Source organism: Kogia breviceps, chromosome X (genome assembly GCF_026419965.1).
Source record: "Kogia breviceps isolate mKogBre1 chromosome X, mKogBre1 haplotype 1, whole genome shotgun sequence".
NCBI lineage: Eukaryota > Metazoa > Chordata > Mammalia > Artiodactyla > Physeteridae > Kogia > Kogia breviceps.
Genome location: NC_081330.1, coordinates 22,777,662 through 22,849,750, shown reverse-complemented (window position 1 = coordinate 22,849,750; position 72,089 = coordinate 22,777,662).

Genomic DNA, 72,089 nt, shown 5'->3' with positions numbered 1-72,089 from the left:
GCTTAGAAAACAGCTTGATAAATAGTAAGCATCATATAAGTGTTATCTTAGCTGTTCCTATTATAATATCTTTAAAGCAGATATAACAAAAAACTAATCATTCACATTTACATTTATCTGGGCTGACAGAAATAAAGGCGGTTTCAAAATTACCTACTATATTAGCATGTAATTATACCTAATTTACTAATGATAGGTGATGTCAGCAATCAGGGCAAAGTTGCATATGGTACATGATGCTAAAGAATAGAAAATATTTTTTAAATGAAAAATAGAAGTGTTAAAAAAGTGAGCTAAAAAAATCTGTTCTTGTATATGTAGCCAAACTACTGATTATAACTTCACCTCATTATAAAAACTAAACTTTACAATCAAAACATATAATTCTAGGTAGACGTGTACCTTTTTTTAAAACATCTTTATTGGAGTATAATTGCTTTACAATGGTGTGTTAGTTTCTGCTGTATAACAAAGTCAAACAGTTATACGTATACATATATCCCCATATCTCTTCCCTCTTGCATCTCCCTCCCTCCCACTCTCCCTATCTCACCCCTCTAGGTGGTCACAAAGCACCGAGCTGATCTCCCTGTGCTATGAGGCTGCTTCCCACTAGCTATCTGTTTTACATTTGGTAGTGTATATATGTCCATGCCACTCTCTCACTTTGTCCCAGCTTACCCTTCCTCCTCCCCATGTCCTCAAGTCCATTCTCTAGTAGGTCTGCGTCTTTACTCCCGTCTTGCCCCTAGGTTCTTCATGACAAATTTTTCTTTTAGATTCCATATATATGTGTTATCATACAGTATTTGTTTTTCTCTTTCTGACTTCATTCTGTATGACAGACTCTAGGTTCATCCACCTCACTACAAATAACTCAATTTCGTTTCTTTTGATGGCTGAGTAATATTCCATTGTATATATGTGCCAAATCTTCTTTATCCATTCATCTTTTGATGGACACTTACGTTGCTTCCATGCCCTGGCTATTGTAAATAGAGTTGCAGTGAACATTGTGGTACATGACTCTTTTTGAATTATGGTTTTCTCAGGGTATATGCCCAGTAGTGGGATTGCTGGGTCATATGGTAGTTCTATTTTTAGTTTTTTAAGGAACCTCCATACTGTTCTCCATAGTGGCTGTATCAATTCGCATTCCCACCAACAGTGCAAGAGGGTTCTCTTTCCAGCATTTATTGTTTGTAGATCTTTTGATGATGACCATTCTACCGGTGTGAGATGATATCTCATTGTAGTTTTGATTTGCATTTCTTTAATGATTAGTGATGTTGAGCATCCTTTCATGTGTTTGTTGGCAATCTGTATATCTTCTTGGGAGAAATGTCTATTTAGGTCTTCTGCCCATTTTTGGATCGGGTTGTTTGTTTTTCTGATATGGAGCTGCATGAGCTGCTTGTAAATTTTGGAGATTAATCCTTTGTCAGTTGCTTCATTTGCAGATATTTTCTCCCATTCTGAGGGTTGTCTTTTCATCTTGTTTATGGTTTCCTTTGGTGTGCAAAAGCTTTTAAGTTTCATCAGGTCCCATTTGTTTATTTTGTTTTTATTTCCATTTCTCTAGGAGGTGGGTCCAAAAGGATCTTGCTGTGATTTATGTCATACAGTGTTCTGCCTCTGTTTTCCTCTAAGAGTTTGATAGTGTCTGGCCTTACATTTAGGTCTTTAATCCATTTTGAGGTTTTTTTGTGTGTGTATGGGTGTTAGAGAGTGTTCTAATTTCATTCTTTTACTTGTAGCTGTCCAGTTTTCCCAGCACCACTTATTGAAGAGGCTATCTTTTCTCCACTGTTTATTCTTGCCTCCTTTATCAAAGATGAGGTGACCATATGTGCGTGGGTTTATCTCTGGGCTTTCTATCCTGTTCCATTGATCTATATTTCTGTTTTTGTGCCAATACCATGCTGTCTTGATTACTGCAGCTTTGTAGTATAGTGTGAAGTCAGGGAGCCTGATTTATCCAGCTCCGTTTTTCTTTCTCAAGATTGCTTTTGCTATTCTGGGTCTTCTGTGTTTCCATACAAATTGTAAAAATTTTTGTTCTAGTTCTGTGAAAAATGCCTCTGGTAGTTTGATAGGGATTGCACTGAATCTGTAGATTGCTTTGGGTAGTATAATCATTTTCACAATGTTGTTTCTTTTAATCCAAGAACATGGTATATCTCTCCATCTATTTGTATCATCTTTAATTTCTTTCATCAGTGTCATAATTTTCTGCATACAGGTCTTTTGTCTCCTTGGGTAGGTTTATTCCTAGATATTTTATTCTTTTTGTTGTAATGGTAAATGGGAGTTTTTTCTTAATTTCAACATGTACCTTTTAACCAGTGGTTTTCAAACTGTTCTCAGGTTCTTTGGCAATGCTTTACAGTACTGCTACAAGGAAATATTTTCTGCTATCTACTGAAGATTCAAACTGCCCATTCATTGCTTTTACCCAAATGATATATAAGGGCTCTGTTTTAAAAATCTATTTGGGAATTGATTTATAAATTTAAAAAATATTTTCAGGGCCTAACATTTGATAATCCCTTTTTAAAATATTCAGATATCACTCTTATCACCCTTAAACCTTGCTATTGATTGCATCATTGTAATAAATATATCAAGTGACTTTTACTGACAGCAAGATTACATTATTTGTAAACTGTTCTTTATCGAAGAAAAACCATGAGATGGACCTTCTCTCAAGACTTCTATGAAATGAAGTAATTACTACTTTATTGAACATAGACAATCTTCTCAAAGGCTACCCAGTAAAAAGAAATTAACTTTTTATTTTGAAGATTCAGACTCTTAAAGCAGTCTGCCGTTTTGGGGGGATAATATACAATGTTTCAAATGTCATGTACTTCTCCATTCAAAGCTCTACATGTTATAATGTATCATGAAATACAGTATGTAAAAAGGTGATATGCAGAGTGTTTTAGTTATGTATTACTGTGTAACACATTACCCCAAAACTAGACAGTTTAATAAAGCAAATATTTATTGTCATAATACTTTTTGAGGGTTAGGAATTTGGGAGCAGCTTAGCTGGGTTGTTCTAGCTCAGAGTCTTTCATGAGATTATAGCCCGACTGTTGTCTGGGGCTATAATCATCTCAAGGTCAGTGAATCTACTTCTAAGCTTGTAACATGGTTGTCGACAAGCCTCTGTTCTTTGAGAGCTGTTGGCCAAAGACATTAATTGATTAATGTCTCTATTCGTGGACCTCCCCATTGTGAGGGCTACTCACAATGTAACAGAGATCCAAAAGACCATAGGAGGAAGGGAGCAAGAGTTCCAGACAGCATGGTCATGTTGGAAGCTGATTACCACACCATGTCTCAGAAATTATATGACACATGGTTCTCAGAAAACATCTCATATGTCCCCTTGCTCTAAGGTAAATGAGTATTTAAAATTTGCAAAACCTAGGATTGTTTATTCTCTCCTTGAATTCTTCAGGATTGTACTATCAAAATTATCCTTAATAACTCATTCTTGCTTTTTATCTCCCTGATGGTCAATAAAATCTTTTACCAATTTCAGTTTCATCTGCATTAACTGAAAAACACATTCTGTTCTGGAGGAGTATATGTTGACTGAGAAAGTGTGCTCAACTATAATGTCTATTTCAGTTCACAGTTTGTTTACCATTATGAATTTTTATGCAGTTAGAAAACCAAACAACCAACTGAATGGATCAAAATACAAGTATAATTAAGACTTACTTTGAGAGTGCTTGTGATGCCTTCTATTTCAAGTTTAGTGGAATAGTTGGAGAAAAGTTAATTTTTTACTAAAACTCTATTATCTAGAGAGTCAGCTCAGAATTGTGGGTATTGATGCTATCATTAAATATTAGAACACAAAGCATGGTTAGATAGTTTTTAAAAAATTGAACATTGTTCATTGTTCTCACTGAGTTTAACTTGAAGATGCTTCGTGGTCTTAGAAAGTTCAGTTCATCAACAGAACTAGAACGGTATAACCTTCAAGTGCCACTGGAGCACTTTTTGATTTAAGGCTTATAATTTACAGGCTTTGGAGAAGAGCATTGTAGCAACCAGCTTGGCCTGCTGCTAATATCATGTGGGCAATTTATGGCAAAGAAATGAAAATCAATGATAAGTTCAAATCACAACCATTAGCTATTAACATTTTCTGTTGCAGATGAATATCACTGGGCTTAGCATGATTCATTTATTTCCAGTACTCCCTGTCCTCTCGTCATGGGGTCTGTTTTATATTGTTCTGTTTTCTTAGTACACAAGTACAGAATGTTCTGAAGTAGAGATTGTGGCAGATAAACATTATTTAAATTATTCACTCCATAAAGCAATCAAATGACAAATATAGATTATAATAGATATTTTATGCTGAGGAGTTCACTTAAGTTTTGTTTTAAAGCATTACATTTTATCATATATTCAGGTACACTACAGGTCAATGTATTGCTTGTGTGCACATAATGGCGTGTGAGAGCATATTCCTTTATGAAAAAGAGATATCCCTGACACTGGAAATTATCATGGGATTTACTGTCTGATATTGACCAGGGTTATAAGGAAATTGGGATTATGAGTGAACATCTTTAAAGGACGGTTAAGTAATTATTTTAAATCTTGTTGAAAAACAGTTTAAGTATTAGTTTAATTCTGAATGTTTATAGTCAAACAACCATAGTGGAATTGTCGATTTAGAATCTTGTAAGGGCTCAAAGGTCATTACTGTTTTTAACAACAATGATCACTATACACGACAGTGGAACTAGATATACAGAAGTGGGAAGAGACTAGATGACTTGTAAATGAACCAGGTTATGTATGTGCAGCTTCTTGAATAGGTCTATTGGCAAACACACACACACACACACACACACACACACACACACACATAAACACACACACACACACAAACTTAGATTGCTCTTATTTTTAAAAACTACAAAATAATTAAATGTAAAGTTCAAGTCAGTAGGGCATACATGTATATATAAGTATAACTCATGCAACTTTCATTGGTTTGGATAAAACTTCCCTTAAATAAAAATAAATCAGCTTCAAATGTTAGCATTTAACTGGGACTTTCAGACTATCATCTTCATTCTAGCCAGATAATATGAAGCCTGAGAGATAGTATAGTGCATGTTCTAACTTCTTGCTTTAGGTATAAAAATTTTTTGATTTGTGGAAAAATACAGGAGTATTTGACAAATTAATGGCCCAATTGAGAACACAGGGCCTAATTCATAGCAGCAGAACTCCCTTCAGAATAAATAATAATAAATCTTTTTTAATGTAAGTCAAGAAGAGGGCATGTGATAACTTAGGTAAATACAAAATAGGATAAGTAGATACATTTGAAAGCATAAGAATGTTATATCAGATATCATGGATATCATGGAAAAATAAGATGCTGGGGAGAACCAGGATAAATCAGGTGATACCTTAAGGAGTTAATAGAAACCCCATAAGAGATGAAATATTCTGACTTTCCTCCCTGCCATGAGGCAAAGTTAGCCAATGATTCATGCACCCGTGGAAGGAGACACAATAGCGTTATCTATTCTATCTTCTCCTTTACAGTTAAGAACATTCAAGATATAAGCTTCGCTATGCAGAAAACAACTGAATACCAAATGAACATCTTTTTCATTAATCCCCATCTACTTATGAAAGCTTTCATACACTTCAGTATATTCCGAAATTAAGAATTTCCTTTAAAAATCTATTCCTCCTCCATATCTCAAGGAATTATACCAACATGCCCTCCCTTCCCAAACAGTTGCCTAAGTTAGAAACTTGTGAGTCATCTTGGAGTTAATCTTTCTTACTTCTCACTTTCAGTCAGTCGTGAAAACCAGTTCATTGCTTCTCTTAATAATAATAGTTAGCTATTGACCTACCTCTCTGATTACCCCACTGTTTTTTGTTGTTGCTTGTTTTTTTATGAAGACATATATTCAGTACCAATCTTGGCATTATTCAGTGTTCTTTTCTAGGTCTGCTTTTCTGACTGTACACTCCTTCTGACTGCATCTACTCTTATGATTTCAATTAATATTTATATGCTAATGACTCCAAAATCTATGAATCCAGCTCAAATCTGTGTCCTAAATTCAATATATGCATATCCAACTGCCTATTGAATATATCCATGTGGCTGTCTTACACCGACATCAAACCCATGTCAAGAACTGAGCTGAACTCCTTGCTTTAAGATTTCTTCTTCTTCTGGTTTTCCTTTTTTCAGTAAATGGCAAAACTATCTATTCAGTCACCCAAACTAGAAACTGGGGATCATCATTCTAAATAAAGTTATCTCAAGCATGCTATAAGAAAGAATAACATGCTACAAGATGGTTATAATATTTTTTCCTGCAAAAAAGCTGATTTTAGTGATATTTTTCTTCTCAAAATTTTTTAAACACTTTTTTTTTTTTTTTGCCACACCCTGCACCTTGCAGGATCTTAGTTCCCCGACCAGGGATTGAACCCGGGCCCTCAGCAATGAAAGCATGGAGTTCTAACCACTGGACCACCAGGAAATTCCCTCTTCTCACATTTATATTAAATATATAGCCAAACAAAATACTAAGCATTTTTAAGTACAGTATTTGTGTTATTTGATACCTCTAAGTACTATTTAAGAATGAATGATGGCTAAATGTAATGATAGTCACTCTACACATAGATAAACTTTTTGCTAACTTTCATATTAATGATTTGTCTCTTTGTTGGAGGTTTATCTATGCTATGTATTTATATCTAATCATTTCAACATATATTTGTGTTAGTCAATATTTACTATATTCTAAATACATTAATCACACAAATTTCCATATAGATTGGAAAACTATTTCCATGTAGATTACATCTGAATCAAATAAGCAAAAAGCTAGAATACCATAAATTGGACACTTTATTTCAAAAAAATCAGCAGATGAGTAGTTCAAGATAATTAATGGTTTTTTGAGCAGCCTATCCCAAGAGTAACTGGATAATGCAGAACATAGAGCTTAAGATTTTCCCTTGGTCACAATGCACAAGTAGTAAATGGAATTTTCATATTACTCTGCAAGGAAAACAAAATATATTAATGTATATGATGTTGTGCTCATGTGAGGATAAGACTCAAAATCTCAATAATCAATTTTGAATAAAAGGGTTGATAGTTACAAAGCTCAGTTCCTGTACTTCAGTTATTAGAATTTTCATGCCATATTTATAATAAAATATAAAATAAAATATTCTGAACATTATCTCAATAGTATTTTCATTTTAAATATAATAGCATTACAGTATCTAACATTCTGTTTTAAAATCATTATGGATCGTATTTTCATCATTTCATGCAACAAACTATTTTGAGATTGTCTTGTTATTTGCTTTAAGCTAAGCACCTACTTCAGTTCACTATCTCTTTGGTATTCTGTCAGTGCATTATTATTTAAGAAGGGCTTTGTCATAAATTAATTTAGGAAAATGTTGTAGAATAATTTTTCTCAAAATGCAAATACTTTCTAACTCCGATAAGTTCTTCAGTTGCTCCCATTGCCTTTGGGATAAATTCCAAATGCCTTATGCTAAGGTACATTCTGATCTGGCTACATCTCCATCCTCATTGAGGATTCTGTCACCACTTCCCCCACCTTTGTGCTCCCAGTACAGACATACAAAAGTTAATATAGTTTCCTGAGCTCTCTCACATTTATTTTTTAAAGTGTATAATTCAGTAGTTTCTCTCTTTTTTATAACATACAATAGAGTAGTTTTTACAGTAGTCACAAAGTTGGGCAACCATCACCACTACCTATTTCCAGAACATTTCATCATACCACCACCACCCCATACTTCTTAGTAGACATTCCCCATTTTCTCTTCTCTCCAGTCCCTGGAACACACTGCTTTCTGACTTCTAAATTGGATAGGAAAAAAAAACAAACTTGCAAACAAAAAATACATTTACACTTTTTTTTTTTTAACCTGTGTAGTTAAATTTGAGTGCTCTTTATTTTTTCACATAGAATCAAGTTACTATCTAGTGTCCTTTCATGTAATACTGAAGGCCTGTAGTCTGTAGGACAGGTCTACTAGTGATGAACTCTACATTTTTTAAAATATGGAAAGTTTTAATTTTTCTTTATTTTTAAAGGTATAGAATTTTTAGTTGATATTTTCTTCCTTTCATCACTTTGAATATGTCATCCCACTATTTTCTGGACTCTCTTTTTTAATATTTTAGTTGTTAATCTTATTGAGAATTTCTTGTACATGATAAGTTCCTTTTCTATTCCTGCTTTCAAGACTCTTTCTTTGTCTTTGCTTTACAGTTGATTATGATGTATCTTGGTATGGATCTCTGAGTTTCTCCTACTTAGAATTAATTGAGCTTCTTGAATGTGTAAATTGATGTTTTTCATGAAGTTTAGGAAATTTTCAGCTAGTAATTCATCAAATATGTTTTCTGCCCCTTTATCTCTTTCCTATACTTCTGTGACTCCAGTTATGCCTATGTTGGTATTCCTGATGATGTTCCACAGAGCTCTGAGGCTCTGTTTATTTTTCTTAATTCTTTCATCTTTTTTTCCTCAGATTTGATAACCTCAGTTGATTCATCCTCAAGTTCACTGATTCTTTCTTCTGCCTGATCAAATCTGCACTTGAACCCTTCTGGTGAAATTTTCATTTCAGTTATTATAATTCTCAATTTTAGAATTTCTATTTGGTTTTATCTTTTTATTGACACTTTCTTTTTGATAAGACACTCTCGTACTTTCCTTCAGTTCTTTAGATATGACTCTACTTAGTTCTTAAGTATAATTTAAATAGCTGTGAAGTCTACATAGTAAATCCAACATCTTGGATTCTTCAGGAACAGTTTCTATTGAATAATTTCTCCCCCTGTGTAATGATCACAATTTCTTATTTATTTGCATGTCATAATTTTTTTTGTTGTACAATAGAACACTGGGCATTTTATATAATATAATGTGGCAACTCTGGAAATCAGATTCTCTGTCCTTTAAGCATTTGTGGTTACTGCTGCTTGTAATTATTATTGTTTGATTTTGTGTGACCTTTCTGAAATAATTCTGCAAAGTCCATATTCTTTGTTATATGTGGCCACCGAATATAATTTTCATTTAGCTTAGTGGCCAGCTAATAATTTGACGGAGATTTCTCTAGACAGTTGGAACCAATAAGTCTCACTGTCTTTGCTGAGGGACTCTGAATTCATTTTAGAGAATTCCTTCCACAGTCTACCAGTTAACTGACAACTGTAACTTAGCTTCCACTTTAAGGTTGTACAGAGCCTTTAGGTCATCCAGCAGTAAGAGTTTAAAGCCTTTTCAGGACTTTTTTGAGTGAGTACATAACTCTAGCTGTTTTCACAGCATGGGCAGACATGTCACTTTCTAGATTCCCAGTAATATATTGGAACTTTTCAAAGCCCTTATGAACATCTCTTTCCTCATCTTTTCCTTTTAAGATGTTGGGTTAGTTCATTGCTTGCCCTAACTGTTAACCACTGCCTCAGGAAATCATGATGTTAAAACACTTTTCTATAATTGTCTTCAACAAACCCTGGTGGAGAGGCTTTTAGTAATGGTTGATTTTAAGTCAGGTCTTGTACTCTGTCACCCCCCAGGCTCCCTATCAATAGTATTCATGGGTAGTCAATATATTGGCCACATCAGAGTCACTTCCAGCACCAACTGAACTATAAAGTCTCAGGTCTTAACTCTGAGATACTGAAGTAAAATCTTTCACATTGTTACCTAGGAATCTGTATGTTTAACAAGATGGTTACTGGCGGGATGGGTGGGGGGAGGGATAGATTGGGAGTTTGGGATTGACATGTACACACTGTTATATTTAAAATAAAACGCCTTACCATGAGAATAAAAAGAAAAACAAGATGATCAAGTGATTATGATGTCACTATCACATTTGAGGACAGTGTTCCAGGATATTCCATCCCCCTTGAAGGTCCATCCTAATAAATCTCTAGTAAAATGTCTTTTAGACTAATTTGACAAACTAACTTGGCTCAAAGAAAACCATGGTCATTAAGTGCTTATTTTGTTATCTCTTTCACCTAATTTACAGAAACATTTAATGACTAAACCCAATTGAGATATTTCAGACTATTTCTGTTGCTCTTAAATTGGCTTCATGTAACTTTGTCTTCATCTAGGCAAAAGGGTTTGATTAGTTTACAAAGAGGTGGAAAAACAAAAACTCTAAACAGCAGTTTCTGCTTATGGACTACAACTCATATATTCTTTTTATCTTCTGAAAGCTTCATATGTAGGATCATAGACATATTGAATGTTAGAGGGCAGTGGACCTTAGAAATCATCTAGATGCATTGTTCTTATTTTGTAGCATGCTGAAGCTCAGAGAGGTGAAAGGGTTACTTACAGAATGTTAGTTCTTTTTGTAAATCCTAGTACATTTCCAGATTCTACCCAAGTCTAACTAGCATAGCATTCAGCAAATAAAATGACTGATTTTGAACAATAATCTCTACATGTTATTTAAGCAGTACTCCATAAACAGAAAGCAAATGATCTTTAAGATTATAAAATATATTACTATAACCTTGTACATATTCAGCTTTTAAAATTACCCACTGTATGTATAACTAGGAATTTAAAGCTATGGGACATCTAGATCCATTTCACTTCTATATTAACTAATTCAGAGCTATTGAAAGCTTAGTTTCAGGGTTATTTCTACCTGAGACATTTTATTTCAGAGATAAGGAATTTTATATTTCTGTAGAAGCCTGTGTGTTTCTCCAGCTTGAGATATTCTATGAAATTGCTAGCTGCACAACTAATGTTCATATCATTTGACTCTTAATATAATATTAATCTTACATAAGTAATTTAAGATTCTTTGACAAGCAATTCGCAAATATTTCTAAGTAAACTCAGAGTATAGGCTTCTCTAGTCCCTTCTCAAATAGTTCCATTGAAGTACATCTTAATGTAAATGTTGCTAAACCCATGTCAGAATATTCTCTAGTTGAAGTGAGCTCCATGAGGTATTAAAAATAGGCAAAATGGTGAACTCTATTGTTAGAAGGGGGAAAAGTAGGAACTTTTTGTATTTAGCTATACATTGTTGGGGCCCAGGGCAGAGTGCCCCAAAGTGTGCCTCAATGGTATATAGATTATTTTGAATTAAAGTTACTTAAGAAATGGCCAATGCAAGAAGGATACTCTGACCCTCTTCTCTGCCACCCTGAAAGCAGGAAACAAATCTTCTATGTGAAAGGCTAACTCCCTGCCTCTGGAGGTAGAAGGATGCCCTTATCACCAACGATAGGGAATTTAGGACCTAGACGCCTATATAAACAAATCTTGTTTCTTCTTTAATTTACTACTCCTAGCCTAGATTCTGTTTAGATTCTTCGCTAATTGGACATTCAAAACCTAAGTTCCTTTGTCCTGTCAATTCCTCTCAAATTTATTGTTTCTTTGCCTAAAAAGTATAAAAGCTTCCTGTGTCGGCCACTTCTTAGGTCCCATTTGTATGAGACCTCCATATGCATGAATTAAAATTTGTTTCGTTTTCTCCTGTTAATCTGTCCTGTGTCAATTTTATTATTACTCCAGCCAGGAGAACTCAAGAGGGGGAAATTTCCCCTTCCCTGGTAACATCAAGATTAAATTAAGGATGACTATGCTTGTAATTTCATATATAATATATTAGGAGAGTGGTTTGAATAATTTACTATTTATTTCTCATAATATTCCCCCAAATTATTTAAAGAGACACACAAAAGTTACATGTGTTACAGGATAAATCTGAAAAGTTGGGGACTCATTAAAGCTCATCAGAGTTCCAGGAATAGGGCAGTGGGTGAGCTTTCTGGAAGAAGTTCAGACAAGGAAGATTTTCAGAGATTCTCACTTATGTAAATAGTTGGTGTCCCTCATGGGAAGACTATAGAAGATGGTATTTTGTGATGCTCGATAGTGGGTATAACTTCAGTTTGATTGAGTAATACTTGAATTAGGGCCTTCATAAAATATTTTTAACATCCTAAGATATTGCCATTATGACTCTTCATGGACTCCAATACTCCTGGGATAGCAACTTCTTCCTTAAAGAACCAAAAGATTGGAAAAGACAGGTCAAATTTCTCTTCTGTCACCCTAAAACATTCCCTGAAGATATGCCCAAAATTGCATGATTGTGGAAACAGGCCTTTTTTTCTTACAGTTGACCAGATTCTAGATTAACTCAGGTTATCTAGTAACAGTATTCATAAATTAATAGAGCTTTCAGCAGAGATGGAGATTATATTCCCTCCTCCCCCAAATTTCTATGCCAGTTTTTCCTTTGTCCTCACAAGGAGGATATAGGGTCTAGGAGAGCCTGTACACACTGGTAAAGGTATAATTGTTTCATCTGGCAGATCTTCCCGATAGTCCAGTACCCAAGCCCGATTTATTGATGCCTGTGCTGTACTGCTTGTTAAATATTTTGAATATCACCTTTGCTATGACCCTGATGAGAAGTGAGGTTAACCAAACCGGAAATATATTAGAAGCAGGCCAATGTATTGCTATGTTCCATAGATATCTCTTTGACATTTAACACTATATATTTTATTTTAAAGGTTAGGCCTGAGCTCACATTTGTTCAAGGAATAAATAAATTGGAGGCCATGCATCTCGTAGTAACACAGTCCTCATATAAAGCCTAGATGGTTTGAGATTTTAAGTGTGTAGTACTGTTCCATTGCTATATGTACAGAGAGCAAAGTAATTGTCCTGGAGAAGATTAACTTGTGGGTGTCCATAAACCTTGGTGAAGTTTTCAATAAGTAATCTTTAAAAGGCTAGGCTGTTCATTCTGGGAGCCAGAGAAATAGTTTCCGAGGTAGTTTAGAGGAAAAAGTAGAAAATTCTTTCCTATTTATCATGTGGGCTATACCCACGAATCCTACTTCTATGTTCCCACTTTATATTTATTATAAAATCAAATCATAATGGGGATAAATTAATATAGTAAAATGAAAGCAAAATGATATATTATTAAAATAAAATAAATGAGTTAATCTAAAAAAAGAATAAAATGGGAAATTAAAAATATTTAAGTTAAAAAAGTAGTATATTAAAAAGGAACTTTAAGGCCCAGTAAAGATAAAAGTCAAAACATTCGAAATAATAAAATAATAAAATTTCAGATAAAGGATATAGGTCAGATAACAAGATAAAAATTATAAAAGAAAATAAAGAATTAGAATAAAGTGAACAAATTTAAAATGTGATTGAAAATCAAGAATAAGAAGACAGGACTAAAAGCTAAGAGTAAGAATAATTTTAAAAAACAACTTTAAAACAGTAAATTTAAATACTTTTATTAAATTGGGATTAACATGTACACACTGCTATATTTAAAATAAAATGCCTTTCCATGAAAAAAAAATAAGACAATAAGAGCAGAGATTAAAAAATAGAATCCCGTTAAACTTTCACTTGTCACTTAACAGCTTACAAGTCCTTGTAATGAATGGGCTTTTAAAAATTATTATTATTATTAGCAGGTCAGGAACTCTATAATTGCAAGAGCTGGAAAGCTACAAGGTGTAACAAGCAGCAGGCAGCCAAGCCTCTTTTACCCTCCAGGAAAAACAAAAAAACTGAAATAACAAGCCAAGAAATTTTACCAGATATGTGTAATTATTTTAAATATGCAGATATTAAGGATGAGATTGCTCTTCATATTTCTTCAATACTAACTGTAAAAGTTTAAGAAAGTTTATTAGATGCTTTTCCTTTGTTGAATGGTACAACTTTGAGGAAACAAAAAAAAAAATGCATATCATAAAAATAGTTCTTTTGTTAGCAGTATGACAGATAGTTTGAAGCACCTGATAGCAACTTGGCATCTGTGTTCTTAATTCTTGCAAATTTAAGATAATTAATACCTTTGAGGTACCATATGTGCCTTTTGAAAAGAATGGTTTTTATTTTCATATTAGAAATTCTAGAAAATAATTGTAGCATACTCAAAAGTTTGGATCTTCTTATCTTCTAACCATCTGAAGAAATATTTTATTAACTCATACTTTATTCTTACTTTGTGTTTTTTATAGTGCAGATACGGAATTTATTAAGCTCTGGAATGCTCGCTAAAGAATTTTATCATGAACACGTGGCAGATTCTAATGCAGGATGGCTCAATTTTTAAAGGTAAGGGATAAACTTAACTGGTTAATATATTTGCTGGTATATTTGAGATATATCCTTTATTTGCCTCCCCCCAAAAAATAATCTGTGATTTTGTTTGGTTGTGACTCCATAGTTCACTGTTCTTCCTAGTTACAGGTATTCATTTCAGCACAACTGATGAATATCTTGTATATATAAATGCATAAGTTCATATACATTCTTTTATTAAAAAGTCAATATTTCTAGTATGTTGCTAGGAGTGAATACTGAAATGAATAAACTGCTTGTGATCAGTCTATAGGTTTGCAGTATCAGAGAGGAAGCCCAGTCTGTCAGTAGCAAGGGAGTATAAAATAATGTTGCCTACCATCCAGTTCTACAAGGATCAAGTCATTAGCCAATGCAGACACTGACTGACAGTATATCCTGAAAGGAATCCAGGACAAAAAACAGGCCCCTTAGATAGAGATATCTCAGGGAAAAACTTTAATGAACCCAGATTCATGCATCTTCCTTTGCATACAAAAGCACTAGAATCATTAACTGAGATATCTCATCCTTGTGACTAGCAGTCACCTTTTACCAAGATGTATGCTTAACTGCACGAATTCCCTAGCCAAAAATCATATATTGAATATATATACTGGCTTCTTCCCTACCTCTTTGGAGCAGTCGCCTCAGAGCTACTGAGAGGCTGTTTCCTGGGCTATAGTCCTCAGTAAGGTCCCTGAATAAAACTTAAAATCCACAATTCTCCCAGTCCACAGGAGAACAGGCAGTTTAAACTTAAACGAAGAAAAGAGGAAACTATACTATTTACCTACAACACTCTCCCAGTTATAGAATTCTTTGTATAATGTTTTTGTTTGTGGAAGTTATTTGAGAAACAGTTGTGTTTTGTTTTCGTGATTGGGGTGACTGAGGAAAGAGAGGAGGGCAATTTGAAGAGTAATTGCCTTTGCTGGGATGATTTAAAGTTCTGTAATTATCTTGGATGTCTCTGTTTTACCTTTAAGGCAAACTACACAAAATAAAGGTAATGACAATAACTATAATTTATTGAACATATATTATGTGGGCTGCCTTGCTAGGTATTTTGCATACAATAAATTTCAATGCATTCTCTGCATTTAACAAATGAAGAAACTGAGAGAAAATTGCTTAAGTAACTTTCCCAAGGCACATAGGAGACAGAATTTAGTTTAGTTCAGTTTGACCTGAAGCTCCTGCTGTTTCTACTGTTTCATGCTACATCTCTCAAAATCTCATTTTAAGCAGCTATTAATCCATGCTGCCGAATAATGAAGAAAGTATGTCTTAGCAAACTGGCTTTTTTAAAAAAGAAACATTTTTATAAGAATGGTATAGGATAATTAAAAGTAAATCCCACTACTCAGTCCATCTTACTTTTCTTAGATCAAACAAAATTCTTCAGCAATTTGATTCTAATCACATGCAAAGCCAAGTACAAGTGGAGAGCCGCCCTTTGTCATTTAAACCCCCCAAAGAGCCTGAGAAAAATGTCCAGTTTCACCTTCCCCTCACTAGGATGTATTTAGAACCCTGTCAGAAAACTCATCAGATAGTCTCTGAGTTTATTTTTAACATGCATTCATTTGAGAACAAGATCAGAAAAGTTATTTTCTGTCTGTCACAGAAACAGATATAGCTATTAAGTCTATTTTCACTTGCCACTTTAAAAATCAAAACTAAAGTGGCTATAGATATGCACCTCTCCAACAATACAGATGGATTGTGCTGATGATTCCATTTTTGGAAACACGAATAAAATATTACCTATTCATACTCACCCAATCTCCTATTTTTTGTTGCATTTCAATCTTGATCTTTTATTTTAAAGATTATGTTAAAATCTACTTCTTACTCTGTCAGTTTTGCAATGGCCTTTGATAAAAAGCAATAAAATTCAGACATAAGACATAAGAATTAAGTTCTTTAGTATCATGAAAAGAAAAATTCACCAGCAATATGTTATTAAGATCTTATTAGCTTTATTCAGTGATTCATGAATCAGGCAGCATCCAGTCCAGAAAATAAAAAGGAGCTCCAAAGAGCTATGCAAATCAAAGGTGTTTTATAGACGGAGACACCCAGGAATGAGGAAGCTCTACTGGGGAAATCTGATTTTATTGGCTAATACAAGGTTATTTCCCTTATTTGGTGTACAAAGGAACCTTGGAACCTGGTTGTGTAATTTAAGGTGAGCAGACAGGTTCTGATTGCTCAAGTTAAGTTACATTTAGAGTCAGCATGCTCAAGAAAAGGAAGCTAAGTTTTGGCTTGTCACTCCGTGGAGTGGGGCAGGGGGTGGCTTAGCATGAGTAACTCCATCTTGGGCCTAGCATAATTATTTAAAACTTAACAGTATAAGATTAGACTTTGCATGGATAATGACCCTATACAGTGCATTTGCTCTGAAGAGTTTTAGCTCTGTTTATCTGGGCTGTAAGAATTTCTTTCAGGCAAAAATTTCTCAAATCTTACTGAATTTTCCAAGTGAGCCAAATTTTAGATATCAGAATAAGTTTGATCACCTTCTTGGTAATTATATTTATTTGAATACAATTTGTAGAACTTACTTATAAAAAAAATTCCACCTAATGCACTTTTAATTACTTCGTGTAGTAGTTCTTTTCATATAGAGAAAATGTGTTAATTTGTTAATCGTTCATTAAAGGTATATTTATTATGTACCTACTATGTGCATAGTATGCAACTAATCAGATAGGGATCCTTCCCCTCATGGATTTTAGAGTATTGTTGGTAAGATAAGATCGGTTTTTGCCTGTATCGACCTTTATAGCTATAATTAGCTTATAGCAATACCAAATGTACATGTCATGTAGTGATTTTTAATTCAACTAAAACATATACTTTATCCACATGGTATAAATTTGGTGGAATGGAAAGAGACACTTAGCCCATGATTGAGCCTAGTTAGCTGCTCAGCACCTCAAATTTGTTCTCAACTTGACATCGGGTGGTCTACTTTTCACAAAGTACTGTCTTAGGGAATAAAATGTCTCTCTAGAGAAAGCTAGAGTAGTAACTCCAGACTTTCTGTATAGGAGTGGTTTGAAGCACTCTGTCTCAAAGGGGAGGTAAGGTGCTTGTTTTGGCAGGGCAAGCACACTGCCTCTATTAGATTGTATATTACAGATTTTTTTAAATTGATGTTTTAAAATATGTTTTTCTTTATGTTTAACATAATGGTGAGAAACTATCTATCGCCATTATTGTGGAAATAGCGACAAACCACATGAGAATAAATAAAATATATTTATTCAGAGCTTCTTCAGCAAAAGAGTCAGTCACCATACCTCAGCTTTGCCAGAGACTCAAAGGCAGATAAGAAGTAGGAAAACTATAGTGAAAAAAGGAGAATGCTTCATTTATGCTGTGATTGGAGGCTGTTGGTATTGAGCAGCTGCATATGTGCTTTCCAGAAGTGGAGCATCCTATGTGATTGGTTTGGGGTACACATTTTGCTCTCTCTGGTTGGTCCTGAATTGAAAGAAGGCAAAATTAGGAAAGCTGGCCATCACTGACCAAGTCCTGATCTTTCTGAATTGACTGCTACAGAGGTTGTAGCTCAGAGTTTTATTTTTATATATGGTCTAGCTGTTGTCTGTATATTCAATCTCTCATTATCAAATATTAGTATTATTCATTAGTTTAATACTTTTTTGAGTACCTACTATGTGCCAGGCAATGTTTTAGGTGCCAGTGGCAAACAGTAAATGACACAGGACAAAACAAAAAATCCTTGCCCTGAGAGAGATTACATTCAAGAGAGGAAAGAGATAACATTCAAGATTGATTGCAGTTTTAAATAGAGCAGACAGAGGAGATCATACTGGAAAAGTTGACATTGATAAAAGAAGTTGAGGGAAAAAGCATTCCTGGAGAAAAACATTCCAGGCAGAAGGAACAGTAAGAGATCCAGAGGCTGTGACATGTCTAGTGTATTATATGAATAACATGAAGGCCATATGGCTTGAATAGAACAAATAAAGGAGGAGAGTGGAAAGAAATACCATCAGAGAGGCAAATGGACCAGATCAAATAGGGCAGAGTAACCGTCGTAACAAATTTATCTTCAGCTCAGAGAGAGATGGGAAACCACTGAGAAGTTTTGAGTAGAAGTATGGTAAGAAATGTGTTTTAACAGGATGACTCTGACTGTTGTCTAGAATATAGACTTCAGGGGTACCAAAAGTCCTAGCTAAGGAGCTCAATTAGGAGGCTATTGCAATAATTGAGGGTGGCAGTGCCATTCTATGTCTTTTGATTGGAGAATTTAATCCATATACCTTTAAATTAATTATTGCTTTGTAAGGACTTATTATTTCCATTTTAGCAATCAATTCTTTATTTTTTATTTTTTTTATTTTTTGGCTTAACCAGTCAAGATTTATTGGCCCTCAGAATCAATACAGTCTCAAGGAATGGTAGTTTCATGGCTGATGGATCCACTTTCTCAGTCATATCTCCAAAGACCCAATTTCTTTTCATCTTTCTGCTCAGCAATCCTCAACCTGAGTTCCATCCTAATACCTACTCTCCTAGTTGTAGCAGGATAAGTGCCTGACAAAGTCAGAGATAATCATCCTTGCTCAAGTCCAGTAGGAGAGAGCAATCAATTCTTAATGTTTTCAAATAATTTTGTCACCCAGGTGTGCATCTCTAGGTACTAGAGCCTTGTTTTGCATACTCATGGTAAAGTCATCATGTTACTGTGTCCTTTGACTTTCTTGTAAATTGGCAGCTGGATCTGGAGATTGTATCAGACTTAGACTTTTATCACTTTTGCAAGTGAATAGATAGTGCATGGCAAGAGTATAGGAGGCACAAAATCTCTGGTTGTCTTTCTTTTTGTAATGTTAGCAGTCACTGATACTTAATGCCTATATCTGTTCATTCATTGTGGCTTAAAAAATAGAAATAATTTAATGTTATTTCTTATTCAACTTTTAGATACTTTTTAAAAGAGATAACTCCCGTCATTTGCTATTCGTTTACCAGCAATATAGTACCTAAAGGAAATGCTTGATTCTCTCCCTTTATTTACCAGTTTTTAAGCTGATGAGTTGCTTCCCTATCATCTTCTAAAAGTGACTGATTTTTAAAAAAATATAGCAGTATAACTCATGGATTTAAACATATTTTATGGGGTTCAACCCTTTGTAAGTATTATTATTACCAAAGTTTGTGTTATCCCCTCTTTGGCCAATGGGAGTCTTTTCAAGTGGGTTCCTATGTCCATCTGACCTACGCATATTTGGTAGCTTCCTTACTGTCATTACAAGAATTTCCAGGCTTATTTTGTATATATATTTTTAACCTAAACATGGAATCAACCATTTCTCCAAGAAGCCCTGGTTTTGGGTAGTGGTAAATGATATTTCAAAACTACCATCCGGACAATAGGCTTGCTCATTGTTACTGAGTTGGGATTGTACCTAGATCTTTTAGTCAACTAACCTAGAAGATTCTTTATTTAAAAATTATTTTCTTCTAGTTTTATTGAGATATAATTGACATACAGTGCTTTATAAGTTTAAGGTGTACAGTATAATGATGTGACTTACATACATAATGAAATGATGACCACAATAAGTTTAGTGAACATCTGTTATCTCATATAGATACAATATTAAAGAAATTTTTAAAAATTCCCTTGTGATGAGAACTCAGGATTTACTCTCTTAACAACTTTCATATATAACACACAGCAGTGTTCGTTATATTTATCATGTTGTATGTTACATCCCTAGTACTTATTTATCTTATTACTGGAAGTCTGTACCTTTTGACTACCTTCATTGAATTCCCCCTCTCCCCAAGCCCCACCTCTGGTAACCACAAATCTGATCCCTTTTTCTCTGAGTTGTTTCTTTTGTTTTTGGAGTATAATTGACTTACAGCACTATATTATTTTCTGGTACACAACATAGTGATTTGCTATTTCTGTACTTTTCAAAATGCTCACCACGGTTCAGTCTAGTTACCATCTGTCACCATACAAAAATATTGCATAATTATTGACTATATTCTCCACATGGTACATTTCATACCTGTGACTCATTTATTTTGTAACTGAAAATTCATGCCTCTTAATCTCCCTCACCTGTTCCTCTCCTTCCCCCTCACCCCCTTTCTCTCTGGCAACCACCTGTTTGTTCTCTGTATCTATGACTCTGTTTCTGTTTACTTATGTCTGTTCATTTGTTCTTTAGATTCCACATATAAGTGCATACAGAATTTGTCTTTCTGTGTATGACTTATTTCACTTATCATAATACTCTCTAGGTCCATCTCAGTCGTTGCAAATGGCAAGATTACATTCCTTTTTATGGTTGAGTAATATCCCATTGCATATATATATATATATATATATGTATATATATATATCACATCTTCTTTATCCACTCATATATTGATGGACACTTGGGTTGCTTCCACAGCTTGGCTGTTGTACATTATGCTACTGTGAACATTAGGTTGCATATATCTTTTCAGATTAGTGTTTTCATTTTCTTTGGATATATATCCAGGAGTGGAATTGGTGGATCATGTGGTAGTTCTATTTTTAAGTTTTTGAAGACTCTCCATACTGTTTTCCATAGTGGTGGCACCAATTTACATTCCCATCAACAGTGCACAAGGGTTACCTTTTCTTCGCATCCTCACCAACACTTGTTACTTGTTGTCTTTTTCATAATAGTCATTCTGACAAGTGTGAGGTGATATCTTATTGGGGTTTTAATTTGCATTACCCTGATGATTAGTGATGTTGAGCATCTTTTCATATGTATGTTGGCCATCTGTATATCTTCTTTGGAAAAATGTCTCTTCGGGTCCTCTGCCCTTATTTTAATTGAGTTGTTGTATTTTTGATGTTGAGTTGTATGAGCTCTTTATGTATTTTGAATGTAAACCCCTAGGTGAATATATCATAGGCAAGTATCTTCTCCCATTCAGTAGGTGGCCTTTTCATTTTGTTGAAGTTTCCTTCCTTGTGCCAAAGCATTTTAGTTTGATGTAATCCCATTTGTTTATTTTTTATCTTGTTTCCCTTACCTGAGGAGACATATCCAAAAAAATATTGCTAAGACCTATGACAAAGAGGATACTGCCTATTTTTTTTCTAGAAATTTTATGGTTTCACATCTTACATTTAAGTCTTTAATCCACTTTGAATTAATTATTGTATATGGTGTGAGAAAGTAGTCCCATTTGATTCTTTTGCATGTAGCTGTCCAGTTCTTCCAACACCATTTATTGAAGAGACTATCTTTTCTCCATTGTATATTCTTGCCTCCTTTGTTGTAGATTAATTGCACATAAAATCATGGGCTCATTTCTGGACTTGCTATCCTGTTTCATTGACCTACATGTCTGTTTTTGTACCCATACCATACAGTTTTGATGACTGTAGCTTTCTAGTATAGTTTGAAGTCAGGGAGTATGATACCTTCAGTTTTGTACCTCTTTCTTGATATTGTTTTGGCTATGTGTGGTCTTCTGTGTTTCCATAAAAACTTTAGAATTATTTATTTTACTTCTATGAAAAATGTCATTGGTATTTTGATGGGGATTGTATTGAATCTATAGATTGCCTTAGGTTATAGGTCATTTTAACAATATTAATTCTTCCAATCCATGAACACTGTATATCTGTCCATTAGTTTGTGTCATCTTCAGTTTCTTTATCAGTGTCTTGTAGTTTCTGAGTATAGGTCTTTTGCCTCCTTGGTTAGATTTATTCCCAGGTATTTTATTCTTTTTGATGTGATTGCAGATGGGATTGTTTTCTTTATTTCTCTTTCTGATAGTGTGTTCTTTGTGTAGAGAAACACCATAGATTTTTTTTTTTTTTAACATCTTTGTTGGGGTATAATTGCTTTACAATGGTGTGTTAGTCTCTGCTTCATAACAAAGTGAATCAGCTGCACACATACATACATCCTCACATCTCCTCCCTTCTGTGTCTGCCTCCCACCCTCCCATCCCACCTCTCTGGGCAGTCACAAAGCACCGAGCTGATCTCCCTGTGCCACATGGCTGCTTCCCACCAGCCATCTACCCTACACCAGGTAGTATATATAAGTCCATGCCACCCCCTCACTTCGTCCCAGACCATCCCCCTCCCCACGTCCTCAAGTCCATTCTTTACCTCTGCATCTTGATTCCTGTCCTGCCCCTACGTTCTTCATAACCTCTTTTTTTTTTTTTTAGATTCCATATATATGTGTTAGTATACAGTATTTGTTTTTCTCTTTCTGACTGACTTCACTCTGTATGACAGACTCTAGGTCCATTCACCTCACTACAAATAGCTCAATTTTGTTTCTTTTTATGGCTGGGTAATATTCCATTGTATATATGTGCCACATCTTCTTTATCCATTCATCTGTCGATGGACACTTAGGTTGCTTCCATTTCCTGGCTATTGTAAATAGAGCTGCAATGAACACTGTGGTACATGACTCTTTTTGAATTATGGTTTTCTCAGGGTATATGCCCAGTAGTGGGATTGCTGGGTCGTAACACCATAGATTTCTGTATATTAATTTTATATCCTGCAACTTTACTGAATTAATAGATGTTTTCCAGTAGTTTTTTGGTGGTGTTTTTAGGATTTTCTGTGTATAATATCTGCTACTAGTGACAGTTTTACTTCTTCTTTTCCAGTTTGGATTCCTTTCATTTCTTTTTTTTGTCTGATTACTGTGGCTAGGACTTCTGGTACTATGTTGAATAAAAGTGGAGAGAGTGGGCATCCTTATCTTGTTCCTGATCTTAGAGAAAATGCTTTTAGCTTTTCACTGTTAAGTACGATGTTGGCTGTGAGCTTGTCATATATCGCCTTTATTATGTTAAGGTATGTTCCGTCTATATGCACTTTGTTGAGAGTTTGTATCATAAATGGGTGTTGAATTTTGTCAAAATCTTTTTCTGCATCTATTGAGATGATCTTGTGATTTTTATTCTTCAGTTTGTTAATGTGGTGTATGATGTTGATTGATTTGTGGATATTGAAACATCCTTGCATCCCTGGGATAAATTCCACTTGTTCATGCTGTATGATCCTTTTAATATATTGTTGAGTTCAGTTTGCTAATATTTTTTGAGGATTTTTGCATCTATATTCTTCAGTGATATTGGCCTATAATTTTCTTTATTTGTAATCTTTGTCTGGTTTTGGTGTTAGTGTGATGCTGGCCTTATAAAATGAGTTCAGAAGTGTTCCTTCCTCTGCAATTTTTTGGGATAGTTTGAGAAGGATAGGTATTAACTCTTCTTTAAATGTTTAGTGGAATTTACCTGTGAAGTCATCCAGTTCTGGACTTTTGTTTGTTGATAGCTTTTTGGTTACTGATTCAAGTTCATTACTGTTAATTAGTCTGTTCATATTTTCTATTTCTTCCTGATTCAGTCTTGGGAGGTTGTACATTTCTAGGAATTTGTCCATTTCTTCTAGGTTGTCCACTTTATTGGTGCATAATTGTTCATAGTATTCTCTTATGATTCTTTGTATTTCTGTGGTGTTGGTTGTAACTTCTATTTCAGTTTGTTTATTTGGGCCCTCAATCTTTTTCTTGTTGAGTCTAGCTAAAGGTTTATCAATTTCATTTATCTTTTCAAAGAACCAGCTCTTAGTTTCACTGATCTTTTCTAATTTTTTTTAGTCTCTATATCTGTGCCCCCTCACTGGTGGGCAGAGTCAGGTACTGGGGTCTCTTTCTGTGGTGCCCATGGGTCCTGGATCTAGTGTCAGCCTGCTGGTGGACAGCCTCAGGATGTCCTGGGCCTGATGCCACCCCTGGTTGGTAAAGCCAGGTTCGAGCTGCTTGGCCTGGGACATCACAGGACTGGTGCTGACCATTTGAAGGGCAGGGCTGGGTCTAGCACTAATAAGCTAGAGGGAGGATTCTAAAATGGTACTTGCCAGCACCAGCGCCCTCCTGGTAGGATGAGTTCCCCAAAATGCTGCTGCCATCATCTGTGTCCCTAGGGTGAGTCCCAAATGCCTCCTGCCTCTCTGGGTGGCTTGCCAAGATCAGCCAGTGGGTCTGACCCAGTCTTCTTTCAAATTACTGCTTCTGCCCTCAACCCTGGAGCATATAAGAACTTGTATGTCCCCTTTAAGAGTGGAATCTCTATTTCCTACAGCCCTCTGGCTCTCCTGAAAGTAAGCCCCACTGGCCTTCAATGCCAAACATTCTGGGGGCTTGTCTTCCTGGTGCAGGATGCCTAGGCTGGGGCGCCCAATGTGGGGCTTGGACCCCTTGCTTCTTGGGGGGAACCTCTGCAACTGTAATCATCCTGCAGTTTGTCAGTCATCCACCCAGGAGTATGGGTCTTGATTATACTGCATCTCTGCTCCGCCAACTGTCTCATTGTGGTTCCTTCTTTACGTCTTTAGTTGTAGAAAATCTTTTGTTCTAGTCTTTAGGTAATTCTCATTGATAGTTACCCTGTAATTAATTATAATTTTGGTGTACCCATGGGAAGAGGTGAGTTCAGGGTTTTCCTGCTCTCCCATCTTGACCACTTTCAAGATTCTTAAGCATGTATACATCTGTATCTGTGAACGTGATAGGAGAATCAATATGGATTCTTAAGGAGAATGTATATTAATATATATATAATGTGTATATATATATATCCTATTTACATTCAAGTTTACAGAGTTTTAATTAACTTCCTTTCTGTAAAATTTATATCTCCTTTCTTCTACACTGAAAATTCTGCTCCTTAAGGACATAGCATGGGGATGACAAAATTAGAGTATGGTATAACTACTCACTTTTAAAATCTCTAATTCCATACATATTAATATCAGAATAACAATACTATTATTACCTCCAATATGATTACTGAAATGTTAAAATATTTTTACATGTACTCTATTTTTCATCTATTTTTAAAACGGTTGTATTGTATCTTTATTGTCAAAACATATAACCATCACATAATATCCTCTCTCCCTCTTAGTACCTCATTTACCCTTAATTCTGCAGGTAACTAAGTATTTAATGCTTACAAGCTATTCTTATATTAAGGTCTCTCTAGTCATTTTGTGTGTGAAGGTTGTTCACTATTAGATTCCTCAGGAAGGATTCATGGGCACAATACTAGCTGAATTCTTGTATTTTGCTAAAAGCTTATGCACTTTAAAGCTGAAAGTTAGTTTTGCTGAATATAAAAACCATTTGCAGACATTTCTTTCCTTGAGTATTTTAAAATGTTACTAATTTCATCTGGCATAAATCATTGCTGTCAAAAAAGTCTGATGGTAATTTAATTTTCCTTCCTTTATAAGTGCTTTTCTTTCTAGGTGCAAAAGGGATATTATTTTCTTTAAAATCCTGTAATTTTAATAGACTATATCATGGTGTTTGTAGTTCTGTGTCAGTATATTCTCATGTACATAGTATGCTCTTTCATTTTGCAGTTTCAAATCTTTTTTAAATTTTTTGAGGGACATTTGATTGAATTAGGTTTTTTTAGTTTTTGTTCTGTTTCCTTGCTTTGCTTTTCTTCATCAAGGATAATATCTGTATGTCCATTCTCTCTATTTTTATTATTTTTTACTTTCTTTCAAATCTTTATCTTTATTTTAAAAATTTAGTTTTTTTCTTTTATTTTTCTTAAGAAATTAACTGTTTTATTTATTCACTCTTGTGCAACTTGTGAATATAGTTTCATTTCAGAAATGATTTTGATAATTTTCTCTTGCTTACTTTTATTTGTAGTTAGTTTTCTTGATTTTTTTTTAAACAGGCAGGATTTAGGAAAGTTCTTATAAACTTAACAGGTTTCCTTCTCCTGTTGTTTTTTTTTTAGTGTTCCAAAATATTACTGTTTGCTGTCTGAGATTTCCTAGCTCTATTTTCTTCCCCCACCTTGAATAGCTTCTCTTTCTCTATTGTCCCTATCTTGCTCAATTTTTATTCTACTCCCAAAAGTTTCTCCTCACCATAGGGTCTGTTCTTGACGTGAGCTAGAGTGTTCTAGAGTGGGGCATATGTGAATGTTCATAGGAGTTAGACTAATATAGCCGTTTCTATTCTTCTTACTATGGGCTTCTTACATTCATCTGCTATTGGAGAGGGAAAAATCCCTTCCATTTTCAGTTGCTGTTATCACATTGGCCCACTGTACTTTCTAGTGAATATCTCTTAACTATTTCTTAGCTATTTCAGATTCTCGATTCTCAAGTTCATTGGATACCACCCTTATTGCTTTCTTGATACCATACAGATATGGTATCAGCTAATTTTTATCACCTGCTTATATTCTGTTGTAAGTGTGGTTCATAGGTATTTAGTTCTATTATCTAGTTCTTTTCTCTCTTTTTATAGAGTATATGGAGAGACTGAAATATGTTGTTGCTATTGTTCCCTCTTCTTAGCATCTGATAAATAAATTTTAATTCCAGTTTTATTGTTATTAAGGGAAGGGCTTTACAAATGCTTGGCAGTGGAACTTTTTTCAAATTAAATGTTACAATGATCCACAAAATTATATATATATATACAGTTAAGAACATAAATATAAAGAAAATGTGAAAACATATACATATATTAGCATATAATTATTATAACATTAATTATAAATACATTTGGTGAGAACAATTAGGCTGTTTTCATGCCTCAGCATCTAATTTACCTCTGTCTCTGTTTTGGTTAAAAACAGAAAATTCTGATTTACTCATCTAAGAAGATGAAATGATAACAGCTTTTTTTAAAAAACAACTTGCCTTGTAGTCTTAAGTGTCAATTTCAACTGATTTGATTTCTTGTCATAAGTATTTAAATTGGACAAGAAAGCAATAACATTTTCAATAAGTACTAAAACCAATATGATGTCATAGTTTTTTTCCTTTTTGACGACAGAAATTACTAGTGAATCAAATGTGCTGAGCAGATGTTTCTATGTCTTGCTGGGCATTTAACTGAGTGTGGTTTGGCTACACTATAGTCAGACTGGCCTATACAATTTACTTTCATAATCATGGATTGGGTATTTTTTAAAGACCAGTTTAGCCCTGTAAACTTAATCAATGGCACACCTAAAAGATTCTCAAGTATGTTCTAGAAATGTCAGGAACTGTTTTATTCCTAGGTCTACAGAAAAATGTGGTAATTTGATAGCATGAGTTAATGGGAAAGGGGTCTCAGCAAGAAGTTAAAATGTGCTGTGTTACATATTAGAGTGTGCATTTTCTGTTAAGTGGTAAATTCATTAAGACAAATAAAATTTAGGTCAAATATTTCTGGAACTTCTAGGCACTGTCCATCACATTTTGAAACCTAGATAGAATTAGATAGAATATGTACCTGTGAAAATTTTATGTTTTGTCTCTGAATTGGAATATATAAGCCAATAAATGATTTTAGCTTAAATATTAACTTTCACCTGAGTATAATCAATATAGTAACAGGGAAGGGGGTTTAAATTCAATTGTTATTTTGAAGGTCCTCAACCTCCTAGGTCTACTTTCGTAACCTGGGAAGAAAGTGATTCTCTTAGTTAGGATACTATTTATCTATAATAGAAAATAAAACTGAGAGAATCTGTCAACCAAAGCTTGCAACTTGTTAATTAATTTTGTTTCTTTCTTTTTCCTATATCAAAATGATTTTATCTGTCTATGAAGATATCCTTTAAATTACTTTTTTTTAACATCTTTATTTGAGTATAACTATTTTACAATAGTGTGTTAGTTTCTCCTTTACAACAAAGTGAATCAGTTATACATATACATATGTTCCCATATCTCTTCCCTCTTGCATCACTTTTGAGGCATTACTTTGCTAAGTACACAGTTTAGGTAATCAGTGATGAACCGTAGTCTTCTATGGTTATTTTTTTCCTTCTTTTTCTTCTTTTGCTAAATTATTTTGTTTGTTATGTTTGTGTATGTGCGTGTGTGTGTGTGTGTGTGTGTGTGTGTGTGTGTGTGTGTGCAGGAGTACAACTAGCCAGTCTGGCTTTTTTATCGATGTATTAATAGAATGTGCACTAAATGACCATCGTCAAGTTAAATGTTTTGCTCACTGTCCATACCCTTCATTTATATAAAAGTAAAGAAAGAACAATAGTTAAATAAGTCATTTTATCAACATTAACATTTCACTTTCAATCAATACACTAAAGTATGGTTTTCAAAGTACCTTTGAAACAGAATCTCAACAATGCCTATTGAAAAACTATTATTAAAAGGAGATAGGCACTAATTATCTAAATAATGCTAGAAAGAAGCTGAATGGGGACAGTAGCAGAGGAAAATAATTAACCTGAAACTAAAATGAAAGATTTCAAATCCATTCAGATTTGTCAGTGTTTCATAGGCTTTGAAACTTTGGTCAGTCATATCCTATTGCAGTAGATTGATTCATCCTTGTGGATAATGATTAACGGGGAATATAAAGTAGCAGTGGTGTTAACATAATAGTGTGATATTTGTTGTCATTGAAGTGTGTGGGTTTTGCACTCTATAGACCCTAGAAGATGATTCTTTCATCTTTGAACACTATGACCACAGGTCTGGAAATTGCTGCCAGTTAGGAGTTTGAATAGAAACTAATCTCTCGGAGATTTGAAATTTAGTCTTACCAATTAGACTTTTTCTCTGAGACCTATGACTATGCTTAATAAGACGTGAGATGTCAGAAAAAGACAAATTTTATATGATCTCACTTGTATGTAGAATCTTAAAAAAACCAAACTTGTAAAAACAGAGAGTAGAATGGTAGTTACCAGGGTCTGGGGTTGTGGGAATGAGAAGAATGTTTAAGGGTACAAAACTGCAACTAGTAGATAAATAAGTTCTGGAGATCTAATGCACAGCATAGTGATTATAGGCAACAATGCATACTGTATTATGAACATCAAACTTGCTAAGAGACTAGATCTTAATTATTCCCACCACAAAAAAGAAATGATAATTATGTAACATAATAGAGGTGTTAGCCAACACTACAATGGCAATCATACTGCAGTATATAAATGTATCAAATCAACACGTTGTACACTTTAGGCTTACACAATGTTATATGTCAAATATATTTAAATTTAAAATTGGATAACCACAGATACATAACAAATTTCAAAGAAAAAGAATGCCTATGCACAGACATGGGCCCTCTGAAAATAAAACTATTATCAATTAGATATTCTGAAGAAATTATCCAATTTTGAAAATGTTTCTCCACAGTCACACATATGCATTAAACATCAGTCCTAACATTCTTTCTTTTATATTAATTGAGTTGCTGCCTTCTCTTTACATAGTCAAGAACTTGGTTAGCTCAACCTGGCCTTCTCCAATCAGATTTTACAATATCACTTGGCTTCCTTCTATACATAGAAAACATCTTCAGTGGCATGGCCTATATATAGAAAGAAGCCAAGTGACATTGTATATATGAATGAAGCCAAGGTAAACACATATATATCTTCCACTGTCAGAACAGAAAACAACACAAAAAATCAGTTTTCCTGTGACTATTACCTACTGTGGAAAGTTCCAATTCTCCTCCCATCAACAATCATGTTACAACTTATTTGATAGTTGACAGTATTTTAGCGGTTGATTTTAATGAAGCCTAATCTTTTTCTAAGTCACACATTAAGAGGCAGTATAGTTTAGTAGTTTTAGAACATGGGGTCTAAAGTCAGTTTTGCCTTGATTTATAGCCTGACTCGGACACTTACAGACTATGTGATCCTAAGAAAGTTGAATAACTTTTCTATGTCTCACATTCCTTGTCTGTGATAAGAGAATGATTATAGAACTGTTGTAAGAACTAGAAGAGCTAACATATGTGCAGTGCTTGACATACTAAACACTACATGTAAGTATTAAATCTTAGTATTGTTTCACACATAGTTTCAATAGAACACTTTTTATAATAATTGTTTGTTTCATTTTAAGAGAGTAAGTTAGACCTATGTGTCAAAGGTATTTTCGACATAGATATTGAAAGTCTTTAGAGTTCTTGGGTGGAGGCCCTTTCTTGCATTCAGCTATGTGAAGAATGATCTCTGTTGAGGTCTTTGCTTAAACATCTTCAGAGTCATGACCTTATGACCTGAGGAGGTAGAACCTAGGTTTCACACTTCCCAATACAGGACTCCTTCTTACATACTACAAGGAAAGTGGGTGTAACCTGAGTTGCCATTAAACTCTCATCTGGGAAACAATCCTGCAGATTCAAGGTACAGCTAGAGTAATAAAAATGGTAGATTTGTCATTTTATTTGCATAATCATTCGAGATGATCATTCAAGCATAAAAGTAAGTTTTCTGCTTCTACAACAGTTTTGATTTCTGTTTTCATCATAAAACTAATTAGTAATGGCAAAGGGCTGAACCAAGTTTTATAGGCGGGAGGGGAGAAAGATAAAGTTTGGTTCTTTTCACTACCTAGAAGTTCTGGAACATTCTCTATTGTATTTTATTGTCAACTAATAGACAAATATTTTAAATATTGTATCTAAACTGAAGTGGTAAGCTCTACTGAAATAGACAGCTTCCTCTTTAATATCATTTCTCCTCTAATTCCCTAGTACTTTCTAAAACCATTCATTATTTTCTTTCATTATCAGACCTGTAATACTGCTTCAGTGACATTAAAAAAAAAGAATATGTAACTAAGACCATGCCATAAAGCTTCTTTAAAAAAAAAGGTCCAACATTACAAAGGATAGCCTTTACTCTTCTGAAAAGCAGTACATAGAGGAACTTTCTGAAATATCCATCCTTTGAGATAAATCTAACCAGGTACTCTAATAGACTCTATTAAATTTAGAGGTCTGTTTTCAGCGAAGGACTTCTTGATGGCTATCCTTTTGGTTTGACTCTGTGTTACTCAGAGCAGATCCTAGACAACACAGTACAGTAGGTGATTGTTCATCTTTATTCTTTTACTTTCCTTTCTGAGCCCTATTGACTTCTTTTTTTTTTTTTTAGCTACTTCACTAGAGTGTCATGATCCTGACATGGGGAAAAAAAAGTGAAATATACCTCAATCAATTAAGCTTTATTATATTATATGTGTTCTCTCCTCAGAGCACGTGCTATATGTATATGTGGCATACATCGATAGCAATACTTAACTGAAGATCCAGAATTTTCAAGTGATAGAGTTTAGGGTCTTATGATATAAGTGCAACTAAATATGCCATTATTTTTAGGTTTGTAGATTAAGAAGATGCCGTAGACCTAATGAATCAGGATTTCGGCCACATTTTGAAGAAAAATTCACATACTATCCTGGTATAATATCCTGGCCATCATATTGTTTTGCAAATAATAGTTGTTTATTACATAGAAATTGAATGGAATTACAATGCAGAGAAATGTGGAGTTAAAGAGTTGTGAGTTAGGAGACTTCATAATATACATGAAGAGTATTGGTTCATAGATGGGATCTGTATCTGGTGGGTTTGTCCCTAGTGGAGAATTATAGTGCTTGGATATTGAACTTAATCGTTTCCATTTTTATCAAAAAACTTAATTAAGACAAAGAACATAGATAAGCTTATCAAATTTGTGGATGACATAGCTTGACAGAATACTAATAAAGAACCAAGATTTAATAGAAAAAAATCTGACAGGCTGAAATGAGAAATCAAAACTACAGTGATGAATTCTACTATATAGTAAAAATTTACTGCAAAGTATAGGAGAAGGGTAAAACTCCTTAAGAGCTGCTTATGTAAAACAGATGCTTCTGTTGACGAAGAGTGAATGTGAGAGATGTATTGTTGCTATGAAAATTGTGAACTAGTCTGCATTCACCTAGGTGTAAGGTCCACAAAAAAGGAGTTTATTTTCTTCCACTGGTCAGACCACATTGTGAATGTTGGGTTCACTTGTTGGAGAAATGCCTTTTAAGAGTGACATGGTCTTTTGACAGGACAGGGGATGAGGAAGTAAAAGGTCTGTAAACTATATGGGAGGGGTGGTAGAGGAAACCCGGGAATTTTTGCACAGAGAAAGGAGATGTAAGGGAAGCATCATAACTAAGTCCACATATGTGAAGAGCTCTCAGGCCTTTAAATATAGATGTTTTTCATTCATGTTTTCATTCTTTCATTCAACAAATATGTGACTGTTCTATATATCCCAGATCCTGTTGTAAGCTCTGTAGATACAGAAATGAACAAGTCAATGTTCCTATCTCATGGAACTTACTTTCTAATTTCCTTCATACTGTATGCTTGTGCCATTCTATGCATAATATTTAGGCAATTCCATCCACCCTCGTGGCTTTGTTTGGTCAACCTCCTCCTATTAGTAATTATGTTAATACCTTATACAACTCCGCCTTTAGGCAGAGCTCTCCCCTAAAGCCAAGCTCAGACTTAGTCATTTAAGAATCATTTATCACACCATTGTAAAGCAATTATACTCTAATAAAGATGTTTAAAAAATAAAAATAGAAAAATAAAAAAGTAAAAAAACAAAACAAAAAGAATCATTTATCTTCATCAGGCACTGTTCTATGCTCTGGGGATATAGAAGAAAACAATACAGATACATTACCTTTGTTCTCATGGATACTACCATTTCCTGGAAGAGATGAATGCTAAATATTGATACAGATAAATATAAATGAAGAATTAGGAGTTCTAGGAGTGAAAATTACAGACTGCTATGATAAAAAATAAATGAGCACTTAACCTCTTTGAGCAATAATATTTAAGGTAAGACCTATATGATAAAGAATTAACCAAACCAAGAGATTAAGAATTAATGTTCAGGGGACTTCCCTGTGGTCCGGTGGTAAGACTCTGCACTCCCACTGCAGGGGGTGCGGGTTTGACCCCTGGTCAGGGAACTAAGATCCCACAGGCCGTGTGGCACGGCCAAAAAATAAAAATAATAATAATAATAATGTTCAGGTTGAGGAAACAGCATATGTGAAAACGCTGAGATATTATCTTCCTACAGGCTCTCTCCTTACAAAGGGCTCACAATCAAATTACACATGTCTAAAAGTGAACTCGTTGTCTCCCCAAACTGTACCTTCTCCTTATGATCATCCTAATTCTCCCTTTTTCTCACTTCCTACGTACAGTCAATCCATCCCTTCTGTTCTTCCTTCTGTGCATCTCAACTCTGCCCCCTCTTCACCATCTCCAGTGCAGCAATCTCGGTTTCACACTCTTAGCATCTTTCAACAGTGTTCTTGAAACACTCTCATAACAGATTTTCCTACCAAAAGTTTTTACTCACCTTACCTTTCCCCTCACAGTTGACAGAATAAAAATGTTCAAAAATATTAAATTCTTCACTAGCTCTATATCACCTATAGGATAAAATAGAAACTCCTGTAGAGAGTACCTAAGGTCCTCCTTGATCTGCCCCTGCCTATTTCTCCAGCTTCATTTCTTATCATTCTTCCTTTTATACCCTTAGATACAGTCAAATGAAAATACTTGTAGCTTCCTATTGTAACATATTTCATTTTCTTTAAGCCTTCTAGAATTCCATTTTTTCCCCTCTGTATTTTTCTATTGCCTCGAATAATACTGGGTCCTCAGTAAATGTTGGAAGGAAGGGATATAGGAATAGCAAAAGAATAGAAGGAAGGAAGGAAGGAAGGAAGGAAGGGAGGGAGGGAGGGAGGGAGGAAGGGAGGGAGGGAGGGAGGAAGGAAGGAAGGAAAGAAGAAAAGGAAAGAAGGAAGAAAAAAGGAAATAAATTCGAGGTGGTTTAGAAAGAATATCAAATGATAGATTCATTATAGGCTATTAATAGAAAAATAATGATATTTAGGATAACATGTGTTGGTGTTCTTATCTGGCTGTATAGGAAAAGCATGTCTCTTTGGCACTGTAGAGATTTATTACAGAGATTCTCGGTTTGATTCAGCGCGTCATTCTTTATATTCTGCTGATTCTTTGGATTTGCATAGTGTTTTCTTGAAAGGAAGGCAAACAACAATAATAATTTTATTTCATGTCTCCTTATAACTACACTCTAAATTTTTTGAAACCTTGACAACTTTGTATTGTCAAGGTTTCAAAAATAGAGAAACTGAGAAACAGAAAGTACATGATTTTTCCCAGGGTCACATAGTTATATGGCATCAGTGTTAGCACAAAAAGCCAGATCTATTTATTAAAGTCTTGCATTTTTTTCAGCAAATCAGTGGGCCAACATGGTTCCCTTCTCTTAAACATCATTTGCATTTTTTTTCAGTTATTGAGGAAGTTTTTTCTATTACAATGAATATTTTCACCTGCTTTCAAGAAGAATCAAGTAATCACATGGAGGGCTAAAGTCTGGAAATTCAATGCTAAGGAAATTACATATTCTCTTAGTGGCAGATATTTCATCTATAGGAAGGGTGAGGTACTGGGGAAGAGAGAGATGAAGAAATCTTTTCCTTTTAGTAAGCATTTCTATGATCTCTTAGTATACAACTTAGCAGATAACTATATCATGAAGCTACAATTATCCTTTACACTGAATGACCATTGGAGGCTATATATTATAGTTGTAGATAGTTGGGCTTGCTTTCAATTCAGGGAGTTCAATAAAGGAGGGAATCCATGTTTCTTTACCAGTTAAGGGGAGAAGATTTATTTTTCAAAATAAATGAAGACCTAGCATGCATATTTTACAGAGCATAAAAGAGGTGTTTTTTCTTTCTGTGGAAGTTTTTTCCTAATCAGCAAGGTCCAGGTACATTTTTGACACCTTTTGAGAAAGGAAATAACCCACAGAAACATTATTTCTGCAAGAACATTCCAATCCATTCACTTGGAATTTTCTATGTTTTCTGTTCACAATGATTCTGGAATAATGGGAAACTGCTTATCAGGCATTTTTTTCTCCTTCATGCTATACCATTGATTCCAAATGCTAATGTCTTAGCTCCAGCCAAGATTCAAAATTGGCAAGGGTGGTTTCATCTTTCTCTATTCCCATGGGAATATCATTGCCAGGACTTCTGTAATTCTCCATAAAATTCCAAATGGAGCCATGGGAAGTGCTCACAGGTGATTAAAATGAAAGCCTGCTGCTATTCCTTAGGAGGTACCTGCCCTACTTTCTAGGAAAATGTAAAATTAACTTTTAATCAATTGGTCTGCAGAAGAGCTTTGGTGTACTTAGTGCCTCAATAAAAATTAGATTTAAATTGTCCTGAAAATAATCCCTACTGAAAACAATGAGAGCAACAACAAAACAACACAAAACCAAACAACAACAACAAAATAGTAGAAGTCCTGTTATCAGGCTCCAGAGCTGTATTTTTAAAATATTTCTCACTTATATTGCATCTATCAGGCCAATTCTTCCCTAGGTGCCTTACAATATAAAAATGCAATTTAAAACCAACAGCTAAAGTAAAAAAGTCCTCAGAACTGTGATTATATCACCCCTTTCAGAATTCTCAGACTTTCCCCTAACTCTCCAGCCAGAGAAAAACAATGGAAAACATTTTCCCGCTCAAAACACAGACATATTTTGCAACAAGCTTTGAATATTAGAATTTATGGCAGTAAAGAGGTCATTTAAAATTGCCAATTTCTCTCCAACATAGGGAGTAAGACTTTGAATCTAGTAAAGCCAAATAAATATTAGGCATCTCATTCTTTGAATTATGAGAGGAAAAATTGTGCTTTTACATATAGTTGATCATTTTTTGTGAACAAATAATAATTAATTGAATTGTGACTCTATGTTAGCCCTCAGGGCACACAGATGAATAAGATGCCTGCCTTAAAGGTATATAAGACAAGCAAATGCAGTTTACAAAAGAGTATAAATGCTGTGAATAGAGAGTAGCACAGGACACCAAGAAAGCACTAAAGAGGTTTTCTAACTCCTATTTGGGAGGAGTCATATTTTTTTAAATTTAGATGGATTTCAAGTTGAGACCTTGGCTCAAAATAGTTGGTATTATGCCAGTATCATCCTTAGACTTAGGCAAAAGGAGCCCCCTGCCCTGGATTCAGGACCCTGCCCTGGCCCTACTCTTTCCATGGGGTGGGAGGTCCACAGAACCAACTGTATATTCACTTGGAATATGTGCCATCTCTTTCTAGACTGTTCAGGTTACTCAAGACCCTAGAATTCCTTGCTCCCATGGTACTCAATCCACTTTCATAATCTAATCAGGCCTCTTTTCTTGGGTCTTCCTGAGGCCCAAGCAGTGACTACAAGGCCACTGTTTGTGGGAGGTATAGGTAAAGCTTTGTTTTGCAGGCTGGAGTGTCCTCACTCAAATACACATGTGAAAATAAATGAAAATAACTCAAGTGAGAACGGAGGCTATTTATTCAGCACCTGCTATATAGCAAGGGCATCACCTACCTTCACTAATGTTTGGCAGTAACTCAAAGACAGGCAAAGAAGTGGCAATGCTTTATCTCTGAAAAAAAGGAAGATTTCAGGTGTGCTCTGATGGGAGGTTATTGGTATGAGAAAGTGTTAGATGTGTTAATTAGAAGCAGGGTATCCAATGTGATTGGCTTGGGGAGCATATTTGGCTTTCTTTAACTGGTTCTGAATAGGAAGTGAAAACAAAACTTAGGGAAGCTGGCAGTTATTAATCAAGTACTGACCATTCTGGGCTGACTGCTGCAGAGGCTGTGGATTAGTGTTCTACTGCCATGTATGGTCTGGCCATTGTCTGTTTGTATATTTAGACTCTCACGTGTGAGGACCCTCAAGTGCTGCATATAGCTGGTGGTGCGAAGATGAACATGAAAATTTTTCACCCACACTGGCACATTCTTACATGGAACTCCAAGGAGTCCAAAAATTCTGTTTGAGCCTGTTCTTCCAGATCTTAATGCAGGTGTATTTGTCAACATAGGGGAGTACAACATATTTTATTTAATATTTGATATTTTAGTATCTTGATTTATATATTTTAAACATCTAGTTATATGTGCTTCCACCTTTACTTTTACTCTGGGCCTCACAAACATTAGGGGCAGGACCGGCAAACAGATTAGATGACTCTGTTCCATTGGCTACCTCCATAGGTTTCCTACTTACATGAATCCTAGCACTTACTACAGTCTACAGAAGATCATGTGAAAGATAGTGCAAAAGGTGCTGGTTAAAGAGACTCTTGAGGTGTAGCATTCAGCAATGAATAATAGGGCATAGTTGCCTGTAGCTGGGAAACCACAGCTATAAACCACCCATGCAGATTTGACCAAGCTTGATAACATTATTATTCAATACCTTGTTCCACCAGCCTGTATACATTCATTTTATTAATTTGTTTTTTTGTTTTGCGGTATGCGGGCCTCTCACTGTTGTGGCCTCTCCCGTTGCAGAGCACAGGCTCAGCAGCCATGGCTCACGGGCCTAGCTGCTGCACGGCATGTGGGATCTTCCCAGACCGGGGCACGAACCCGTGTCCCCTGCATCGGCAGGCGGACTCTCAACCACTGCACCACCAGGGAAGCCCTAATTTGGTTTTTATTAGGTAGTATAAGATAAATCATATCTCTTTCTTTTCTAAATAATACGTGCTCAGCTTCCTATGCCCATGTAGGGGAGCAAAATTTGCCACCCCAAAATGTCTCTTTGGCATGTGGATTATTTTGAGCTGAAAACAATCAAAGCCCAAAATACTCAGGAAGAACCTTTGACCTTCCCCCTAACTGCCTCAAAGAATGTAGATAGAGGACCTGTTCCATAGGTAACTATACTGTGAACTAGGTGTGGTAGACAAGGAGGAGCCCTAGCAAAGTCTGTTTGTTAAAATCCCCCTATGTCCCATTGTCTCTGCATGGCCCAGCAAACGTTTGTTAGTCTTGTGACATGACATCAAAGAAAATTTTGTAGAAAAAGATTATACTAATTCTCTATGACCATTAATAGATCAGTCTCAAGATTATAGGAATGCCAATATCCCCTCTTCTTGACATAATATGAATCTATCATCTGTAGATACAGTTAAAGCTCAATGAAAATATTGTAGACTGTTTAAAATGTTTAATACCTAAAAAAAGTAGTTTCATGGTCTTTAATTTCTTCCTCTACCCTTCATATTCCTTCAAAGGTAACCACTGAAGACACAGTTCTGGTCATACCCCTCTCCTGAATATGCTCATTTTTTCCCAACTCTGTCTTTTCTAAAGATATGCCATTTGCTCGGGAAACCACTCCCTGAAATCCCTGCCTATACTTCAAGGCTCAGCACAAATGTCAGCTCCTTTCTAAAGCTCTCTCAGATTTGCCAAACCAGAATTAATCAAATCCACTTCCCTGGAGTCAGTGTGCTAACATATTCACTGCCTAAAATATGATTAGGCACTCAATAAAAGATTGCTATACCAACAACCCAAATCACTTCCTCTGTAGTTGCAAGCTTTTATGGTCAGTCCAGGTACATTGCAAAATATTGGAGACAGAGGTCTTGTTACCTCTAAAAAGCTTTTGTTTACTTTTGTGGAAGTTTTGTACCCATAATCAACCCAACCTATGATTTGTGAGCTATGCAGGTTTGTTACTTATTTGCATGTTATTGTCCCCTTTGGAAGAGAAAGCCTCCTAAGTAGGAATTACTGCTTTGACCCTCACCATGCATGTGCTGTTATTCACTTGTGTGACCGTCTTGTCATATTAATGTCAGTTCTCTTTTCTGACCTTGATGATCAACCATTGTTCCCAAGCACAGCTAGCTAATTTGTGGTTGGTATCCACTGCTTTGAACAAATTGGGAGGCTTGAACTGATTGCTTTGTTATTAATTTATCTAGTGTGCAGCATAAAGGTATACAAATTTAGGATTAGAATCTTAGTGAAAAACTTGGGTCCTATAATAACCTAAACCCATGTCTTCTAAAACCCAAGTGTCTGTGGAAGTAAAAAAGGGCTGAGTTGCATGCTATGAGGTTTGGTGACTGTGCCATGTTCCTTCTTACCATGGCTTTCAAATATATGAGACTGTCTTCTCTGTTGTTTCACACATCACAGCATGGTCATGAAAGATGATACTATCATAATAGACTGATGTACCTCAAACCTCTTGGTGTGATCATTATTCAAATATACCAACTCAGCCACTGACATTAGTAATTTTTATCTATTCAGAAAGTGTGGCTTCTGCTTCACAAGTGGAATGGATTTTGGAATATCTAATAAGCATCACACAGAAAAGTATGTGCCCTGGCAACATTGCTCAATCCATGAATCAGTTTGAATAATCAAGTTATACAGTAGTCCTATTCTCAGCTTCAGCAAGACATCAGTCTTATCAAATGCATGAACAAGTTGCCTGAGATATTGCAATGTTACCCTCCTTTGAATTTTCATATCCCTCTAATCCCAAAGCATTTCACTTCTCAACAGACCAACTGAAAAATGCTCTGTGTGTGTGTGTGTGTGTGTGTGTGTGTGTGCGTGCGCGTGCACATTTATATGTGTTTCAGATCTTCCATAATTCTGGAGAAGTTTACAGAAGTGGCCACATTGGGTAGCTGTAATAAAATGTAGTTGTTCAGCTTTTAATTATATCTCTGTACCTCTTCATTCACGACAAGAAAATATTTCTATGTAAAATATTCTCTTTAACTTGAATAAGTACAAATGATGAGGATATTAGACTGCCTGGCTTTTCAGGGGTAGTCATCAGCATTGTAATTTCTACAGTTTGTTTAAAAATACAGAATCTTGATTCTTCAGTTATCATCAGAATAAATAGAAATGCATAGGGTTAATGGAAAGTGTAGCTCAACTCAACAAAAAGTAGGACCTTGAGGGTATTATGCTAAGTGAGAGTAAGTCAGAGAGAGAAAGACAAATATTGTATGACATCACTTACACGTGGAGTCTAAAAAAGCCAAACTTGTAAAAACATTCTATGGTGGTTACCAGTGACTGGTGGGTGGGGGGATTAGTGAGATTTTGTTTAAGGGTACAAACTTGCAACCAGTAGATAAGTAAGACCTGGAGATCTAATGTACTGCCTAGTGATTATAGTCAACAATACTGTATTATAAACCTCAGAGTTGTTAAGAAACTAGATCTTAATTGTTCTGACCACAAAGGTGCCAAGAGTGGAAAAAAGGAGAGTTTTTCCAGATAATTCTGTTGGGAAAATGGCATATCCACATGCAAAAGCATGAAGTTGAACCTTACCTTGCACCATACACAAAAATTAACTCAAAATGTGTCAAATACCTAAATATAAGGGCTTAAACTATAATACTCTTAGAAGAATACAGGGAAAGCTTTATGACATTGGATTTGGCAATGATTTCTTGGAACTGCCACCAAAGGCACTGGCAATAAGACAAAAAATAAAATTGGACTATGTATAAATGTAAAATGCACATCAAAGGACTGTTCTTTTAATATATATTCTTGTGTGTATGTATGTATATATGAATTGAAAATATTACCCTATCTCAATACCTGAAGATATTTGCTCCTATTATCTTCCAGAAGTTTCTTGTTTGCATTTCACATTTAGATATACAATCCATCTGGTATTGAGTTTTGTCTACAGTTTGAGATTTGGATGTTAAATTTCATTTTTTCCTTATGAATATCTTATTAGCATAGCACCATTTGTTTAAAAGATTTCCCTTTATCAATAGTGTCAGTTTTGTCATAAATCAATTGTCCATATATATTCAGGTCTAGTTTTAGGCTCCACTCTGTTCCATTGGCCTATTTGTCTATCCTTGCAACAATACCACAAAATTGTAATTGATGCAGCTTTTAGTAAATCTCATTATCTTTCAATGCAAATTCTTCAAACGTGGTCTTCTTTTTTGATTGGTTTTTGGCTGTTCTTGGTCTTTTACATATCCATTTGAATTTTAGAAACATGTTAATTTCCACAATATCCCTATTGCGATTTTCTTTGCAAGTGCAATGAATCTATAGATCAATACAGGAAGAATTGACATCTTTGAAATACTGCATATTCCAATTCATGAGCACATGATATCCCTCCATATATTTAGGTTTTCTTTGATTTATCTTCATAACACTTTATTGATTTCTGCATAGAAGTCTTCCACAGTTTTCAATGGTTCTTTTCCCCAAGATATTTGATCTTTTTTGATGTGATGGTAAATCATCTCTCTCATATCTCTAAGTGTTCTGTTTTGTGGTTCTACGTAGAATTACATTTTTAAAAACTGCACTGTATGCAGAAACCATAAGTGTGCTTCCAATGACTAATTTGTGGATTATTTTGCATTTACCACATAATCATTGTTAGCATAGAGCATGAGAGTTTTATTTCTTCCTTTCTGGTTACTTAATATTATTTCTTTTCCTTTCCTTATTGCATTGGTTAGGACCTTCAATTTGCTGTTCAAGATTAGTATAGTTGACTAAGGGAATGCTCTGGGAGCAGAGTCCTTAATATCTTAGTACATTAAAAATGTGTCTATTTACTTTAACTTCATATATTTTGGAATGCCCATCTTAAAAAAAAAGAGCAGTAGTAGTTGTTACAGGTATGCTTGTATTTTCTAGATCACAAAGGTAAACATTAATCATCTCAGTATTAAGTATAATGTTTACTATAAGTTTTGGAAGCTTCCCTTTATAAGATTAAAGAACTTCAATTCCTGGTTCAAGAATTTTTTAAAACCACAAATAAGTGTAATATTTTGTTAAACATTTTCAGCATTCATTAAGATGTTCATGTGATTTTCTCCTTTAAAGTGTTATTGTGGTATATATATTACATTGGTTTTTAAATGTTTAATCAGTCTTAGATTCCTAGAAGAAAACAATTTGGTTATGAGGTGTTATCCTTTTTATATATTACTGAATTCATTTTGTTAAATGTTGTTTAGAATCTTTGCATTAATGTTTATGAGAGACAGAGGTATATAATTCATCCTTACTTGTGATTTGCTTGTCATATTTTGTTATCAAGATGATGCTGGCAGAATATAACAAGTTGGGAGAGAGGTTCTTCATTTTTTATTCCCCATAAGAATTTGTGTAAGATCAAAATAATTTCTTCCTAAATATCTGATAAATTTCATCATGTCATTCATCTAGGCCTGGAATTTTCTTTGTGGGAAAGGTTTCAAGTTATATAACAATTCTTTCAATATGTATTACAATATTTGTAATTTCTATTTATTCTTGCAACCATTTTATAATGTATTTGCCTGATACTTAGTCCATCTCATCAAAACATTTTAAGTACTGGCATGAAGTTGTTCACAATATTACATTATGATTTTTTAATAACTACGAGATTTGTAGTAAAGTCCCCTTTTGTATTTGTTATATTATTTATGTGTGCCTTCTCCATATTAGTCTTGATCAGTCTCATCAGATCGTATACACTTTAATAGCTTTTAAAAAAAACAAAAACCTTTGACTATGTTGATATCAATTTTAAATTTCTTTCCTCTTTTTATTTTTGGTGTAATCTTTTTATTTTCTTATACTTTCATTGAGTTTGATTTGTTGTTATTTTTTATTGAGATCACCTCTTAGGTTTTTATTTTCCAAAGTATTATTTTAAATTAAATATCTCAGTTTGAGCATGTATTTAACTGGATCTCACATGTTTTATTCTATATTATTTTCATTTTCATTTAGCTGGAAGTATTATCTAATATTCAGTATGATTTATTCTTTGACCTAGGTGTTATTTTGATATGCATTTTGTAATTCTCACACATATAAGAATTTCTGAGCATTGTTTACTTCTTGACCTCTAGCTTAATTTTTGCTATGGTCAGACAGCAAACTCTGTTGAAAATTGAAATTTGCCAATGGCCTAATGCATGTTCAATTTTGATATCTATTCTATGGGTGCTAGAAATGGACATGCATTCTGTGGTTGTTGAATACAATGATCTATAATAACATTAACATGAAGTTTATTAACCATGTTGCTCAAAACTTCTATATCTTGTCTAATTTTTTTTGTATATTTTGCTATTTAAAATATAATTAGATTACACTCTCCTATTGAAATTGTGGATTGATCTATTTCTCCTTTCTGTTCTGTCGACATTTGCTTAATATATTTTAAGGAAGATTTGTCATTTGTTGCATACAAATTTAGAATTATTATATCTTCCTGTAGAGTAATCCTGTTTTACAAACTGGCTCTACCATTTTGCATTCTCATGAACAATGTATGAGAGTTCTATTCATTCTACATATTTACCAATATTTAGTTTTGTCAGTCTTTAAGACTTCAGCCAGGGGCTTCCCTGGTGGCACAGAGGTTAAGAATCTGCCTGCCAATGCAGGGAACACGGATTCGAACCCAGGTCCGGGAAGATCCCACAAGCCACGGAGCAACTAAGCCCGTGTGCCACAACTACTGAGCCTGCGCTTTAGAGCCCACAGGCTACAACTGCTGAAGCCTACGTGCCTAGAGCCTGTGATCCACAACAAGAGAAGCCACGGCAATGAGAAGTCTGTACACTGCAATGACGAATAGCCCCTGCTCGCTGCAACTAGAGAAAGCCCGCACACAGCAATGAGGACCCAATGCAGCCAATAAATAAATAAATAAATAAAAGACTTCATCCATTCTACAGTGTGATTGCTCAAAGTGGATTTTAATTTATATTTCTCTATGACTAAAGAATGGTGTTGAGCATTTTTATGTATTTATTTTTTGTGTTTATCTCTTACTCTGAAAAGGATTATGGAAGAAAAAGAAGTATGGTTTCCTAACTCATTATTCTTTTCCCTGTAGGGTCTTCTTTATTCATCAGTAAGTTGAAAGTAGAGAGTGTTGTTAGAGCATGCACATGTCAATAAGTATAATGAAAATTCTTAATTTAGGCAGCGTTTCTACTGTTCTGATAAGAACAAATATTTATACATGTATAAGCTATAAAATATCAATGATTTCATATAAAAAAGTAATGCTCTTATGTTTGCATTTAAAACTGGCATTGCATAATATAAAATGAATGATGACTGATAAAATTTGTTCTTATAATTTAAAAGTTTAACTATTTAGAACCACAATTGTCTCTATTATATTTAATAAGTAATAAAATATTTTTTAAGGAATAAACTTTATATATTTGTACCTTTAATCACATATTTCTTTTGCTTTTTGATTAAGGGCTCCACATTTCCATTTTGCACTTGGACCCACAAATTATGTCGCCGGTCCTGCAAGTCCTTTATCAGACATGCTTTGCAAATATTTTCTCCCAATCTGTGGCTTGCCTTTTCATTTTTTTAAAGTGTCTTTTGAAGAACAAAAGCTTAAAATTTTCATGAAATCCTGTTTATTTTTTAAAATGTTTGTTGTTTATGCTTTAGTGTCTTATATACTATTTTCCTAACCTAAAGTCACAAGGGTATTCTCTTTAATTTACTTCTAGAAGTTTTATATTCTGGCTCTTATGTTTGGGTCTACCATCCATTTTGAGTTAATACTTGTTCATGATGCAAGATAAAGGTTGATGTCCATTTTTTTCTGACGTGATAAACAATTGTTCTAGCATCATTTGTTGAAAAGATTGTCCTTCCTCCTTTGAGTTATCTAGCACTTTTGTCAAAATTCAATTGATAATATAGAGTAGGTCTATTTCTGGACTCTGTATTCTGTTCCTTTGATCTGCGTGTCCATATTTACACCAGTTCTACACTGTCTTGATTCCTGACACTTGGCAATAAGTCTTGAAATCAGAAAGTGTAAATTCTCTTTGCTCTTTTTCAAAATTGCATTTGGCTCTTCCAGGTCCTTTACATTTCCATATAAATTGTAGAATGTGTTCACCGTGTTCTCAAAAAAGTTTTTCTATTCTAATTTTCATTACTATTGTTTTAAACCTATAGATTTAACTTGAGAATGACTGATATCTTAATAACCTTGAATCTTTTGATTCATAAACAGAGTATATTCCTCCATTTATTTAGGTCTACTTTAATTTCTCTTAGCAATAATTTATATCATCTAGTGTAGAGGCTTTGCACTTATTGTGTTAAATTCATTCCCAGTATTGTATGTTTTTCAGTGGTATTATAAATGGTGTATTTTAAACATTCACTTCCTAATTGTTTGTTGCTAGTATATAGAAATATTATAGAATTCATTTTTGCATACTTTTTATCCTATGACTGCTAAGCTCATTAATTTTTCCTAGTAGCATTGTCGCAGATTCCTTAATATTTCTTTGTGGGTTTGTTGAGTGGAAATAGAGAGCTTTGTACCTTTTCCAATCTGAATGTTTTATTATTTTTTTCCTGTTCAACGGGATAGGACAGACAATATAATGTTGTAAAGAGGTGATAAGATCAGATATCCTTCTCGTTCTCACTCTAAACTTAGAGTGAAAGCATTAATTCTTTCAACAACATACATATAGCCTGTACATTTTTCATAATTGTCTTTTATGACATTGAGAAAAGTCTCTTGTATTCCCAATTTGGTGAAAAAATTTTAAATCGTGTATTGGTGTTGAAATTTTCAAATAAGTTTTCTCCATATACTTTGATGAGCATATGATTTTCTCAATTCTTTTAACTTGGAGAATTGATTAAAATTTGAAAGTTAACCTTGAATTTGTGACATAATTTCTAATGAGTCATGATGTGTTACCTCCTTTATATAATGGTAGATTCAGTCTACTAGTTTTGTTAAATAATTTTGAATCTGTATTCAAAAGGGATATTGTTTATAGCTTCTTTTCTTGTAATGCAATACCTAGTTTTAGGTTATTGCTGGCTTCATAAAATGAGTTGAGACGTTTTCCCTCCTCTTGTATTTTCTGGAAGACTTTGTGTAGAATAGGTATTATTTCTTCCTTAAATGTTCAGTAGATCACCAGTGTAGCATAATACCCTGGAGTATAATTTGTGGAAAGTTATTTTTTATGATGTATTCTATTAATTTTATACATATAAATTCAGGTTTTCTATTTTATCTGAATGACCTTTTAATTTGTGTATTTCAAGGAATTTGTCTATTTCACCTAAGTCGTTGTATTTACTGTTATAAATTTTTCCTTATATTCCCTAATCTTCCTTTTGATCTCTACAGTGTCTATATTAATATCCCCTCTTTCAACCAAATATTGGTGATTTGTATTTCTTTCCTTCATAATTCTGGCTAGAAGTTTATCCAATTTATTGATCTTGTCAAGGAATCAGTTTTTTGATTCATTGATTTCCTCTATTGTATGTCCATTTACTATTTCATTTATTTCTGCCTTTATTATATTTTTTTCTTCACATCTGCTTTATTTGGCTTCAGTTTCTATTCTCTTTCTAGTTTCTTAAGGTGAAAGCTTTGGTAATTGAGTTATTACTTTATTCTTGCTTGATAGGAGCTGTTAATGCTACTAATTTATTTCTGAGTACTGCATCTCAGAAATTTTGATAAGCTGTGTTTTCATTTTCATTCAGTTCAAAATATTTTCTAATTTCCCTAGTTATTTCTTCTTTAATTCAGAGACTATATGGAAGTGTGTTGTTTAAATTCCAAATATTTAGGAATTTTCCTTCTGTTGTTATTTCCTTATTTTGTCCAAGTGTGGTCAGAGAATATTATTTATATGATTTTAATTCTTTTAAAGTCAAGTTAACTTTAATGTTCTAGAATATGGCCTGTCTTGCAAAATATTCTATTTGTACTTGAAAACAATATGTATTCTGCTGTTGTTGAGTGAAATATTCTATAAATTTCAATTAGATAAATCTTTTGGTAGTGTTGTTCAAGTCTTCGAATTTTTCTATCAAATACTAAGATTGACATGGTAAAACTTTTAACTATAATTGAGGATATTTCTATTTAACATTTCGGTTATATGTTTTCTTCATGTATTTGAGGCATTTTTACTATCTACATATTATTTTAGTATTGATAGATATTATTGTTTTGATCAAATTTCCATTTACTATTATTTTCCTTCTGCTTGAAGAATTTTCTTTAATAATTCTTATAGTGGCATCTATTGGCAATTAATTCTGTCAGCTTTTGTTTGTCTGAAAAGTCTATATTTTACCTTCATAGTTTTAAGATATATTTTTGATAAGTATATAAATTTAGGTTGATTTTTTTCTTTCAATATTTTAATAATGTGTCTCCATTGTCTTCTGGCTTGCAAAGTTTTTTATGAGAAGTTTGCTGTTATTCTTGTTGTTATCCTCCATGTAATTTTTAAAAAATTAGCTGCCTTTAAGATTTTATTTTTATTGCTGCTTTTTTAGCAATTTAATTATCATATGTATTGGTATGATTTTCTTTATATTTAGTCTACATGAGGTTCTTTAAGAAACTTGGATTTGGAGCTTATTATTTTAATCATATTTGGAAAAAAATCTTGGCAATTATTTCTTCAATTCTTTTTCTGCAACCTTCTTTCCCACACACATCCCTTACTGAGGCTCCAATTACATGAATGTTAAACCATCTGTTATTATCCCACAAGTTACTAATGCTCTGCTTGCTTTTTCCTTTTTGTATCTTTTTGTATCTCTTTGTCTTTTTCGATCTCTATGCTTCTTTAAATATAGGTTATATAAATTGTTGTCTTCAACAAGTTTGCTAATCTTTTCTTTACTTTTATGTAATTTACTGCTAATCCCACCCAGTATATTTATTTTATTTCAGATACTGCATTTAAAAGTTTCATTTTGGGGCTTCCCTGGTGGCGCAGTGGTTGAGAGTCCGCCTGCCGATGCAGGAGACACGGGTTCGTGCCCTGGTCCGGGAAGATCCCACATGCCGCGGAGCGACTAGGCCCGTGAGCCGTGGCTGCTAGGCCTGTGCGTCCGGAGCCTGTGCTCCGCAATGGGAGAGGCCACAACAGTGAGAGGCCCGCGTACCACAAAAAAAAAAAAAAAAAAAAAAAAAAAAGTTTCATTTTGGTCTTTTTAAAATCTTACATTTCTTTTTTCCTCATGTTTGCATGTTCTTCTACATTCTTGGATATGTGAAGCATATTTGCAATGGCTTTTTGTCTGCTACATTTATCATTTTTTCTCATTTCTGGCACTGTTTTTATTGATTGTTCTTTGGATTATACTTTCTCTTTTCTTGAATGCCTGGCATTTTTTGAATTGGATACCAAATGTGATTTTTACATTGTTGGTTATGGATTTTGTTAAATTCCTCTATAGAGCATAGGGTTTTATTTTGGCAGGCAGTTATATTTGTCAGGAAGTTTTCTATTTTCCAGGCTTATTTGTATACTATTTTAGGGAATACCCAGGGTTACCTTTAGTATAGAGCTAATTTATCCTCACTCTAAGGCAATAACTTTCTGAGAACTCTACCTGATGCCCTGTGTATGAGGCCTCACTACTCTGGCTTGTGGGAACACAAACTACTTCCAGGCTTTGTATGAGCTTCAGAAAATGTGCAGCCTACACTTCACTGATTGTTTCTTCATCCTTATGGAGATCCAAAACATACAAGCCTAGACCAGTATTCAGCCAAAGATTTGAGGGAACCCCTCTGTATATCTTGAGAACTCTCTTTTTCTCTTTGTGGAACTCCCTCTTCTAAAATGTGCTTCAGAAATTCCGTCTTGCAATCCTCCATGTTTTGATCTCAGTCTTTTCAACTCAGCAAGACTTCAGGGCCCTGTTTTGGTTTCAGCTCCCTGTACTTCAACTTGGAAATTGCCTCCAGGAAGTTACTCAGGGAAATTATAGTGCTATACTCCTTTGTTTCCCTTCTTCTAGAGGTCACTGTTTGTGTTCCCTATGGTCAAATGTCAAAAACAGATTTTTCATGTATTTTACCTAAGTGCCACATTGTTTACAGTTGGAAGACAATTCCTGTAAAAGTCCTTCATATGTGGAATTAAATATCTCCATCTTTTTACTTTTAACCTGTTTCATCTTTATATTAAAATATTTCTTTTTTAAACAGCATATAGTTGTTTTTAAAATTCAGATAATTGGTGTTTAGCTCATTTATATTCAGTGCAATTATTATTATAATTATATTTACATCTGCCATCTTGCTATTCCTTTGTACATTTCCCATCTACTCTTAGTCCCTTTGTTTCAATTTACCTACTTTTAAAAAAAAAATACTCAATTATTTTAATTTATTCCATTTTATTTTCTCTATTAGATTTTTAGCTATATAACTTTTAAAAATAGTTTTAGTGGTTAATCTAGAGATGACAATATGCATGCTTAACTTATTATAGCCTACCTTAAATGATTAACTCTTAATGAACAATACAAGAAACTTAAAACAGTTTGTCTCCATTCAATACTCATTGTGCTATTGTTATATAGTTTTCTTCTATGTATGTTATAAATCCCACAAGACATTGTTGATTTTGTCACTTTCAATGGTTTATGGAATTTATATACTCCATATTTATTCTTTTTTGGTACTTTGTGTTCTTTTCTGTAGTTCACTGATTCCATCTGGGATTATTTCCCTCAAACAGAGAGCTCATTCATTTCCGAGGTAAACATTTATATATGTGAGATTAAATATATCTTATTATTTGTTTTTTCATTTATCCTATTTTTGTGCTATTTTTTATTATTTTTCCTTTAATGGAATTATCATTATTTTTATTCTCTTATTTCTCTTCTTTTAGTTTGTTCTTTCCACTATGCTTTTCACTGGTACCTTGTTTGCTACTAAAACTTCCAAGGCTCCTGTATGGGTTGATGATGCCCAGTATTTGTTTTGTTTTGTGCAAACAAAAGAAGAAAGAAAGAGGAATAAATGAGAATGATCATAAATGCAAAACCTATATGAAGGTATATGTAGAAAAGGTCCAAAATAATTTACATTGGTATTGTGTTTCCACTTCTATCTCATATTTTTAGGGTAACATTAAGGAATATACAATGTAATTCATTAAATTGTAGCAAAATAAACACAGTTCTCTTATTTAGCTCCAATTACCCTATCTTTTTTTTTTTTTTTTTTTTTTTTTTTTTTTTTTTTTTTGTGGTACGCGGGCCTCTCACCGCTGTGGCCTCTCCCGTTGTGGAGCACAGGCTCCGGACGCGCAGGCTCAGCGGCCATGGCTCACGGGCCCAGCCGCTCCGCGGCATGTGGGATCCTCCCGGACCGGGGCACGAACCCGTGTCCCCTGCATCGGCAGGCGGATTCTCAACCACTGCGCCACCAGGGAAGCCCCAAATTACCCTATCTTTGACAGAGCAGTTACTAGCTTTGTTGAGGGAATTATTTTTATTGATATTGTTGTGTGGTACACAGAAAGCTACATATTTAAAGTGGTGGACAATTTTTAATTAAAAAGTGTAAATAAAGAATCAAATATTTCATTTTGCTCTGGCATCATAAGATTCATTAGCTTTTTAATTTTAAAAATGTAGTTGATTGGCAATTATTTAGCTTGAGTAACTCAAAATACTCTGCAAATGTCCTCTTCCATGAATGTTAACTTAACATTTGAAAGTATATTTGAGGATATTCACACTATTCTTTGATTTGTAATAGTGAGACAAATGTTGAGAGGAAGACACTAGGGAGCGGAAAGTTTAAGTTCACTTTTTTGATATCTGATGATTGTTACAGGGTTTATCCAAGAGTTGCTCTATTCCATTTCTAATATAGCTAATATATCATGCAACAGTCAAAATAATCATACTGATATTTTTACATGAGAAAATATTTACCAGGAAGATTGACATTTACAAAAGAATCTTAAAGATTATTGTGCCTAAGGGCATGTTCAACTTAAGTTGATATGGCACTTTCAGTGACAAAAATCAAAATTATCATCACTGTACATTTTCCTTAGAAAATTTTGTGTCATAATAATGTTGATTACCTTAAATTATTAAAATATAGTATCCTGCATTTTAAACCCCTTACACATTTTTTGTATTCATCTATTGTTTAATTTTTTTTCCCCTTTGAAGTAATTATTGGTTTGGCCAAAAAATATGTTCGGGTCTTCTATAGGCTGGTACGGAAAACCCGAACGAGCTTTTTGGCCAACCCAAGATCTTATTTCGCTCAAGTTCTTGGTGTAGAACCACCAAATTCCTTATATTCTAGCTAAACATTACTAATGCTCACCATTATTTCAACTTCTCTGAGCTTACCTAGTCATATAGAAGATTATATTTCCCAGCCTTGAAAATTGGATGGGGCCACATGACTAATGCTGGTTAATTGCCTGTGACTGGTGGAAATATGTATCACTTCAGGGCTTACACACTTAAGAGCCAGTGTGTCATGCTCTCTTCACCTGCCAGAATGGACCCTGAAGCATCATGTTGAAACAGTTGTGCCATAAAATAGAAAGAAGCAACCTGAAATACTTAGCCACCACAGGGAGAATATTGCCGTGAAAAGTCATGGGCATCTGCAGCAGAATTTGCATGAGTAAGAAATAAACTAGTTTAGTGTTAAAGAACTGAGATTTTGGTATTGCTGTTACAACATAACCTAGTGTATCCTGACTGCTACACATCTTAAAGAACTAATGTGTAGACATGAGCTGGGGTGGGATTGGGGAGAGCTTTTTGAAATGTGACTCTGTTTCACTCATTATATCTAATATCTTGTCAAATCATACCAATTTTGTTTTTATAATGTGATTTTCCTTTTCCATTTCTACATCTACTTCCAAACCCTCTAAATTTTACCTCACATTAGGTATAAAAGTATAAATGTATTTCTGTGACCAGCCCAGGGCGACACATATTGTTGTAGGGACAACAAAGCTCTCAAGCCCATATTGTTTCATGCTTCTAATTATTATTTTATTTTCCATAGAGGTAAAAATATAAAAAATAAATATATATGATATGCAGTCATGCATACTACAAAATCTTCACTCTTTAGGAATTATAAACTAGTGAAACTCACATGTATTCTGGGAAATCAAGACAGTAGTAAACACTTGGTTGCTTATCTTGACCCGCTAATAGGGTCATCTGAATTCTACTTCTGTAAAGGACCACTATTAAATGAGTAAAATGTCACTATTCTCATTTAAAGATAAAAATAGAAAACATGGAAGAAAATCAAGTTTACGTGGTTTACAAACAGTATTTAGTATGTATTTAGAAGTGTTGTATGCTTTCAGTTCCTCATGCTTGTCTCTTTGTCATTCAACCAACTGATGTTCTCATTCCATAAGTATCAGGATGGAGAAAAAACAGAGATGCTGGTTATTGAAAAGAAATTATCATGTTGCAAGTCTGTACTCTATTATATGGAAAAAAGAGCCTGACAATCTGATAGATTAAATGGAAGGGATACATTTTTCTCAATACCTCATCCTTAACGTCATCACAGATATGTTTGCATGAACATATCCATTTTACTCTTTTAAGGAAAGTCTCTGCTTTCTACTTCTTTTAATTATACTAATAATGATTTTATATGCATTTTTAATTAAACACTATCACACATCTTATTTCTTGAGTAGACATCCCAGGCAAGGAATAAATATACAGAATAAAAGTTAATTGAATCTCACACCTCTATGTAAATAATCTTACATTTGAGATTTAAAAAAACCTCACTACCATTTCCAAAAGTATTTATTAGACATATGAAGCAATCTAGTGTCTCTGACCTCTAAAACCTTGTAATTTAAAACAGGCAAAATGGCCATACACATCCATTTGAGACCTTATATAAAACTGTTAAGACACTAAACAGGTATGTGATTCTGTCTCTTCATTCTCAAACAACTATGGTGGCCACACTTGTATGATATTTACCATATTGATCTTTATTTTCTAGTTATTTGTGTGCTTTATATTATATCTTACTAATCTTTGTGCTCCTGAGAGGTTGTATCTAATATACCTAGGACTACAATAAGTAGCAAATAGGAATTCAATAAAAATTCAATATTAGTTAGGTATGAGAAAAATATTTTATGTCTCTGTGTAAAATGTAAACCAAAATGTTAGAATGGCTAGGATTTTTTTATTCATTCAAATTTGACATAGTCATAATTATTGACCCCAAGTATATATTATTTGCAAACAGCCATTTTAATGTATATTCATATTTTAAAATGATTTATTGGCTAGTTCTATAATTTTTAATTAAATGAGAGTTTGTAAATTCAATCAATCAAGATTTTTCAGGATTTCAAAACAGCTCCATACCCTCAAACCACTGATCCCACTATTCCTACTAGACCAGAAAAATCTGAACCTTTTTATATTGCTTGTGAAATTCTGTGTACATCGATTTTTCTTCCTTGGGAGAAAGGCTCTACCATTTTCATAAAATTCTCAAAGGGATCTGTGAGTCCCAAAATATGCTAAAGCTAGAAACATGATAGTCAGCCTTGACCTCTTCCTTACCTTTACCTCTCACATTCCCATTTACCGTCATCAATTTATACTTCTAAATATCAGTTAAAATTGTCTCCTCTCTGGCCTTACTGCCTTAGTTCAAACCGTCATCTTATCTCTTAGCTGGTTTCTCCACCTCCAGTCTTATACCCCTCCAAGGGAAGAAGCACTCGAAAGCTGGCAAGATTAAAGAGAATAGATGAGAGAAAAGGTTTAATTTGTTAAATTATTATCAGGAACAACAGAGAAATGAAACCTGATAGGAGTAGCTAGTTGCAAAGTTTCCAAAATAAGTAAATATCCACCTCCTTCTCACACCTTGCCCACAATAGAAATAGTTATTGTTCCTATTGCTACTGTACTATGAGCATATCATAATTATAACAATTTCTAAACTGCATAAAAATTCTTTCTTATTCATCTATTTCTTCCATTAGACTGTGGCCTCTTACAGAATATCAATCATTTTATTCATTTGTCTTATTACTTCCTCCCCGCCTCTTCTTAGTAGCACATAAGCACTATGAAGAATTCAACAGATGGGAATAAGGGGGAGGATAGACTTGAAGGTTGGACACTGTCACGGCCTTTTGAATTTCTATTGTGTGGATATTGTTAAAAGTGAGACATGTAACACATTTTAGTTATATTTAGAATGCACCCAGTCTAACCTGGATCCCCATTCCTAGGTGATATCAGAAGGAGAAGATACAGAGTGATTTCCTGGGATAGCTAAAGATTGCTTAAAGTGTTAATACTGTATTAGCTAGTTCTGTAGAGACATTAGCAGAAAGAGGCTAATGATTAATGAACTTTCTCAAAAAACATTGCTCTTGATTCACTGATAATTATAAACACCATTGTAACCTAGAGATTTCTCTAATGAGAAATTAAATTCCCTAAGGAGAGTTAAAAACTCCTGTTACTGATGAAGACAATTTTAGGTGAGAAGAGGGTATCATTCAAGCTAGTGTTTTCTAGTAAATTTAATCCAAGGGATAACAAATTTAATTTACTTTAAGTAATTTTTAGGCATTTTTTTCCAATTTTATCTTGTAATTATATTAAAAAATTTTGGCTAGAACATAAGCTCTACTGCATATCATTTGTAGCTTCTTCTTATCTTAGTATAATATCAAATTCCAATAAATATGCATTAATAACTAACATCAGATTTATTTTTTATACTTTTTTACTGAGGTATAGCATACATTTATTAGGTAAAGTATACTAATTTTAATAGGAAAGCTTTGTTATTTTTTTCATATGTATGCAACCATGAAACCACCACCCAAATCAAGTTATAGAACATCCCCAGCACTCCAAAAAGTTTCCTCAGGGCCCTTCAGATTCAGTACCCTACTAGATGTATACAATCTTCTGACTTTTATTGCATTGATAATTATCACATTGATAATAAGTTTAATTTAGCCATTTTTAAAGTATCCTTTAATAGGGATTATATTTATTATGTGAATTCATTCAGTAAAACTCCAACTTTGTTCTTGTTTTGTCTAGGCCTTTTGCTTTTCCATATATACTTGATAACTAATTTGTCAATTTCCACCAAAAAAATCTCCACCAAAAAAATCTCCTGTATTCTTTTTTGATAGTTTATGTGTTTTAATGAACAGGTCTCATCAGTTAACACACATATATAACAGAACACAAGTCATGTATGTACACCTTGATGCGTTATTATAAAATGAACACATTTGTATAACCAGATAAAAGGAAGAGAATATCACTGGGCACCCTCTTTGTATTTTAATTCAGATTGTGTTATATAAAGAGATCAATTTGGGAAGAGGTGAAATCTTAAAGTACAGAGTTTACTATACATGGAAAAGGTTAGCTTTTCTATTTTTCTGGTTTGCTTTAATTTTATCTCATCAATAAATGGTTGATATCAGTATGGAGATTTTGCTCATATCTAATTAGATTTATTTCTGGGATTTGATTTTTTTAATGCTACTATAAATACTGTTTTTTTTTCAAATTTTATTTTTCCATTTTTGGCTTCAGGTATATAGAAATACAATTAATACCGTGTATTGACTGTTTACCAGCAACTTTACTAGATCCATTTCTTAATTCTCATTATTTGTATACATATGAAATCATAGTATCTATGAATAAAGACAGTTTTATTCCATTCCTTTTAATCTTCACTCCCTTTATTTCTTTCCCTGGCCTTCCTTACTGCCGTGGCTTGAACTTCAGTACGATGTTGCATAGAATTGACGTTGATGGAAAACATTTTTTTAAATCTTTTTAAGCTGCTTTTCATCCCTTTCAAAATTCCTTCCAACTTAGATCATTTTTCTTCAGCCTGCAAAACTGCCTTTAGTTTATCATGTAATTCAGTTTTTCTGATTCTACTATTTCAGCTTTTGTTTGTCTTTATTTTGCTCTTATTTTTGAAGTAAATTTTATATGGATAAAGAATTCTAGGTTGGAATTTTAAGAAATCTTTTAGCAACTTAGATATAAAATCCCATTATCCTCTGACTCTACAGTTTCTTTTAAAAAAGTCAGTCATCAGTCCTATTATTGCTTCTTTGAAGGTAATTAATTGTTCTTATTTATGCCTGCTTTTAACATTAGCTCTTTGTGGTTTCCAGCACTTTAAAATTGGTGTCACTTTCTGTGAATTCTTTCTTTGGGTCCATGGAGTTTCTGGAATTTGTGTGTTGATATCTTTAATTAGTTTGGCAAATTTTCAACCATTATGTCTCTCCATATTGCTTCTGCCCCATGCTCTCTCTCCTCCCATTCTGTCACTCTAATTACATGCACATTACACCATTAATGGTGTCCCACCTATTTCTTATGCTCTGTTCCATCTACTTGTTTTTCTGTATATACTTTAGTTGGGATACATTCTATTCACCTTTCTTTGGGATAACAAATTCTGTTTTCATCTATGTCCAGTCTGCTGTTAAACCCATCTGAGTTTTTAATTACCAATATTACTTTGTTAACTTCTAAAACGTCCATTTGACTTTTTTTAGATCCCAGTATCTAATGATAATGTTCATATTTTCATCCATTTTGTTAATCTTTCCTTTATTATCTTTGACATATGAATAATTACTTTAGTCCTTGTCTGTTAATTTCAATATCTGAATCAACTGTAGTATTTAAAAATTTCATTTTCCACTCTTTATCCAGAGTATTTGCTGTATTTCCTACACTCAAACTTCTCATAATTTTTCATTATATGCTTGTAAGTGTGTATAAAAGAACTGTAGAGACTGGAGGTCTCCCAGAGGGTTCACCCTTTCATTTGTTAAGCAAAAATGCTGAGATACGGATCACGTCAATGAAATCAAGGACTGATCTGGGTAAAGACTGGATTGCAACTTTAATTAGACTCAATCCACCTCAGGTTTCAATAATCTCAATGGTGATATCCAATGTATGATGTATCTTTGCAAGCTTCTACTTCCAAAGGGACTCTATCTTCCAAGCACTTCAAGACTGTTTGAGATACCCTCTGCTTTTTCAGTGACACCACTCATCTAGCCTCCTGTGCTGCTGTAACACTCAAAAATGACCCAGTGGTTAAATATTACATATTTTAAAATTGAATATTTTAAGGTTTTGTCCTTCTCTTGATTTTACATTATCATGCTAGCTCTTACAGCTACGCAAAGTTCTCTGGGTTTTCTTCCTCCCAGGAAGACAGTTGTACCTAGGATAAATCATATTATAAGCCTCAAACTTAGCTCACCCAGGAAGCAGTCTATGGTATTTGAACTGAGACCTACCCCTTTCCTCCCCCTTCTCAGTGTTTTGAGATGAAAACTTCACTCCAGATTAGTGCAGCCAAGAACACAGGGCTCCCTCTACCCTTCATTCCCAGAGGGCTACTTTCCCAGGAAGGGTAGGGCGTCAGCATTTCTCACCCTGCCCCCAGATACCTGTGGCTCAGGCTAAGTATTGGTGAGTGTGGTTGAGAGATAGGAGCTCCCTTCTTTAACTCAGCCCCCATTTATGCATTGGAAGCTCTTCAACAGTGCCACTGGAAATACTGGGAATACAAGATCACCCCTGATTCAGCTCCTGCTACTGCCACTCTCCAATTAGTGCTCTTAATTTGGGGGTGTCACTCAGAGAGAAGAGCACCATTGTCCCCAAACTCATCTCCAGAGCCAATTAAGAGATTTTGTCTGGGGAAGCAGATGGCCATAAGGACAGAGAGCTTCAGTCTTTTCCCAAAGGAAATGACTTCATTTGCAACAGAATGTGGAGAAGCTTGAAGGACATTCTCAAAAACAGTGTTGGTTTTAGTGAAAGGTAATTGGAAGGATGTTGGTAGATGCATTGGAAATATAGGCTAAACTATAGGCCAACTAGATTGCAGGAGAAAACCTAGGAGACAGCTGGCAAGAGCCATCCCGGGGTCAGAACATATCTCAGACACTGACTTCAGGAATTGTCACTTCAAAAGAGATTAAATTTGAATTGATGGGTCTGCTCAGCAACTTATGCCCCAGGGTATTGTTGAAAACAATAGTGAAATCAGCCAGCCTTAATAGCTGGGTATGGTCACAGAAAGGGACAATCAAAGAGAGCCCAAGGAAATCCACTGTTATTCAGCTTGACTGCACACACCCAAGGCTGAGGAAAAAAAGGCCTCACACTGAAGGGAAGTTGATTTCACAAAAATAGTCGATCCAAGTCAAAAAAACAATTAAGTAAACCAAAAAAAATTTTTTTGAAAAAAGACCCATAGTTGGGGATGGGGGTGGGGGGCGGGGCATAGAATCAGTATACAGAATTACTACAACATATTACCTTGTATGTCCATGCTTAAAAATTATGAGACATGAAAGGAAATAAGAATGTGTGATCCATATATAGGGAGAAGAAAGCAAGTGACAAAATCTGTCTATGTGAGGAATGTGATGTCAGATTTAACAAATACTTTAAAGTACCACTGTAAGTATGCCCAAAGAACTAAAGAAAATTTCTTTAAAAAATAAAGTTACGAAGTCAGAGTCTCATCTAATTTAAGATATCAATAATAAAATAGAAATTATTTTTATAAAAGAACCAAAAGAAATTTCTACATTTGAAAATCATAGTAACTGAAAGGAAAAATACATTAGACAGGTTCATCTACAATTGGAACTGGCAGAAGAATTGGAGAACTTGAAGACAGATCAGTAGGTATTATGCAATCCAAAGAACAGAGAGAAAATTAAAGAAAAACTTACACCAGAAAACATTTGTTTGATACAAGAGAAAGCAATAAAAGAGGAATAGATAAACAAAACATAAGAGATAATGCATATAGAAAAATACATTAAAATGAAAGATATAAATCAAACTATATCATTAATAATATTAATATGAATAGTTTAAACAATTCAATAAAAGACAGAGGTAGTAAGAGTGGATACCAAAGCAAGAACTGACTGTATGTTGTGTACAGAACAAAATAAACCACAAAATGGGAGAAAATATTTGTAATTTATATGTCTCTGATAAGGGCCAAGTATCTTGAATACAGAAAGAACACTTTTAACTCCATAACAAAAGATAAACAGCCAAAACAATTGAAAATATATATTCAAATAAATGCTTAGATATGAATACTCTTTGCAGCACTATTCACAATAACCAAAGGTAAAAAACAACCCAATGTTCATCAATGGATGAATGTATAAACAAAAGTGATATATTTATGCAGTGGCATATTATTCAATAATAAGGAATGAAATACTGATACATGTTACAATATGCATACACTTTGTAAAAATTAACAAAATGACTATAAATTCATATGGAACTGCAAGGGATCAAAATAGGTAAATAATCCTGAAAAAGAGTAAAGTTGGAAGACACACTTCCCGATTTCAACACATACTACAAAGAAACAGTAATCAAGACAATGTGGTGCTGGTATAAACATAGACATATAGATTAATGGAAAAGAATTGACAGTCTAGTATTAAAATCATGTGTCTGTGTCAACTTTCTTCTTTTTTTTTTAAACATCTTTATTGGAGTATAATTGCTTTACAGTGGTGTGTTACCAACTGTCTTTCAACAACAGTGCCAAGACCATTCAGTGAAGAAAGAGTAGAATTTTCAACAAATGGTACTTTGACAAGTGAATGGCCATATCGTAAAGATTGAATTTGGACCATGACATCACACCACTTACAAAATTTAACTAAAAGTGGACAGAGACCTAAATATTGTGGACAAAGAGGGTCACCTGCTATTTCAGTAAACAAAGGATATTGTGGCTATCAAGCCACCAGCCACTGCAGCTGCCCCTGATGATGCACCCTGGGGGGAATTCAGGATGGAGAAAAAAGGTTGCCTACCACCAAGCTATCAGCCTCTGCAGCCACCAACGGTGTACCCTGAGGGGATTCAGAATGGAAAAACAACAACAACACAAAACAGGGTACTGGCTCTAGATAGTTAAGGTGTAATATCAAAGGAATAACTTCAGCAAGCCCAGACTCTTGCATCTTCCTATACATAGAAAAGCACTAAATTCATTAACTTGAGATGTCTGGTTTTCTTTAATTAACAGTAGTCTTTTGGTGTTCTGGCCCCCTGGGTTTTTCTTCTTTTCTTTTTTTTTTTTTTTACAAATCTCCTATATATCTTGGCTCCTCCATTACCTCTTCAGAACAGTCCCTCAGAACTATCTGATAGTCTGTAACCCAGGCTTAAGTCCCAAGTAAGTCTGCCAAATAAAATATGATTATCAACTTTTAGATTGTGCCTTTTTTTTCAGTCAACAATATGAAACCTAAAACTATAAAATTCTTAGAAGAAAACATACAATAAGTCTTCAAGATCTCAGATTTGGCAATGGATTCTTAAATATGACACCAAGTGCATGAATAACAAAGGAAAAATAATAGTATTAGTCAGGGTTCTCCAGAGAAACAGAAGCAATAGGATATAAAAGGAGATTTATTATGAGGAGTTGACTCACACAATTATGGAGTTTGAGAAATCCCATGATCTGTCACCTGCAAGCTGAAGACCCAGGAAAGCCAGTGGTTTAATTCAGTCCTAGTCCAAAAGCCTAAGAACCAGGGAGCTAATGATGTAGATCCCAGAGGGCAGGAGAAGATGAGGTGAGATGTCCCAGCCTGTGATAGTTAATTTTATGTGTCAACTTGCCTGGACTAAGGGACTCCCAGAAAGCTGATAAAACTTTATTTCTCACTGTGTCCATGAGGATGTTCTGAAACAGATTGTCATTTGAATCAGTAGTCTGAATAAAAAAGATTGCCCTCAGCAATGAGTGTGGACATCATCCAATCTGTTGATGATCTGAATACAATAGAAAAGTGGATGAAGGCAAATTTGCTGTCTTTGTTTGAATTATGTTGTTTTTTGGAAGACTATATATATAAAATCAAAGTGTGGGTAGATAGATAGATAGATACAGATCCCCCTCAGTGTCCCTGGGGGATTGGTTCCAAGACCCGCCATGGATATAAAAATCTGCAGGGACCCTGAGGGTCCCATAGTCGGCCCTCTGTATCCACAGTTTCACATCCACAGATTCAGTCAACCACAGATTGGGTAGTACTGTATTTACTATTGAAAAAAATCCATGTATAAGTGGATCTGTGCAATTGAAAGCTGTGTTGTTCAAGGATCAACTATATAATATATCCTATTGGTTCTGTTCCTCTAGAGAACCCTGACAGACAGATTTTGGTACAAAAACTGGTTCTGGAACAGAATTTTAAGGATGAGTTTCTCTGATTTGGTTTCTGGAATTGGGTCTCTAATCTGATTAGATTGTAAAACACTAATTAGAGTCTATTTCTGGTAGAAAAGAGAACACTGATAGTCCATGGAGTGCACTGGTTATAGAATTCACAATCTATCTTCATTGGATACTCCTAATCAACCAAAGAAACAAAGAGCTAAGTGACTCTATGTATGATACTTTTGAACATTTTTGGAAAAACAAGGAATATAATGACATTGGTTGGTTGCTCCTAATGTCTCTGGACAAAGTGGTGAAGGAAAAGAATGAGCTCAGGGATTCTAATTCTCAGCTCAAATGCTACATAAATGATCTAAGGGCATCTATGTGTGCCCTGAAGAAGACCCTTATCTCCTATAGCTTGCTGGGCTGAAATTGATGAAAATGAAATGCAGAAACTCATCCTGTGATTGAATTAAATGCAAGTTGAACTCAGTCCTGAAAAGTGTCTACTGTTAAAGGGAAAACATTGATTGGCAAAGAATGAGATCCTATTAATTGAGATGGGGAAGTGTGGGAAGAGCCTGATGGAGCTGGAGACATTGAGCCCCTAAATTCTGATGAGTCTTCTTTGCCAGTGGAAGTATCCTCCCTACCTGAAATGGCAGTGGCATCTCCAGCTCCAGTGATAGTGGCCTCCCTACCCACAGTGGTATGGCCTTTCTACTTCCCTCTGAGAGGGTTAAGCCTGCATTGCCTGAGGAAATTTTAATGGCCTCGTCGAAGGCAGTTGCCATGCAAGACAATACTGGTTCTTCTCAGGATCTACCCCCACCATCCCTCTTTGCTTCTGAACTTATAATTAGACTCAAGCCCCAGAAGGTCCCTAATGATTAGGAACATAGTGTGACCCATGAGGAGGTGTGATACCTTCCAAAAGAAATACTTGAATTTTCTAATCTATACAGAAAGAAGTCTAGGAACATGTGTGGGAAGGGATATCCTACACTAAGGGTGTAGGATAGTGTTGGAAGGAACATAAAGTTGGATCAGGCTGAATTTACTGATAAGGGATCACTAAGCAGAGTTAGAAAGGGCTCTGTATGTTTGGTTGGTTGGCTGAATCATGGATCAAAAGATGGCCTATGAGTGAATTGGAAATGCCTGACCTCCTTTGGTTTAATGTAGAGGAAGAGATTCAGAGTCTTAGAGGCTTTTAATACATCTTTGTTGGTTGATATGTAGACAGCTTGGTGCTAACAGTTGATGACTAAAGCTAACCACAGAGAATAATTCAAATTCAAATTCTCCCCTCCTCCTGAAATAAATTATATATGGCATGAGATAAAATATAAGTGGTTGTATAAATGGGCAATTTATTTCACCTTATTGCATCATAACAACTTCTTTCAACTCCTTGTAACTGTTTATGTACAGGTATGATTTTTCAAATGCACTCCTTTTGGGCATGGACTATATTGTGACTTTATTTGTAATCATAGTGCATAGAAAAGTATTTTTCATATCGTAGATGCTTAATAAATATTTGTTTAGTAAAATAACTGAATAACTTCAGAAATGGTACACACATTTCAAGTTTAACTGAAGTTTTTGCACAAATATTTTGTGTAAATATTTATCTTTAAGCAAAGTGAATTAATAAAAGATCCAGCTTTTCCAAATCTCTGGGGAGATGTTGAAAATGTTTTCTATTTTTTCAATGTGTAAATTAAGTTTTCTTTAGATTGAATTTTTTTGACCAAGGCTAAATATTACTTCATAACAGAAAGCAAAGAATGACTAAGCACCTTAATAAATCACCCACATATTCAAGGCTTCTTAACATTTACAGTTATAGATCTCTTGAATAAAGCACCCAACTTCTTCTACATACTATATCTGCTCAATAGGGCAACATAATTGGAACTCATGTATACTTATTTGAAGAACCCTAAACCTGGGCTTCCCTGGTGGCACAGTGGTTGAGAGTCCGCCTGCTGATGCAGGGGACACGGGTTCGTGCCCCGGTCCGGGAAGATCCCACATGCCACAGAGCGGCTGGGCCCGGGAGCCATGGCTGCTGAGCCTGCGCGTCCAGAGCCTGTTCTCCGCAAGGGGAGAGGCCACAACAGTCAGAGGCCCGCGTACCGCAAAAAAAAAAAAAAAAAAAAAAAAAAAAAAAAAAAAAAAAAGAACCCTAAGCCTGAAAGTAATTAGATTGTGGCAGTAGAGGTTGTTTACTGTAAACCAATGGCTTAATCCCTTGTCCTTAAATGAGTATCCTAAAGTTTTTTGTTTGGGGGTTTCTTTTTGGAATATGAAGAGGTAACAATTCCATAAATTTGCAGCAATGCATCAATCTCTCTGCCACACTTTCTTGTTGTCAATGTTTAATGCGTGATCCACCCAAACATCAATCCTCAACTGCACTTCCATGCTTAATGTGCACATACATCTCTGCCCGAGCTCTTCACTCTTCTACTTTCAAAAACATTTTACTGCACTCTCTGGAAATGGCACTTCATAATCATCAAATTCTTCTGTATTCTTAACAGAATTTGGAATGTTTTCTTCAACTAGGCCCTATGTCTCAAAAAACTCCTTTCTCGACATCATGTCTGTCCATTTTTATTTATTTATTTTTCTTTTTCTCCCATAGATCTGACTGCTCCTTCTCAGTCTCCTTTCTAGGCTCCATAATCTTTTTCTGATCATTTGATATCAGAGAATTCCAAACTTCTCATCTGAGTTTGATTCATTTATCCATCTATCTATCCATCCATTCATATAAATAATTTGATATATTTTTCCAGATTTAGATCCCCGATATGAGCTTAAGATTCATATATCCAGTCATCTGACAGATATATCCAATTGGCTAGCTCAGTGGAAGCTCAAACTCAACATGTCCAAGGTAAATCTCATTATTTTCCTCAATAAATGTGTTCTTTCAGTGTTCCATCCAGTTGCACAGGCCAGAAAACTAGGAATCATCCTTAATACCTCCCATTCACTCATATCCCATACTTAATCCATCATCAAATTCAACAGATTTTACCCATCCACTCTTCTCCATGCCCTCCATTCTTGTCCAATATACCATCTTCTCTAGCCTACAATACTGTAATAGTTAAATAAATGATCTATTTTCTTTCCATTCTGCTCCCTCCCACCCCCACCCCCACCCCCAAACAGTTCTCTGCACTGCAGCCAGACTAATATTTCAAAACACACATCTAATCATATAATCCTTGAACAGGCACTATAGAAAGCCTTGGACAGATTTTACTAACCAAAAGCCATTCTTTCTTCCTTCCTAGATGGACCCCAACATTGTCCACCCTTCTCTAAGAGATCATTCCCTTCAGGGAAGGTTTGGCCCCTTTCCAGATAGAGTGGGTGAATCTTGATTACTCTAACTCAGTTATCGTGGTTTTATTTCCGTGGTCAAGTAACTGTTTTAGGAATGGGAATGTGATGCATTTCTGTGCAATGAGATATGAGAGGACGCATGCTGAGCATCTTCTGAAAAGGTTTTACTCTTACAAAATATTCTGAGACAAGAATGTTCACTGTTCTTCCTCTGAATAATGACATTAGCAAATGCTGCCTAGAACTATATCAGTAGTTTATGACCATTGGTGTATATAGTCTAGGAAGACAAGCCAGCAAACATTGGAGGGGTGAAAACCAAAAGGAATCTCTCTTCTTGATTAGTTTGTTAAGTCAGTGAATTAACTAACTTTGAAATCTCTCTATCTCTGGACTTCTTATGAATAAATATCTTTACAGCTTAGTATATGTCTGGTTGGATTTCCTGCTAGCTATAGCTGAAAGCATCCTAACTGGTATACAGATATTTGCTTAAAAACTATCAGTGGCTTCTAAATTACTCTGAGGACAAAATCAAAATCCTTAATGTAGCCTATAATGGCCTGCATAGTCCAGCTACTTCTTTATTCCACAGATTCATCTAAGGGTAACTCTGTTTCACTATGGTTTCTTGTCTTCTTCGAATTTGTCACATTTTCTGTGTTTTCCTGCCATACGGCCTGTATTAGTTTGCTTGGGCTGTCATGACAAACTACCACAGACTGGATAACTTAAAAAACAGAAATTTATTTCTCTTAATTCTGGAGACTGGAGATCCAAGATCAAGGTGTCAGCAATTTTGGTTTCCCCTGAGAACCTTCTCCTTGGCTTGTGGATGCCTTCTCACTGTGTCCTCACATGGTCTTTCCTTTGTGCGCACACGCCCCTGGTGTCTCTCATGTTTCCTAATCTCCTCTTCTTATAAGAACACCAGTTGGACTGGATTAGGGCACACCCTGGTGGGAGAGCTCGTTTTAATTTAATCACCTCTATCTTCAATACATTTAATTTAATCACCTCTATCTTCAAATACACTCACATTCTGAAGTATTTAGTTTAGGACTTCTATATATGGATCTGAGGGAAATATTTCTGTTCATAACAAGGCCATCATAATTGTTAATTCCTCTGTCTGGAATGCTTTTTCTATCTCCACACTCCCCACCTCCTCACATCTCCCCACACTCAAATTTTCTAGTTTTCTAGTTGAGTCCCACTCATGCTTTATATGCTAGATTAAATAATTTTCTATGAGAATCTTTTCCTAACACCAGATTTCCAAGTCCAGTTTATAGATTAAATAATTTTCTATGAGAATCTTTTCCTAACACCAGATTTCCAAGTCCAGTTTATATTTATAGATTCATTCGTATAATGATTTGTTATTATATTTATATGCTACTTCATAATCAGTAACATGAAAGCAAGGGCCATGTTCATTTTGGCTCATCAATGTGTTTGTAGTTCTTAACATAATAAATGGAATACAATACATGTGCAATAAATAATTTTGAATGAATGTATGCTGAATGAATACTATATCACATAATCAGAAAATATAGATATTATTTTCCAGTGTTAGTTTCTTATTCATATCTGTATTCTCATTATCCAGTACAGTGAGTAGAACATAATAGATGTTGAATTCATGTTTTCTCTGAAGGAATGAATGAATGAGTGAACGGCTGTCTGTCTTGTGCTTTGGGTAAATATAGTGCAGCTTGATGACATGATAGAAACAGTATAAAAAAATTGGAATTCAAATGTAGTCTCCGGATTTATTTAGGCCTTCTTCTCACTTGTTTTCTACAGTACTTACTGCTCTTATGCACAGCATTGGATTCAACTTTTCTATCTCCACACCATTTCAACTTCATATCATGACTCTTGTTCCCTACCTAGATCCTGGATTTGATATGTCTATTTGGTACTGACCACACATTGATGTTCAGTAGTCCTCAAAGACGCACTTCTTATTTTCCTGTGTCTGATTTCATGTACCACAGCTAAGATGTAAGATGGTTTCACACCCATCATATATAAACTTCTATAACCTCAGAGGTTCATAAAGGCCATACTTTTCCTCAGATTTGATCATTTCTCACATAGAAAGAGGATTGAACAAAATGAAGGTACTTCATTACCCAAAACATATAAAAAGTAAGCATAACATTTATTTACATGAATAAAAGAGCTGTCTTAGCTTTTCAGAAAAAAAGAAATTTGTGTGTGTGTGTGTGTGTGTGTATGTGTATGTGTAAAGAGAGAGAGAGGGGGAGGGAGAGAGAGAGTGCTCTATCTCCAGTAAATATCTTTAATAATGAAATTCTTCTGATGTGTTTGAAATATAAAAAGGAGTACAATTACATATGCTACCTCAAAGTAAACCAAAAGTTTTAACATCCTCTCTTATGAAGAATTATATAGATAAATGGGAGGAAATAATGAAAAAATGGCTCTACAAATTAATAATGAATAATTGACAGAAATGACTGAATGAACACATTTTAAGAGTTCTGCTATACATATATCAAAAAGATAAAGACAAACGATGGGCATATTTAATTCAGCAAATGTCAGCCTGAAATTATATCTGTATTATTCAGAGAAAAGTTTAAATCATATAAATAAACCCTTCAAAGTGAATCAGTGAAAAATAGATATAAAGGAAGAGATCTTCATTTCATCTAAAAGTCTAAAGGAGTGATTAGTGCAGATTTCTGCATTGTTTCCTGGCATAAGGTCAGTGCTTTCAATCATGTCTCTTTCTGATTTGTTATACAATACAAATGTCCTTCAAGTGAGAGGGTTAGACCAGAGACTCACTGATTATCATTCCCATATTAAGTTCCTAATGATGCTGGTACAATCTAACCCAAAGATTTATGACATAGGAATTTGGAACTTTAGGTCATAGCTTACGATGGGTTTTTTCATATATGTGGGCTGTCTAATTTATGCATTTACATTTGAGTTTGTCTGTCTAGCATTTCCTCAATTCATTTGTTTCCTAGTCATAAAAATATAATTCTGAATACACACATTCAAGTTTAACTAGGAAAGATTCAACATAGGATGAGGGGAGTAAATAAATAACACTGTATTCATTATCTGTTGCTGCAGTACCCCAAGTTTAGTGGCTTAAAACAACATTTATTATCTCTCAGTTTTTTGTGGCTCAGGCATAGCTTAGCCGGTTCTTGCAGCTCAGGGCTGCTCACAAAGCTTTAATCAGTGCATCTGCTGTGGCTGCAGTCATGGCTATCGGCAGGCCTCAGGTCCTTGCACTCTTGACCAGAGATATCAGTTCCTGGCCAGTTTTTATACAGCTACACACCACATGGCACCTTGCTTCTGAGAGAGACCAACAAAAGGGGAGAGAGAGAGAAAGAAAGTCTGAAGCTGTATTCCTTTCCTAACCAAATCTCAGAAGTGACATCTCATTGCTTCTGCCATATTATTTTTGTTACAAGCTATTCAATAAGTCCAGCCAACATTCAAGGGAAGGAAATTGCACAAGTGTGTAAATTTCTGGATGTAGGGAGCACTGGGACCCACCTTAGAGATCATCTACCACAGATACTACAGAAAAGCAGAACAGGAGAAGACTGGGGTAAAAGGTTGCATTATAGAACTAGCTATATCACTTTAGATAAAGCATCTTTTTGGTTTCAAAATATAAAATATGGTCATAAAAACCTCTACACAATTATTTGACATCTGACCAGTATTCAGAAAATTATATCAACAGTGACTGGATAGCTATTCTTTGTCAAGGGTCAGGAAACTATGGCCTTCAGCCCTGTTTTTGGAAATAAAATTTTATTGGAACAGCATCATGCCTACTTACATATTGCCTATGGCTGGTTTTGGAATGCAACAGCAGAGATGAGCAATTGCTACTATGACTTGCAAAGACTGAAATATTTACTATCTGGTCCTTTAAGAAAATGTTGCAGGACCATGTCAATGCTAATAATTATAGGTCTCTACAAAAAGCCAAGATTTTATAGAGGGATTTTTCCTTATAGTACAGGCTCAGTTCTCACCATTTCACATCTAGTAAGCAACTATCTAGATAAGTCAATCTCAATTAGATGTTACCCAATGCAGGAAGCTGTTCCTAACCACTAAGCATGAGTTAGATGGCTTTCTCTGTGCTGCTGTGGTACTATGTGCATATATCTGAATATTGCATACTATATTGTATCTTTTTTTATTGAGATAAAATTCACCATTTTCACCAATTTAAAGTGTACAGTTCAGTGATTTTAAGTACTCACAATGTTATACAACCATCACCAGTACCTAATTCTAGAACTTTTTCATAACCACAAAAAGAAATCCAGTAGCCATTAAGTAGTCATTCCCCATTCTCCTCTCCTCACAACCTCTGGCAATCTCCTTTCTATCTTTATGGATTTGCCTCTTCTGGACATTTCATATAAATGTAATCATACAATATATGGTGGGGAATGCTTTCACCTCTCAACCAGGCAGTTTAAAACTCTGCCCTTGGTGGGACTTCCCTAGCAGTCCAGTGGTTAAGACGCCTCACTTCCATTGCAGGGAGCTCAGGTTCAAGCCCTGGTCAGGGAACTAGGATGCCACATGCCATGTGGCACAGCCAGAAAAAAAAAAAAACACAACTCTGCCTTTGAAATACATACATATATACAATCACTACATTCATTGTACATCTTAAATTTACAAAATTTTATATGGCAATTATATCTTAATAAAACAGAAAAAAACCCTCTGCCTTAGCCTTCACTTCCTGCTTGTGCTGACCCTAAAGATCATCCAGAGGTGAGAGCTTAGGCCTTTCTTCTGTTTACTCTGAGCCCAGCCCTGTTCATGAGTGTTACCTTCTAGATTTTCATCTCATTCTCCATTCTCTTTTCCCAAGCCTTTTGGTTTGTCTATTGTTTGCCCCAACTATTATACTTTACCACTGTTGTCTGTGCCTCAGGCATTTACCTTGAAATTCTTTTGACAAATGCCCCTTGGAAAACTACCTCCATCCTGGGAGAGTTCTTAGTTAGTAAAATAAAGGCAAGGTTTTAAATTTAGCCCTTCGGAGAGCTACAGACAGATCAAAACATGAAGCCACACATTTTTGAGAATAAAGTCCATGTTGTGCTGTGTGATACTAGGAATCTATACTGGTAATGTGGGCTGTTGCCTTCAAAGCTGCCAGGGAGTAGGGGATGCAGTCAGGATAAATAGAAATGTTGTAAAATCTCTCTTATTAATATGCAGGTGTTTTTTGTTTGTTTTACTTAACTAAAGCATTCACCTGATTGCTGTAAATTAGTTTCTGGAGTTTTCATAAAGTTGTTTCTCAGATTTTTGCCAGTTCATTCACTATGTTTGTGGAGAGGTGGACTTTTGAGTTCCCTACAACATCACTTTTGCTGACTGAATATATTAAATCTTAATTATTTGTTTCAATCTCTTTCTTGGGCTTCAATGCCATGAGTCCCTAGAGAACAGAGACTATATCTTGGTCATTTCTGTCTCTCCAGATACTAACAAAGCTTCAGATACACAGAAAGCACTATTAAGTATCTGAATGAATAAATTAATATTTGAGTTGAAAATATACCCTATTTTATAGACAATTGCATAAATCTTCCAATTCTGGCAAAACCATTGAGGAAATGGGGGCAGGTATCACTGCTAATGCTTCTGTATGTGTGGATATCAAGGACAGAAATATGGATTCTTTCTGTGCAGCTATTTTGCATCAATGAATTAGGCTACTTATTTTTTTTTCACATCTTTATTGGAGTATAATTGCTTTACATTGTTGTGTTAGTTTCTGCTGTACAACAAAGTGAATCAGCTATATGTATACATATATCCCCATATCCCGTCCCTCCTGAGCTTCCCTCCCACACTCCCTATCCCACCCCTCTAGGTGGTCACAAAGCACCGTAGCTGATCTCCCTGTGCTATGCGGCTGCTTCGCACTAGCTATTGATTTTACATTTGGTAGTGTATATATGTCCATGCCACTCTCTCACTTCATCCCAGCTTACCCTTCCCCCTCCCTGTGTCCTCAAGTCCATTTTCTATATCTGCGTCTTTATTCCTGCCCTGCCCCTAGGTTCTTCAGAACCATTTTTTTTAGATTCCATATATATGTGTTAGCATACGGTATTTGTTTTTCTGTTTCTGACTTACTTCACTCTATAAAAGACTCTAGGTCCATCCACCTCACCACAAATAACTCAATTTCGTTTCTTTTTATGGCTGAGTAATATTCCATTGTATGTATGTGCCACATCTTCTTCATCCATTCCTCTGTTGATGGACATTTAGGTTGCTTCCATGTCCTGCCTATTGTAAATAGAGCTGCAATGAACATTGTGGTACATGACTCTTTGAATTATGATTTTCTCAGGGTGTATTAGGCTACTTATTCTGATCAGATTACTAAACTGGTGGATTAGAGGAAGGTTGCAGACATAGCATGTTAGTATTTAGTTATAGGATAGAGTCTCATAATTTGTGCCATGTATTAAATGTAGAAATATTAACTGAAAGTAAGTACACTTAGGTAGACTTATAACTGTTGAATATCTTACAATGTATATGTCCTTATTAAATATCAATATTAAAACTAGGGCGAGGTCACTAGTGGTGTACCATAGGTCACTATCTTCTGCATTAAAGCAAAATGTAAGGAAATCCATAAACTAGCTATTACTAGATGCTCATAAATCCTATTTTCACTTCCTGAAAAAAAATAGGAAGACTATATTTATTTCAGTCTCCCTTGCAACTGGTTTCAGTGTGTCCAATTGTGTTTTGGCCAATGAAATGTGAGCATGTATGATATATATGCTGGGCCTACCTCCTCACCATCATCATTCATGTTCTCTCTCTTCCCCTTTGGCACTTTCTAAGAAGGAAGTAAATAGGATTCATGCCTCAGATTGGAGTTGAATTGAATTATCTGTGGGGGACCTTCTTATATCTGATAGTCTATGATTTTAGGGAATGTAACCGGTAGTGTGGAGGAGCTGAGTAGTTGAGTAAAAGAGCTGGCAATATTAGTCAGATTAAGCTATGAGAAACGCCCTAAAAATTTCACTACCTTACAAAAGCAAATATTCATTTCTCACTCACCTTACATATCCTTTATAAGTAAGTTTTGGCTCTGCTCTAGGACCTTATCATTCAAAGAAAGTCTCAGGTTGAAAGAACAGCCCTCATCTGAGGCATGTATGTTGCTGCAGAGCAAAAAGAGCAATGGTAGAAGCACCCAATGTCTCTTGTCAATTCTACTTGGATGGGCCATATATCCCTTCCATTCACATTCTGTTAGCCTAAGCAAGTCACATGAATAAGCCTGGCAGCAGTATAGTAGAAATGATCATCTTCCAACCAGGACAGGCCCCAGGGAGATAGTGGTAGACGTGAATAGAGAGGCGGGGAATAATTTGAACAAATAATACAGTCTACCACAGTAACATACGATTATTCCACCCAGGACTGATTATTTTATATGTATAGTAGGCCCATGTGGTATGCCTTTATAGAGTC